Genomic DNA, 72,089 nt, shown 5'->3' with positions numbered 1-72,089 from the left:
TTCTAGCTAAAAATGAAAATGACCGATGTAAAAACTCAAGATTAAAAGGAGGTAAATCTAGCCTTGTACTGAGCCCACGTAAACTATACGGTACATTTCTAAAATTGAATTAAAAAAAATAACTTATATAAGGAGCCCCCTTATCATACAAGCACTTATATAACAAAACTAACGATTGGAATTGCCTACGATTCTCCAAGGACTTATTGTCGGCCAACTTGAGGAGGAAGTCGAATGACACAGAGTTCGAGAAACCTAATATAGTTCTTAATGTAAAGTAATTAGTTGTCTCTATTCTAGCAGTCTCCGCGTTACCTACTCCCAGTAAATGGGGACTAGAGTACTCAAAATGAAGGAGAACATAGGCCTCGTATAAACGAACTAACACGTCCTTAGAAATAAACTTACGTATTCTCCGCAAAGCTGAAGCCTTTGCTCATCCCTTATTCAGCTGTTGCTTTATGTGCTTTAAATGTTAATTTGCTATCTAGGACCACCCCTAGGATTCTGAATGTATCCTTTGTATGGACATTAGAATCATTAAGATGGAATTCATATTGGTATGAAGATGGTGAGCTAGCCACGATCGCAGTCGTTCTAACTAAGCTATGCCAGTTCGGTTATATTTTATTTTTACTCTGGACACGAACATGGACACTTCTACCCTCTTCCCTCCCCCACCCTCCCCCCTTAATCTACCCCACTTCTGAAGTTTAAGAGTCCCCCTCAATATCTTTCACCTCATTTGTTTGAAAGGAGAGGAAATGATGTACGATATTTTCACAAAGCGGGACAAAAGGCAAGCTCCTAATCATTGGTCCTTTTCCACTATATATTATGCGGGATTTGTGCCTCTAAGATAGAAAAACGAGTTTTTGGATTAAAAGGGTTCATGTCATAGCTATTGTTGGACTTACCCAACTGATTTAAAGCGAAGGCTATTGACTCCCTTTCGATTTACGATTTATTCCAATCACGAGATGCTAGATACTTTTACTCCCTCATTTTATCGCATAACGCAGTACTCACAAATCTCTGGTCAGTCTTGTTGATATTCGATTTCCTATGAATCTCGTGTTGTTTCCTGTAGTGCTCGCAGAGTTTCAGGAGTGTTTGCATGTTGCATATTACAAAATCAGTTTTAATCCATAATTCTTTGTTTTATCACTTTTTGGTAAGCTTTGCCCAAGAAACGGCGAGGTCATGATGTTATTCCCTAACAGTCCTCATCTACTTTTCTCAACCTTTTAATTATGTAACAGCAGAGTTTTCGGAATTCCTGATTACTATCAGTAGAATATCGAGGGATTAGATGCAATTTTAGCGTGTTTAAAAATATTATCAAACGTGTTATTATGCGAGTTTAACGAAAGGTTAATTGCCTTTGTTTTCGAAAGCATGCGTCGGCAAGGTTGGATCCCTTTTCCTTACACAGACTTTTGCGCTCAATGTTCATTATTTCACCATATACCCTGTTAATCCTTTAGTGCTTATGAAGCGCTAATTAGCACACATCTAACATGTTTGAAATCGATCCTCTCACATTTTGTACCAGTTGTCCAAGAGCTCAGTGATTTGGTGCCTATTTGGGATCCGGAAGGTGTGGTCTGAACAGAAATCCAGTCCGCATCCTTAGTACTGTTCGAGCTGTCTCCAAACTCCACCACACAGGTTGTGAATCCACTTTTCGTAACATCTTCAACCCAGACTGCAGCTCCATTTCTAGGATTTTGGCTCTTCTCTGTGTGTCCAACGGAGGCAAAGACCTTTTACTTGCTGTCCGCCAGAGAAAGGATACTGGAAGGAGATCTTCTTACAAGCAAACAGACCTGGTGTGGCAGTGGTGATATTCTCCTTACCGGCCTTGAAACCGAGAGCTGTTACGAAATCAATCAAAATGAAAAGTTTGTAAATTATAGATCTTGCTTGTTGCAGCTATACGAGAATTATGATGTACACCCTATTTTGCGATCCGGTTAAATGTTCTACTGCATCAGAATGTTCCATTACTTATCCTAGCGCCCCTCCATCATTTCTCTTTCTCTTTGTTTTCCATTTAACCCACGTTTTTATTACCATAAACGAGTAATCTAACGTCTGTAATTCAATTTTAGCTATACTGTGGCTTTATAAAGGAAAAACATATCAACATACCTTTATTTGCTGGAGCAACTAAGATAAGAACGAAGAAAGCAAAGTGGAAGCCAACTGAAGTTTGGTTCTCCCACGGCATCTTGCTCAGAAGGAGAAGCGTATTTCCCGCTGGAAAGTATATACTCTCATAAAGATTCGTATGTCAATCATCTTTGACTGCAAGGACTTGTCCATTTCGTGAGGGCAAGTTTAATCACGGGATACTAAAGAATAATATTTATCACGTTGATCGTAGTTGGGGAGGGGGGATTAGGAATGGGGGCGAGGAGGTTGAGGGAGTGAGGGGGGAGCTATCAACAACCCTTGCGATTTCATTTTGAATCATCAGTGGGAGTGTTGGTACTTACTTAACAAATAGAGAGGTCTTGACTGTGCTCTGCTCTGTTGTTAAGAGCACGAAAGTGCAGGGAAAAACACGATACGTAGTAGAGTATTTCCCTCCACCTCTTGAGTGCTCTATCCGCTACTTGAGTGGAGTTTTTCAGGTTTAATACGAAATATAAAAGATAAATGTTCAGTCAAATCCGGCCCAATTTTGACTCATAGAAACACATTATTTTTTTTCACGTGATAATTGCAAAACAAACTGCTCAAGGCGTGTGTTTTATGAATGAACGACGGCTTAAGTCACAGGAACGTGATCATGAAGATTGCTCGGGATGACAGCGCCGTATAACTCGACTGCTGTGACTGATGTTATCTTCCAGTCGTCCCATGAGAAAGACTATCAGAAAAGTCTCTAGGCTCAACTCACTCCAAGGGCGGACGATGTAATTTCTGACGCTTGCTTTACTGCGATTACTGGAGATCACCATGGTGAGCTAGCCACGATCACAGCCGCTCTGACTGAGCTATGCCAGTTTGGTTATATTTTGTTTTTTCTCTGGACACGAACATGGATACTTCTACTTCCTCCCCCCCCCCCCTCCACCCTCCCCCTTCATCTACCCCACTTCTTAAGTTTAAAGGCACCCTCAATATCTTTTACCTCATTTGTTTCAAAGGAGATGAAATGATGTGCGATATTTTCATAAAGCGGGATCCTCTTAACGAACAAGAGGCAAGCTCCGAATAATTGGACGTTTTCCATTATATAGTATGTAAGATTTGTGTCTCTATGATAGAAAAAATAATTTTGGGATAAAATAGTTCATACCGTAGCTATTGTTGGACACCCAACTGATTTAAAGCAAAGACTATTAACTCCCTCGCGATTTACGATTTATTCCAATCACGAGATGCTAGATACTTTTACTTCCTCATTTTATTGCATAACGCAGTACTCACAAATCTCTGGGCAGTCTTTTTGATATTTGATTTCCAATGGATCTTGATTTTTTCCCTGTAGTTTTTGCAGAGTTTCAGGAGTGTTTGCATGCTACATGTCACAAAATCCGTTTTAGTCCTTAATTCTTTCTACTATCAATTTTTCTAAAGCTTTGCACAAGAAACGGCGAGGTCATGATGTTATTGCCTACCAGTCCTCATCTATTTTTCTGAATCTTATAATTACCTAACAGCAACACTTTCGGAATTCCCGATTAACATTAGTAGATTACATACCTCTTAAAATTTTCCTGACATTGTGATTCTATGTGAAGCCTGATTAACGTAGTACTTTGAGGAATGCTTGCGAGTTTCCTGCTATAAAGCTAGGATTATTACTAAACCCTGTTTGCTTACGTAAAATCCTCTTAACTAATTTGCTAATTTGCTAGTAGCATAAATTTTTCTCATGCTCACGAAGATAATCTTCACATTTGACCTTAAAGAAAAACACAAATGAGAAAGTGTCACAAACGGAGAGCAAAAATTGTTGATAAGATTATAACTCCATAATAAATGTTTTGTAAGAACATTTTTTTGTTGGGGTATTAAGAGCCACTGACCATAACTGTCGAAAATCCGCCGACAGTTGCAAAATCTATCACACAAGACCTTTTTTAAAGGCCTTTAAATGGGCCATGACAGCTGTTCAGCGGTTCACGTTGCATTTTTGAAAAAATAGCCCAAACTCTTTCAAACCTGGACGTGCCGCTTATTGCAGGCCAAAATAGAGTGTTGTAGGAGGATGTAGCAACGTGCGAAATTTGCAAGAGGGTATCGCGCTTCATGCATTCTTCATACAACACACCTAGTCGGCATATTTCGGACAATATCTACAACCTTCCCAAACAAGTGAAAATGTGTGAAATGCAGATTTTCTTGTTCTCGATTTGACGTCACATTAGGGACCTTAAGCATCGACGACGTTGGAAGTCACGGACGTTCGCCGGAAGTGAATTATCAGCTGTCGTTGGCTGTTGCTATGGATACACCGTGCGTCCCTGATGAAAGGTCACGTCGACAACGCAGGATCGCTTAGTTTGACGTCCTGGAGAAAACGCAGAAATACAGGTGGATTTGAGATTAAAACTACCGTACTTCGAAGATGATTTGATGTCACTCACTCCGATAACCACATTAAATTTTCTCGGCTGTTGTACTTGTAGTCATGTCAAGCTTGCAAGTTCCCTGTGAAGGAGGAAATTACGCTGGTCCAAGCAGATCCTCGAGGTTAGTTGTCATGCAGCTTAATTTTTTTTTGGACGAAAGTCTCTGAGGTCGTATGAGTAACTTAGCGTAATGCATACTTTGAGAAAAAAAATTCTTAGCCTTAGGTCAAAGTTAACTTCGCCACAACAAATAAATGTGAAAATTCGTCCGTTAGTTTTATGCAACAAACAGTCGGCAGTTCCTATTTTGTTTATCTTTTCTGTCCGGCCCGGCTCAAAAAGCGACATCTAGCTATACGAATGTACACACTTTTTTCTATAGTAATCTTTGTTAAACGAATATCTGAGGTTAATAGAAGAATATAGATAGCCGTGATACTGTTAATTGGAACAGGGGCCAAAGAGAAAGCTGGTTCGTCATTATCGTACTCGTCTTCACCATTTTCATTCCTGTCACTGTTTGATCAAACTCGACGCTTTTGCCAAAAGTTAGGGAGTGCTCGGAATTCAAGCGTATACATGATTCCACTATCGAGAACCTTAGATTGCTCAATTAAAAGATTTTGTCCATCCTTACTGTTTCTCTGTTCCTTTTTCTCCGCCATTCCTCTGGTTTTCGCTCCTCTGCCGATCCCAGGCTACACCTTTGCACCGTTCATCCACGGGTTCACCATGCATAATTAAGGTCATTTTGATTCCGTTCTCGGTGATCCATTTGAGTCCACAAATAGTATGTGGACCTCATATTGTGCCTCCTTCTCTCTAGATTTTTTGAAATATTTATAGGATTTCTTTCAAGAAGCGGGTAGATGTTTCCTTCTTCGGTCTTGGTTACAACCATGTTTATAAAATTAAAGAAGTTACTAACAGGTCAATTTCTCATTATGATTTGATTTCATTAGCTGTTTCGTTGTTGGCATGTGGTCTATTTTGGAGTAGTGGGGAAAAAGGTCTCCTTTTTATGAAAAACAAAAAAAGATCACCCGGATGCATTACTTCATTAGCCATTCTATGTCCAGAAGGAAAATTCACAGGCCAATTTGTGCACGCTAAAAGATCAGGTTAAAATTGCAAAATAAAAACACAGCTCCCAGTATCTGGCAGTAAGTAAGGATCTTCTTCCTACATCATTACAAATGGATCGAGGAAAGAAAAAAATTCTTATCTCACGCCTCGTTCCTCACAGAATATCTCAAGCTTCGAATGATGAGAGCGTCTACTTATGCGTCAGCAGTCGATCGAGTTTACTTAATGACAGTCTTTCTAGGTGATTTTGATATCTTCTGTAGCTATACATATCCACTTTCTAGTTACAGCCCATAGCTAATAGCTGGCTTCTCGACGCGAAGCTGCTTAAAACAGATGACATTTTTCGCTAGATATGCGTATTCCCTGCAGAATGTTCGTGTACAGGTTCCTTTTTTCGTCCATATTCCTTAAACGAAAAACGCTATATTACCAACGTAATATATAGACAACGTTATATAGCTTTCTCGCTATAAGATCAGATTAACATTGCAAAATAAAAAACACAGCTGGCAGCGCTATATAGACAACGCTATATAGACAACGTTATGAAAACAAAACATAAACAAAAAAAAAGAACAACAATACTTTGAAACAATGCAGCAATAATCTACTATAATGATTATAGTAGATTATTGCTGCATTTCAGATAAAATTTCTACGACCGATCTCTGTAATACTGTAGATACCTGGGGGTAACGATATATGACATGGTAAAATTTTCATAAACCTTATGCAAAATTATTTTGTATTTTAGACTTCCCGTCCAATTAGTTGCGTCTTGTGTATTATTCACAACAGTTTAAAAAGTCAGATGCGTTCTTTCGAACTGGTCTGAGAGATACACAGCTGCTACTGTTTATTAATCATCATAAAGTATTTCAACTTTCCGTTATGGCCCATTTGCATCAAATCCCATAAAAGGAAAATGCGCTTTAAGTTAGCACTACTAATGGTAATTTTTCAAAAGATGTCAACATCACGACCAAATATACGTGGCAGGTCTTTCAGCTTTAACACTGGAAATGAGAATATGACTTAAATGTTTGGTGTGTAACATGAGAAAGACAAACCTCTAGATATTTTCTAAGTGTTGTCATTTAACCTGATTGAGTCAGCTTTGATCTTATACTTTTATCTAAAGGGCGATATATCCCTATGAAACTCCTTAATGATGACGTATTATCGTTTTTCTCACGATTTGGTTACTTATGATGTAGGCTGCGACGTTTCGGCGGCATACTGCTTGTCTTCATGGGGTGATAAGATCTTCCTGTAAGAGCAGGATGCTTCGCTGTGATAGGTTAATATTCAACAGCTGTGATCGTCGCGTTTTCATCCTCGGTGTTAGCAAGTTGTTCCCTCGGCAGTTCGATGTCGTACGGCTCTCGTGTTGTTGTTTGCTGTTGTTGTTGTTGTTGTTGTTGTTTTTTATCGTGGGCAGCCACGCTTCAGGAGTCTCATTCACTTTTATTTCCGCCGTATATCCAGATACAATTCAAATACAAATGGATGAATTGCCAGTAGTCGGATCCTCCTCTTTGCGCAAAGATTTCTAAGATCGCCAGAAGGAAAATATCGTTAGTCGTTAGAAAGAAATCCAATGATGAAAGATCGTTTCAGCGTCAAAAAGACGATGTTGAAGGGAAATCATCGCTTTCCCGACGCTGTTTTATCAGAAATTGATTAAGCTAACTTTGATACAAGGGAAACTTGAAAGTCGATAAACAAAATAGTTGATTGAAAAACAAGGTTAGATGCGGTTGAAATAGTCCTTCATTTCTCAATGCAATTCCTCAGCTGTAACCTGGCAATATGGTCGCATCGTTTGGAGCTCTGCCAAAACCTTCGCAAAGTGGTGTATTTCCTTTTCGTCTCTTTTTATATCTTTACTTCTAACTCCTGTCATCCTTTATTGTACATTACTTTTTCAAAGATACGGTTGAATACTAAAAGCAAAGAGATGGGCCTGTAGTTCCCGGGCTCTGTGTCGTCATCTGTGTCGTCATCCCGGGTTTTGTGTCGTCTCCCACTCAGAATCATACGAAAACCTTCTGGTTCGCGCAGAGCTACCATCACTACTATATCGAAGACAACAAGATATCGCTATATTGATGTACAAAGTAACTGCAGACAGTGCACACTGTTTCGACCTATGTGGGTCTCATCAGTGCAGTGCAGACACTGGGCCAAGCTCTGGAATAAACCATTGCCTGGGCGCTACACTTGTGGGACCAAGTGCAGACATGTTGCCATGCGAGAGTGCTCAAATCACAACTATATTGTATATATATATACAACTATATTGTATATATATTGTATATATATATACAATATATATATACAATATATATACAACTATATATATATATATAGTTGTATATATATTGATATATTGTATATATTGTCTGCAGTTATATATATATATATATATATATATATATATATAACTGCAGACAGTGCACACTGTTTCGACCTATGTGGGTCTCATCAGTGCAGTGCAGACCTATGTAGGTCTGCACTGCACTGAGGTCTCGTCAGTTTTTTTTATGTTTAAGGTGGACAGCCGGGCCCCCGATGAAGGGAGGTGCAGTGCCCGCCGACCTACATGTCTAAGCCCAACCCATGGCAGGCGTGCAATGCCTTAGGGATGGGGTCCACCAGAAACGAGGGTCACCAGACGCCAAACTCGCTGGGGAATCAAACCCCACCTTACCTAAAAATTACACACTCACTCCAAGGAAGAACGCAGTCACAATAATAATAGCAGACCAAAACGATAATAATAGCCCCTACCCAGCCTAGGGGTGGCACTGGAAAAAACCAAAACGATAATCATAGCCCCTAGCCAGACAAGGGGAGGCACCAGAAAAAAACAAAACAATAATCATAGCCCCTAGCCAGCCAATGGGAGGCAGAACAAAAACCCAAAACAGCTAAAAAGCAAACCGGAGGGAGTCACCATGCACGGATGCAATGACACCACGGGCACACCACTGCCGATAGAACACGCGACGACGCCTGTTAGACTTGCACCGCCGGAAGGAGACTGGTAGGTAGGACTTCAGACGGGCCTTGATGGATGCAATCACCACCACGGCGCTAGGACGAGTATCACGAGATTGGAAATCATTCCTACACTGCCAGATACAAAACTTAGAGACATCGAGAAGATAGACAAAAACACGCGGAACAGAAACAAGGTCACCAGAGTTAAAGCCAAAAAGGACATGACGAGGAGTGATGACAGGACACATAGGAGAGAAACAAAATAGCAAAGACTGCACCCAGGCGAGAACACTCTGAGCAAGTGGACAATAAAAGAACAGATGCTCGAGCGACTCAACCCGGGGCCCACAAAAACAAGAGAGGGGAATAGACAAACCAAACGAGGAAAGACGCCGGGCGGTGTACAGGACGCCGTGCGCAATCTTCCAATTCAGATCGATAACACGGCGATCAAGATGAAAGAAAGATAAGGCGCGCCACGTGGCAGGCCAGTCGAGATTGGGGTAGATGAACTCAAACTTTAGAACACAGTGAGGCTGAACCATGTTCTCAGAGAGAAGGTACAGGTAAAAAGACTTGGCAGACATGGTTAAGACAGGAGAACAGACAAGAGGACACGAAGAACCATAAACCAGAGAGTTTTTGGACGTGGCGAAAGCCCCGTCGAGCTTACGCCACGCCAGTACCAGAGCTTGATAGAAGGGTGGCAAGACCCTAAGGTCAAAACTAAAAGGACGAGAAAACACAAAAAAAGGAGAGACACCAAACAAGGAATTAAACCAAAAAGACATGAGGGCGACACAACTGGAAGGAGAAGAGACAAATCTCCTCACCCATTGGCCCAGGAGGGCCCTCACCTTAGACTGAACGTCCACCACATAGAAACCCCCAAAAAGGGGGGATTGAACAACGGCAGAGCGAGAGACGATCTCCCGCTTGCCAGACCAAAAGAAGGAAAAAACCAGACGAGAGAGCACCACCCAGGTCGGCATGTGGATAAGAGAGGCCACATACCAAACCCGGGAAAGGGCAAGAGCGTTAATAACGAGGGCCTTGCCACGAAAAGACAGAACACGAGCACGCCAAGACTTGAGAACATGGTCCACCGCATTGATGCGAGGGCGCCAGTTGTCTTCCTCAAGGTTACAGGGGCCAATGAAAACCCCCAGCACCTTGAGCTTGACAGGAGACCAGTCAAAAGGAACTGGGGGGTCCGTGCGACCCCGCCATCCACCCAACCAGAGACCCTTAGATTTGGAGAGGTTAATCCTCGATCCAGAAGCTAGTTCATAACACCTGTATATATCAAGAGCAGCCGAGATGCCTTCATCCGAGGTAAGTATGAGAGATGTGTCATCTGCGTACTGAGAGATGGGAGAAAGCGGAGGACAACCTGGGAGAGACAGACCCTTAATACGGGGGTCTGCACGAATCTACAAGCAAGGACCTCCGAAACAAGAACATACAAGAGTGGAGATAATGGACACCCCTGCCGGACGCCACGAGAAAGACTAAAGAAGGGAGTCAAGTAACCATTAACAGTTACAGCACTTTGCACACGAGTATAAAATAGGTCAATCCACGCGACAAAGGACGGACCAAAACCCAAGGCGACCAGAGTGGACCGCATAAAACCCCAATCCCCCCGGTCGAAGGCCTTTTCTTGGTCAAGAGATAGGATTGCGACAGGGGGGGGCAGAGGACTCGGCATAGCTGACAACATCTCTCATTAACGCAACATTCTCACCAATGAAGCTGCCAGGGACCCCGCACGTCTGATCACGGTTGACGACAAGGTGTATCACGCGGAGAAGACGCCCGGCCATGGCCCGCGACGCTAACTTATAGTCCACATTTAGGAGAGATATGGGGCGCCAGTTCTTGGGATCGAGACGATCCCCCTTCTTGAATGACAGAGTAATGACACCTCTGCGCACCTCTCCTTTGTCTGTCTCTGCTTTTGTCCATTGTTGTTGCACTTGTTTGTTTGTCTGTATGTGTCTGTTATTGTTGTTGTTGTTTGTTTGTTTGTCTGTATGTGTGTCTGTTATTGTTGTTGCTGTTGTTTTTTTGTCTGTATGTGTGTCTGTTATTGTTGTTGTTGTTGTTTGTTTCTCTGTATGTGTGTCTGTTCTTCTCTTATTAAGCTCTTCCTGTTTAGATTCTTTCCTGGTTCAAGATATCTCTAACATACCTTAAATTTATACTGGTAATTCTTTCTTCCAGATTAATCCTAGCTCAGTACTATTCCTTTATTTATCTAAAAGTAGGTGGTGGCCAGAAAGCCTTTGCTACTTTGGCCACCACACACATCTTTATAATCTGTACTTTATTTATTTTGTTCTGTAATCATTTGTTGCAACTTTACTTTTCTATCTGTGTTAATTCTATGTAAATAGTGTGAAATAAATGAACCAATGAACCAATGATTAATTAATGAATCCGCGGTGTGGCATTATCTCCTGTTTTCAGAAAGGTGGAGACAACTAAGATCTTATATTACCCTTGAGATAAATAGATCAATTGATTTTAGCATCGTGTTTTAGAGCGTGGGTTTTTTTTCTCTTCATTATGTGAAACAATCTCAGTTGGCTTTCCTCTAAGAGGAAATGTGGCCAAAAGTCGAACATTTTCAAAATATGGTTGCAATAGCCGCGAAATCGATTCGGCTCATATTCTTAAGTTAGGAAGGCCTTATGGTGCAACAAAGCACTGCATACTTCGTTTGGCTGAATATCGATTTATTTTCTAGAAAATCGATGAAAGTTGAATTTCGCCCAAATGCGGCTTTTGAAGCACAAAATTTCAGACAATTCTCGGAGCGTCGCGCCACGAATTGAAAACACTTGGACCGATAAAGAGTACCAAATCTTAAAAAAACAACATCAATAGACAATTTGGCAGCAATTTTAGCAACTCTTGACCATTTATTTACACAACGTAATTGAATTTATCCGACTTTCTTCCAACAAGATTAAGAATGGGTGAAAAGTTACCTGTTATTTAACCATGTGCTATACAAAATAATCGACTGAAAATCTGGCTTTTGTAAGGCAAAGTGTGGTTCTTTTCGATCTTCAAAGGAGTTTTTGGGGAAATGATTCAGTGCCACTTAATCAAATTTAAAATTTTGATAAAATGAGCTGATTTGACGATGCCGTCAGTTATTCGAAAATGTACACATTCACACGCAAAGTCAATTATTTCGCATTTTATATCCAATCTACAGCTTATTTAATATAATATCATCTTACCGTCCATATTGCTGTACCACAAAAGGGGATTGCAGTCCTGAAAATGTTGCATGGTTCATAATAGCGGGGCTCCCACACGCGTTTCGCGCGCGTGGGGCAGAGCCCCATACCCATGGAATATAGATCACTTTCATAAGTGGCTGCCGGATTAATATTGAGAGAATGTATTCTTTTTAATCTTGTACTGGAAAGTGTTCTGTGGTCAACCTCTATTCGTTTGGTTGTCACGTGACTGACCGAGCGTACGTACATACGTACGTACGTGCCCTCTGTCATGTCACGAAAGTACCATATCACGAAAGTACCATATGATCAAATTTGAAAATATGGCGTCCAAGCAGCCGACCCTCAAAATTTTCATTTTGGATTTTTCGTTCATTTGCGATCGAGTTAGAACTCATAATGTAAGGTAACAATGCTATAGAATACTCTGCTTGGAGAAGAATATATATCAAGGTCTTAAAGGTGACAGAATAAGCTCTCGAGTCAACGACACTACGATTCTCAAGAAGATGCGAATTATGGACGTAAAGTGAAAACCGAACTTTCGGACTTCAAGCAGGGCCTAGCGACAATTTGACGATTTGATGGCCCGCTAAATATTATGTTCGAGTAACCATGCGTTCAAAAAGTATTGTTTAATCGAAGATTTTGCGTGAAATCGAAGTTTTTTTGAGAACTTTCAACATAACGCTGCGCAATTTCTGGCCTTGAAGGCAAGTAAACAACGATCTAAGCATGATGAATTTTAGCGCGTGGGCTTTTTACACACAAGAGATTCGTACGTTTTTCGCTTATAACAGCAAAGCAAAACTTTTTTGAATAAACATGTCGTCCCGAAATATTTCTTGGCCATTTTAGTCTTGCTTCCTATTGATAGATTCCATGGAGCTTGAGATCTCTTCACTCACGGACAAATTCGCACATTCCAGTTCGAAATATGCACACGTGCGAAAATATTTATCGATTTTGTCTTTCATCTTAATATTGCAGATTGAAATATTTGCACACATGCGAAAATATTTATGTTGATTTTTGAGTAAAAACTTAATATGCACCTAACGCTTTTTTCGTCACAAATAAGTTCTTTAATTAGTCTTCTTTCACTAAAGCTTCTTTTTTGGAAAAGATGATTTTTAAAAATTTACTGCGGATTGTGTTTGCTTTCTTGGTTTCTCCAAAATTTTGACTTGCCAGGCACCTGTTACACGTAAGTGTCAATGAGTTTCATCTATACGGAAAGGCTAAACATTTTTAAGAAATTTTATTGCAAAATTTTCACTTATTGGGAGCTCCGCTTTTACGCTTGGATGAATCTGTTTATTAGCGATATAACTTGGCAGGATAGTCAACACTTCCTGATAAGGATTGTTTACAAAGCGTATCTCAGGGTTTCTCAAACGATCCATTAGGATAACCGATCATTTCACGTACACCTCCGCCAATGCAATATATTGCGTAACTTGTATTTATTGCAAAAAGATCTTTTTACATCAGCGAAACAAGCAGAAGACCAGGTGACTGATTCCGAGAACACGTTCGCGACGTGGAGAGGAATGACAAGGACACATCGAAACTAGTCGCTAGACATTTTAATTTACCTAACCATTCTAAGCAACACATGGCAATATGCGGTCTTCCCTTACACTTAGGTAGCACGGTAAGCCGGTAAACTCTTGAACAAAAGCTCATCTTTCAAACCGTCAGTCTAAATCCCACAGGTATCAACGAACGCTTTTCATTCCACTAATTTATTCGTGTTTCTCTCGTTGCCATGTTCCTACCAATCACGTAACTCCTTTTCTGCCTTTGAAAGCACACACAATCCACAATTCCCCTATTCGCTCCGACCAAGGGCTAACGCTCGAAATGTCAACTTTTGTAATCGCAACGATGGCTAATTTACCAATTCAATTTTGTTGATATATTCAAATTATTCGTTACCACTACCGGCGCAGCCCCAAAAAGTTTCTTTAGAAACTATCAGCCCTTTTTCTCTCTTTCCGTTTCGTTGAAAAAGAGGCTGTAATGAATTCACGTAAGAGATCGTCGTTTAAATATAAGTCTTTAACCAAACGGCGAAACAAATGTTGGTGAAATTTTGCTAGTTCAGAAAGATGTTTCTCGTGTGCAGAATAACGCTAATTAATTCAAATCAGGGTCCACAGAAATCGACAATTCCACAAAAATACAACTTTGGACCGTGAAGCACGTGGCTACAGGAAATAAGGTCGAGTGTTACATAAAGGAAACAGGAGCAAACACTTATTGAACTCCGATCCTTATTGACTTCATATTTTTATTTTGTAAATTATTGTTTAGGTTGATAAAGCTCATTTTAGGACAAAAAGAACGAAAGATAAACCTAGTTCGGTGATTAGAACCTCTACTTGCTACAATACTACTGTATTTTATTGTTGATAAGTTTTCAATTTTCCTCTACTCTTACTAAATTTTCTTCTTTTAACGGTATGTAATATTCAAAATGAGTTACAGTCAAACCTACCAAATGAAATTCAGAGGGGTGCTTTTATTGTTAATCGCTGAAACCACACTTGGTGTTTACTTTGTGTAAGGAACCGGTCGAGATGACAATTGCCTCGAGCAGAGGTAAGGATTTTAAATAATTTATAAGTATTTTTTAAGACGCTGAAAAATTGAATCATATTTCTTTCCTCTTCCTTACTATTTTAATCTCTATTGATTGTTTGATTCATTACAGAAATTACCTTGAAACTGGCATTTTCGTTTACTAATAAAACGAATTGCAGAGAAAAGATGTGAAATCTGCAACAGCACTGCGTGTCGTTCTCCTCATAAGGAAATCTGCTGCTCGTTCAAAACTATAGTAATAGTACACTGTGATTTCGACAGATGATTCAGAAAACGGGAAACAGTAATTAGACCTCTTCTTGTCTGTAAAGTAGCAAAAATGTTTCGGTATGATTGAGGTGGGAAGTATTTCCATTTTATATTTCAAAACTGCTTCATGAGCTGCTGGTCAAATGAAAATTATGGAATCCACTTTAAAAGCACGGAGCCAAGGTGCTTGGTTTCCATCGCATGAGTTTATGTGGAAGGTTTCGCAGATATTAGATAACTTTATTAAAAGAAGTATCGCATCAGACAGTCCATCTTATTTCTCGCTCTCTCGTTTTCGTCTTTCTCCTTGACTAAATGATTGTCATTCTCAATGAATTGTAAAATCCTTATTTGTGTGTTTTTGTTGTTGTTGTTGTTGTTGTTTTGTTGTTGCTTGTTTTGTTGTTTTTCTTTGTTGTTGTTGTTTTTTTTTTTTTGCAATTTTCCTCGGGTATCATTTCTTTTTTTTTTCTTTTTTTTTTTCGGTAAAATAACAAAGCATTGTAACAAACATTACCTGTTATCAGATGAACTAAATTTAAATCTGTCAAGGAGGTCTATATTCGTAAAACGCCAATTCAATAATTTTAGAGCGATTTAAGACCTGTGTTTGTTTTATAAATTTTCGTGGTGAAATTTTTTTTGATGTATCAGGTATGATTGCAAACAAAAAGGAATGAAAATATATCGTGGCCAGAGGCAGACATTATAAATATTCATTCGAAAATTTGCAGTTTTCAAAAGTAAAACGTGCTCAACCTCGTGTCAGTTATGCAAACTGAGAAATTCGGCTCATTTTTTTAATAATGGAACCAACTGAGATTGCAACCCATGGTTTTGTTTTAGTCCCTATTCGTTACTCATCTGTCGGTGGCGACGTCGTTAACGCAAAAACACCAGCAATTAGCAAAATAGCGTGCCTAACTTTCAGGTTATTTAAAATTTCGAAACATACCGGCGTGACTTTATGACCTGCATCCGTTACTTCATGTTAGGAAAAGAGTTATATAATGAAGGGATTAAAACGTTCGCTTTATGCAATTATTTTTTGTTAACTCAACTGCCACCTGCTGCTGCCCAATGGTTTCCATGACAATTTCACATGCAAGGAGTAAGTATTCTTATTGTTTCTTGGTATTGTCTCGATTTATGAAGTAAATACAGGCCCAGCTAGTCTTTCTATTATCATCAACCTCAAGGGGCGATATGTTAAAAACTCACGCCGAACATGGTCACCGCTGTCTTCCATGTTCTCGCAAGATTTAGCCTGGATCTATCAACCAGAAGCCACTAAACAAAGACTAACACATTAATCACATCGAAACGGTAAACGACACTATGATTTTAAAGACACGCAAAGGCCGATTACACCTTTAAAAGGTTCGAAGGGATCTTTAACCGAAATGTTCCGGAAAATTTTCAGCCTTACACTAATGATTGGTGAGTAAGAAAGATCAATTGGGTAACCTTCTGAGTGGATGTCAGTTTTATGATGTCATTCGCTTCGTTTATTCATTTCCCTTTTTTTTTCTTTTATTTTTTCTTTTTTAATGGGGAAGAAGAGAGGAATTATCCGATATCTTGTTTGTCTATATTTGCTAACTTGTCCTTGTTCATCTCCACCACCACCCCCTCCCTATCCTTGTAGAAATGATACCAGGATAAAATATTTATTTCATCACAGTATACTCGCTAATCGTTGAAGATCTTTATTATTATTATTATTATTATTATTATTATTATTATTATTATTATTATCATCATTATTATTATTATTATTATTATTATTATTATTATTATTATTATTTTATGTCAGTATCAATTCGATGGTTCTATAACTTATAGTTTCATTTCTGGATATTTGCCGCTGAAAATATTCTCAATGTAGCAAAAACAATTGTGCTCTCTTGCTGAAGAATACTTAAAGCGGGCTATCGCAGTTAAAACCTCTGCTGTAGAGTTGATTTTATAAATGGAAACTGGGTACGGTCGAGTATTTTCTTTAGAATTCAACGCTCTTTCCCACCTACTTTTTTCAGGTCATAGTCACCAGTGTTCTAATAATTATGCAGAGAAGGAACTTAAAGGGGTAAAGGACACCTGTCAGCTAATTGAAAACGGAACCAATCAGCTTTGGTTTGAAATCAAATGCTCTTTCCCACCCCGTCGGTTTTGTGTCCTGATGTGGTGCAGAGACCTCGCTTTTTGTCTCAAACAATCCGCTCAGTGGCAAGAAAAATGCATTCAGAAACTCAACCGAGGAAAATTTTTCCGCAACTATTATGGTGAACTCCGTAGGAAACAGCCTATTGTATAGCTTAGACGTCAAACACTGTTACCACTACCTGGGTTTGCGATTTTACAAAGTTTACACCATGATAAAGATAAGGCTGTACAACGGCATATCAGATGGGGATAGTATGTATAAGATTTATTTTGTTGTCATTATGAATCTGTTTATCATTTCGTCAACTGTATGTGCTTAAATCCAGCCGTCTCTCTATTCACCCAAAAGTTCCTTTGTTCCATCGTTCCCATGAGAATTAATTATTCTAACCCTTCATTAACAGTTTTGTGTTTTCTGTACTCATCAATATAATCATTTATGCATTTATTTTTTCATTTACGCATTGTTCTAATTTCTAAAAATTAGTGACTTGTTTTCTTTGGTTGTATATGAAGATACACCCAAAGCTTTGTCGTTTCCACCTAGGTCCTCAGCGAGAAGCGGAAGGCCTCAGCGGAAAGGTATTCTATTTATATCTCCTTTTTTTTCTATTTTAATATTTACTTTTGCGGCTACTAAGTCAGTTTTCACTCCATGATGGGCATGTCTAAATTGTATCACTTTTTAATCATAAAACGTATTATATTTCTGACGAAAAAAAAAGTGTAATTCCACTCTTAAAACAAAGCGTGTTGCTTCGTTGATAATACTAAAGGCAATGAACATTTGCTGTCAATGGTTCGACGCACATGCTGACCGTAGCAGACATAATAAGTGATAAAGGAACATCATGGTAATAGTATGGTTTATCATTCCTTTCTACAAACTAAACCACGTCACTGTTTTGAGATCAACTTATCCTCACAGACAAGATCTCGCCTGAAGAGAAGGATCAATGCTTTCACCCTAGCTCTCATTGAGGGGAGAAGAAGTAATCGAGCCTCGCAAGTAAATGAAACTGACAGCAATATTTTGTCAAGGGAAATGAATGTTTAACCAGGTAGTGAAACTGTTAGTGAAATATCTGAGATTTGAGTCTTAGTTTTTCACTTAGTTTGGAACTCTGTGTATCTTCTATAATTCTATAATTCTTCTATAATTCTAAAATTCTTATATAATTATATAATTCTTATATAATTCTTCTATAATTCCTTTCCCGCATCGGTCTGGTCAGCCACCAACGTGCCTGCAGCCGATGTCAACGTGGACAACCTTGATAGTTGTTGCCAAGTCTAAGCATTTTAAGTACATTCTGTAAAATTTAAAGAGGACTCCAGAAAAGCTTCAACCCAAGCTAAGGCAAGAGAAAAGATTGCTTAAGGGAAAATAGCGTACCACAAGAATACAAAGTCGCTGGACGGCGTTTGAAGCAGCTCTCACTGCGCGAGGTTGTTGTCTTTCGATTTTGCCCCTTTATTCGCGGTGCGGTCTAATAATGTTATTAGATAATCTTGAGTTAAGTTCTCACGATGGAATTAAATTTCACCAATTAAAGTTCTACGAAAGACCTTTATTTCGCCGGAAAATCCCTGGAAAATAAACTCCACGTAGTAAATGCACACTTATCCGTGACGTATGCAGCGGTATTAGTAAGTGAAAAGTCGAGAGAGCCGCCAAGGCTCAAAATCCATGTACCGGAGAGAAACAGACCTATAAGAAAATTAGTATCTTCCACGTGACCAAGTGAATAATGTTGAATTACAAAACATGTCTTATTCCACGATTGACCTCAAAATTGATCACTTCCTAGCATGTTCCGGGCGTTCAGTTTCAGTTTGTAGAACGGAGTAAAATAATCAAAGGCGAGGAAGCGGATAAAGGAGGTTAGACCGCGAAAAAGGAGGAAGGCTTGAGTTCGAGTCGCCAAAAAAGAGGGAGGCTTGGCTTGGATTGCAAATAGATGGGAGGCTTGGTTCGGATCGAGTAAAAGGAGAGAGGCATGAGTCGGATCGCCTCCCTTCTTCACTTTCTCAGTTAGTTAGCGTTACAAACGTCACTGAAGGAAAGGAACGTCGCAGAAGGAAAGGAACGATTGAATAATGTTCACACTCACATTTCATCTTCACAATCATGCAGTTAAATCTATTACTCTTAAAAGCTTTAGATTACTTCAAAACTATGCCGAAACTGGTACTCTTTTTTTGAAACTATTAAATTTATTGTAACGCGGCAAAAAAACTATACGAAAATTTTGTTCAGAAGTTCAATACAAATTAATGATGAACCGGGAAAAATCCAATGCACGCATGCATTACGCAAACCTTGTCCTTTCATTCATAACATGGAGAAAATATCGAAAGTCAGGCGATCCATTTAGAATACTGATCACTTTACATGCATCTTTCCCATTGTCATATATTGCATAAGTTGTAGTCATCGCCAAAGGTTATATATTGCGGACAAAAAAAAAAAAACGACTAATCGACCGATTCCAAGAACACTTTCGTAAATTACAAAGGTGGGGCAGGAGGGCATCCAAAGTCGCAAGACAATTTGAACTCTCTAATCATTCTAAGTAGCACTTGGAGCAGTCGTACCGCTAAAGGCGAATTTAGTCACTTGAAAATACATAAAAATATAAATCTGTTGTCATAATAGTCTGGCCACCCCGAAGAAAGTAAACAAATCGTACGCTAAAATAACTTGGCAGGTTGTTAGACGTCCGTTCCAGTAAAGGCCTACAGCGCACTTTGCTCAAGGAGTTCATTACGTCGACCCCGGTTCAGAGTGACGAGAAATTTTGGATCAAGAGGAATAAGGTGAATAAGAAGTAAAATATCGAGGAGTTACGCAAGTTTAAGGTTTACATAACACGTGCAGCGAATGTGAGAGAATAGTTTTATTGTGTTAAAAACAAATGCCGGTCTAATCAAGTTGATGTCCTACATTTTTAGGGCCAAAAACTGCTGCATTTCTCAACTCTAACGATCACTTCACTTTGTGAAGTGACAAACGAAGAGATTTCGCCAAATGGCGAAAATTCTAACTCAGAGAAATCGCTTACCAGTCTGTTTCGTAATCGGTCGAATGGATCGCCTCATCTGATTCATTCGAGGAGTCAGAACTAGCCTCACTGTCGTAAGGCTCAAACATATATAACTTGGATATATCAACAAAGTTGAAGTGGTAAATTGGCCACCGTAACGATTACAAAAGCTGACGTTTTGAGCGTTAGCCCTTCGTAGGAGCGAATAGAGGAGTTGTGGGTTGTGTGTGCTTTTAAAGGCAGTGAATGGAGCTACGTCATTGGTGGGAACATGGCAACGAGAAAAACGAGAATGTGGAAAGCAATGACAAGGACACATCCAAACCACTCGCTAGACATTTTAATTTGGATATATCAACAAAGTTGAAATGGTAAATTGACCACCGTAACGATTACAAAAGCTGACGTTTCGAGCGTTAGCCCTTCGTCGGAGCGGCCATGTTCCCACCAATAACGTAGCTCCATTCTCTACCTTTAAAAGCACACAACGAGAAAAACAAGAATAAATTAGTGGAATCAAAAGCGTTCGTTGATCCCTGTGGGATTTAGACTGCCGGTTTGAAAGATGAGCTTTTGTTGAAGATTTTTACGGCTTTCCCTGCTACCTAAGTGTAAGGAAAGATCGCAGATTGCCATATGTTGCTTAGAATGATTAGGTAAATTAAAATGTCTAGCGGCTGATAGTTTCGAAAGAAACTGTTTGGGGCTGCGTCGGTGGGAGTAACGAAATGATTTGGATATATCAAAAAAGTTGAAATGGTAAATTGGCCACCGTAACGATTACAAGGGCTGACGTTTGGAGCGTTATGAATCCAAAAGTGAACAACTCGAATCACCAGAGTCGGACTCCATTGCGATCGCTCGTATTTTTTTCAGTTCTCCTTTTTACGTCATTGATCACGTGTTTAACTAGGAGCCATTTCAACTTCCGGTCTTTGAATTGAGTGAATTTCGCGCTTTTACACCAGGATTTTAATCGAATGAAAGGTTTTAGGGAACTTTTTCTTCTGCCAGTAGTTATTTTGGCAAAAGATCTACATTTTAATCAAAAGTTAAAATTTGGTGGAGATTATCCCTTTATATCCCCAACCCTGCAGGACACAGGACCTCCATTTATTCGTCCCAATCTGAGAAGACTAGAATATCTAACCATTTCTTGATGTTATAGAAAGGTAGAAAATTATTCTCAATTGTTTTAAGACCTTGAGTGTTGGTCCGGCCGGGGATCGAACCCTCGACCTCCCGCACAACAGTCCAGCGCACTACCCATTGGGCTAACTGGGTGGCTGTAAATAAAGCAACAATTTAATGAATATTTTAGCCGAGATTTAATCAACAAAGGTAACAACAGCAACGACGGCGAGAGCAGGAACAGAAACTCAGGCACCGCACACGTTCTGCCGGATTAATATAAGCACAAACATCAAGATATAAATGGATCCGCGATGTGAAATTTGTTTCTGTTTTCAAAAAGGTGGAGACAAGAAGATCTCACGCTTGCAATAAAGCTAAGTGATCTTAGCATGTCATTTAAGAGAGTGGGTTTTTTCTCTTCTTTACGTGAAACGCTTTGGTTGGCTCCTTAACACTATTTTAAAGTTAACTGCCCTGGTTCTGCAAAACGCTATAAGGGTAGGATGAATGACAGAGTGTAAAGCGTCCTGGGGTCTGCGTATGCGTGGGCCATCTGCGGACTGGGCGTTGCGTAGCTGAATGAATAAGTCCCCAAACCGATCTTTTTTTCCTCTTCGAAAGGATTCTAACGGGAAAAATCAACAAAAATAACAATGTTAGATAATCGAACCTGGTTTTGATACATTCAGGAAATGTTATGTTCGTGCAATGGGATGTTCGAATTGTTATCACCTTTTAACTAAAAAAAAAAAAAAAAAAAAAAAAAAAAAAAAAAAAAAAAAAGCAAATTTGCCACAAACAAACAAACAAATGCTTTTCCTCTCAAAAGTGTAATGGAAAAATTACAATCAAGCAATTGCTTTGGAAAAACCAATCAGACTGCGTTAATAAAAATTGCAATTATTTTCTGCACAACATATTTTGCTTCCTATGAACATGGTCTGATAATAGCAGTGAAAATAATCGTCAACGCAACAGACAATTGTTTGTCAACTTATTTCCAAAAACCAATCAGACTGCGATAGTGATTGTCAACATAGGGCATGCTCTGACTGCTTTCAACTGAAAAAAAAAAACATAGAATGGTGAAATTTGAATATTAGATATCGTTTCTGTTCAGCTTTGTATTGTTTTGTATTTAATCTATAGCAAGTACTCGATAGGACCAAGCACAAATTCACACTTATGTTGCTTGAAGAAACTGAATACAAGGCTAATACAAATGCTAAACGAAAAAAAAATTTCAATAAAACCTCCAAAAACTTCTCTTTTTACAAAGCTTTTGCCATCTGATACGGACCGAATTTATTCTATCCATTATCCACCTGTTTAGGCGCGTAGTAATGTCAATATGTCGTCGGAGAAGTTATAATTGATCTACGAGCTTGAAAGCTAAGTTATCAAGCCATAATGTGAAAACAAAGCATTGAATCTAACCGTTTAGCGTCTCACTCCGCGCTCAGTGAGACTGGTCCTTCTTTATTTTACCCTCTCTCGATTGTATTACAGCAGTCTGAATAAGAGATATTAATTCGCTAGGGCAAATTTGCGGTTGTCGATATTGTTATCGCCGGATTATCTTGGATCCCTAGATATAAGGGAAAATCCTTTCACCTGGACGGAGTTTCTCAAAAAAATGCCATTGCTTGGACTATTGATCGTTCTTGGTAAGTACTTGTATCAAACCAATTCGGTGTAGCGTAGCTAGAGGCAGTTTTAGTAACTTCCTGTTACGTTTTCGCTCTGATATTAGTACAGAATGCTTTCACAATTTCTTGATGCTTGTCTTGACGCACTTAATAGACGTGAAAATCTGGTGAGGAAAAAGAAATAGGAAGAAATAAATACAATTGGAAAGACGGGAGCTTTTTTTTCTATTTTAGATGTTCCCTTTTGTCATCTCTTAACTATGAGTAAAAGCGAATTACAAACAAGATGCAAATTAAATGTAGGTAGAAAAATTTACCTATACCGCAACACAACAAATTAATCTACTCCTTTTTCTAAAATTTCTCGGAGGCTTGTGTATGATTCGCTCTGTGTTTAATCTCTTTTATACGTGGTCATTTAACTCTACCATGTTATCCTAGTTTTCCTCCATACAATAAACGTAGTCCTTCGCCCGAGTGAGGACAAAACGTAACGGCGATCTCCTTTCAAACAGATGTATTTTCTAGACCCCTCTGTCGACACAAGCGCTCTCCCGTGACAAAAACCTTTTCAATGAATAAAGGCTGATAGTTTCGAAAGAAACTGTTTGGGGCTGCGTCGGTGGGAGTAACGAAATAATTTGGATATATCAACAAAGTTGAAATGGTAAATTGGCCACCGTAATGATTACAAAAGCTGACGTTTCGAGCGTTAGCCCTTCGTCGGAGTGAAACGGACTCGCTCCGACGAAGGGCTAACGCTCGAAACGTCAGCTTTTGTAATCATTACGGTGGCCAATTTACCATTTCAACTTTGTATATATATCCAAATCTTTTCAAGGAATAGTTAGCTCAGAAAACAAAAAAAAAATGGTCTTACATATTTCAAATATACCGGTAACTATGTTATGAGTCGCTAGAACTCCGCTTTAATGGTTGTAATTCATTTTCTTTCTCCTTAACAAACTCATAGCGGCGACACACTTCAGCCTATTTACTGTCGCCGTGAAGGTGCATTTCTAACACGGGCGGTATTTCGTGTGTTAAATTTTCCACTGACACGTTTCCCTTTATTAGTGGTGAAAAAAAGATATGATGGTTTAGTTTTTTTTTAATTTGCGACGGCAGGTTTTTTTCATAAATGAGGATTAATGAAAAACTCTACAGATGTTCCGCTAGAGATTACGTAATCGAAAAATAAACTCTCTAACATTTGATCGTTTTAAGACCACATTTCCATAGGTATCTTATTATCGTAGTGCTTGCCTCGCAATTGATTCTTTTGGCAAATCCCCCTTCCTTCCCCCACTCCACCCCCCTTGCCTCGTCATGGCTATGAATTAGGGAGTTATTATTTATGACTGGTGATTTACATTTTGTCTGGTTTCATCTCTCCCACAGCGACTAAGATCATGCTAACTTCAGCACAAGGTTTGTAATTTCTTCGTAGGAAAAAGGGAATAGGACATTTTAAGAGATCGACATTGTCTGAGGTGTTCACCTCTGCCGTCAAGGCTTGACCCTGAATGTATCATCTATCGCTAAATAAATCTTAAGAAGCGAACTACTCGGGAAAATCAATGATTTTTTATTGCTGGTAATTGTCCCTTCAAAAGATGTAAGAAAAGACAAAACAAAACAAAACAAAACAAAACAAAAGAACAGGGGAAGGTGTTGGCCTATAAACTTTACACTGTAACTTCAATCTTAAAGCGGGTCACCATCCCCGAAAAAAAAAATTAATTACAAACTTAATAAGAAAAGATAAGTGAAGTCAGAAAAAAACTGAGGGTCTAAACATCGAATAACTCTGAGATTTTCTCTACAGACCAATAATACTGATAATGAGTGAAGAGCGATAAAAACAGAAAGACAAAAGCAATCAAAAACTTCTTGGGGTTCTCTACCGATTATAATTTGTTTCTGAAAGTCCATGGAACAGGACGTGAGTGGAAATAAAAATGATCTACAAAAAATTTTATTTTATAAAAGAAATAAAATACAGTATGTGTGCAAACGAGGAACATCGTTGACATTTTTAAATGCTTCCACTAAATGTTCACTTTTCTAACGCAGGTAGTCATTGCTCCATCCATAACAAAAATCTCAGTCACTCAGCACTTAACGGTACGGAGTGCCAGCAGAAGACTGGCCCATGGCGTCAGAACTGGCATAAGCTGATATGTTTCGATAAAACAGAACCACCTATTGACAAGGAATGTTGTGAATCTTGGTGTGAGCAGTTGGCGTCTTGTTTCGGACAGTCGTTCAGTTGGAGTTCACGCTGTAAGAAAATGTGGAGATGCCGTAGGCCTCTCAGACACCTCTCTATCATCATGACAAATAGAACAGACTCGTCGTATATGGGAAGTATTACAGTGAAAAAATGCTGGGCAAAGAAACCGCATTTTCTTTCCATTAAGCTAACATCAGCAATCGAAGTACGTGCATTTAATTCTTGTGTGACATTTTTTAGCGCCCAATTTTTCTTATTGTTCCTTTCACTCTTTACAGAGCTTTTGCATAAATTTTGTATTCCATTCATTTATCTATTCCTTCACGAGTAAGGCTACTAGATGACATACGTTAACCACCGTCTTATTCCTGCTCAAAACTTTTTTATTTTTAACCTTCTCAGTTTCCAAGCAAGACACTTGTCGACACCATCCTAGAAGAAGTGATACCCCTTTCTGGAGGTAAAATAAATCAAGAAAAGACGGAGCGTGCTCTTCTCTCCGTTACTGATTTGGAGGAGTTCATCGGGAATTATTCACAACACCATCTTAATCAAACCACACCTGAGATTCATATCAGTAGTGAACATGCAGGTGAGTAAATGTTAAAAGCTGATTTGGGAGTTTTCTTGATTTCTGATACCGATTTCATGCATTTTTCATGGCATTTTTGAGAAAAATCTGCCAGGGCAATACTTGCTTTAAACTATTGACTTTGGTTGAAAGCTTTGTCTCCATCAACCTTTCATCGCGTCCTGTTGGCGACATGTATAAAACCCCCATTAAGGCTGTTCATACCAGCGAATTCCTATCGCGCACAGATTGTATCTAAGGAGTCTTTCAATACCATAAAATTTCGCAACAGAGTGTGTTGAAGAAAAAAAAAAAAAACTTTCGAATCCGTCGCGGTAATACATGTTTTATGATTAAAAAATGATCACCTACACTTTATCCGAACTTCAAATTGAGAACACTCCTTTGACTAGGGATCATTCCAAAGTGCTTGCTTTGACTTCTTCTAAGTAATGGTTTTCAGACCTTCTAGGCCTAAATATTTCGTGAACGGTAACTTGTGACTAATACGAAAGCATCCTTATTTATTTTGGCCTGCGCTTAAAATACTTTTTTTTTTTTTTCATCAGATATTTTGGTCAGGAAGATTTTTAACGAAAATGAGAGTGATGTCCAACTTGGGGATGATAAAGGAGAAAACTCTTTCAGCCTTCCCACTGCAGGCTTGGATAACGGTTGGAGAGTTACATATTTTTCATTTTTTTAAAAGTAGTCCAACTCGGGCTTTAATCAAACAAAGAATTAGACGACACGAAGTCCTGTTGCCAATTAATAAAATCTATGACAAATTTAAGAAAAGAAACTAAACATAAGTAATATGTTTTCAGAAGAAAAACAAACAAACAGAAATAGCAACAACAACATTGAACTCGGCGAAAAGCGCGGCAACAGCGAGCGCACATAACACGTCCTGTCTACTTTCATAGTATCCCTTTAACCTTCCTATTACATTGCCCAATTACAAGTATGAAGCATACACTGTCCTATAAGTGCATAAATCAGGCTAGTGATAACCAATCAGGTTCGAAGATTTTGTTATATTTTGATTATCAGGGCTATGGTCAGAAGGGGGCTGGGTTTCATGTACGAAGGAAAATTCAAACTGAATGACTGAGATTTTAATCTGGTTGTTTGTTTATATTTATTTGTTTATTTGTCTGTAGATCGATATACTTTATTCCTATTCAAACGTAAGGCATACCATTTGAATTAGCCACTTGGCTTGTAAGGTCTTAAAGTCGTGATTGCTTGTCCTTCTTTTTATTATTAGACCAGTAGTATTAAAATTGCCTCCACTATTACGTCTTAGGATCAGTGGCACTTGCGGTCATTTACAAAGATCTCCATGAAATATTCCAACCGAACCAAGCCAACTCTGCCTCTTTCAACGAACGAAGGTTTGCTAAAACCTAGTTCTATATATAGTATCTTCATGTTTTTATAGCTCTCTTTTGGTGTGTAGATAAGCTACACCAGGCAAGTTTAGAGGAATGTGCTCGATCCCAGATTGAATTTCTGTGTCCCTTTTGTTTTGATTTTCTTTTAATAAATTTTTATCAATTTTCTTTTTGTCTTTAAGAACATTTATCTTTTTTTTTTCGTCTACTTTTATTTGTCCTGTTTTTCTGTTTATTTGTTGGTCTTTCGAGTGACTTTTGACATCTGAATGATATACATAGAAAAAAAAAATTGAATGCATATTAAAAAGATAGACTAGGAATTAAGGATTTCCGCTTTGTCGTCTTTGGATCATAAAGAAACTTCGCTTTGTCGACTTTGGTCCATAAAGAAATTTCGACGGAGTTTTCAAGACTTGTGATGAAATAAGTGCACACAATAGCTTTTTTAATCTAAGCATTTTGCAAAATTATTGGGAATCATGGTTAGGAACATCAACACATTTATCTTGTCTGCAACGATATGGCCAAGGAACACCAAACTCAGGAAGAATATTACGTTGAGATTTAAAAACCTAAAGGTAAGTTGTATTTAATCAAGAGACAGTTGCAGCCATGTTTGTAACTATTTAAAAGAGTTTAAACAGCTTTAGTATATCTGGATAATATGAGCAAACTTTGGCAATTTCTCTCTCTTAACGCATCTCTCCTATACCATCCGTGTTTCTGTATGCATTTTCGTTGTTTCTATTTCTATATATGCAATTGTTTCCTCTTTTTAGTCTTCATTTTGGTTGACTTTTGTTGTCGTTTTTGTTGTTGTTGTTATGGTGGACTTTATTTTACCTTAAATTGTTAGTGTTAGTTTTTTTATGTCCTCAAGACCTTAGTTCTTTTTAGGGCGCCTCTCAAAGAGAGGCAAATTAGACTAGAAATATTGGGAAGCAACTCTTCAGATGTATCACAAATGGGGGTGGGGTCTGAAAAAAATGCGGCGGGAGCACTCCTACCTCCTTATTGGCCCGCAAGACGCTGAATTACTTAACACTAATTGTAATTTCACGGTTTCAGCCTGCAACTTTGGACAGAAGCTGCATGTTTTGGAATACTTTCGAGAACAGGTAAATAACTTTGAATTAACTAATGACATCGTTCACTCCAATTATCAAATTTCTTGAGGACTCTTCTTTCATACAGGTGAGGCTTTTGTGAGTGGCACATCATATAGTATGCTCACTTCTTACTCATTTTCCTCTTTCTCAGACCTCCGTATAAGACGTGGTCGATCGAACTGTCAGTTGTTTCGTTTATTAATTTTTGTTATAGTGGGGAAGGGGGAAGGGAAATTTTACGACTGTTTTTCTAAATGCTTTCTGCAGGCCCTCGAGATGGTCAGGGCAAGGGTGTCTTCTAAAATCTAGGAACGAAACTTACACCGAGTGCAGCTGCAATCATCTAACTCACTTCGCAGTTCTTATGCAGTTTGATAGTGGAACGAGCGGTAACAGTTTAACTAAGGTAGGGATATTGCGAAATATTCATACATTGATTTCAAAAGGCACCATGTATCGGCAGGGCGCTTTTCCCTCCATCGGTGTTAAACCGGGTGTATGGTACGTAACCTTTCTCTGTTATGATTATTGAATCTCTGTTTTTCGTATTCATTTTCAAGACTGACGGAAAGGCGCTGAAAATTCTTACGTACGTGGGCTTGTCTATCTCTTTAGTTGGAAGCACTTTAACAATTATCAGTTATGCTCTTCTTACGTAAGTATATGACATAATTCCACACAAGCATTCCGAAGCCAGCCGATGTTTTAGACCGAACAAGAACTATTATGACCTTAGACGCACAAAGTGATATGACCCAAGTCGAATTATCTTTTGTTTCCCAAAGTATATGACATGGCTTTGTATAAAATGAGGATAGAACTGATATGGAGGAGTCCTCTTACAAATCATTTGTTTAATTTTGATTAGAGACATGAGGGGACCTTTCTCTCAGATCCGAATGAGTCTAGTCACCTCACTTGGTGCAGGGCAAATTATCTTTCTAACCGGAATTGGTGCTGTTGAGAACAAGGTGAGATATTACATCAAAAACGTGGAGTCTCTTTGTGTTAATCCTTATGACGGTAACCTGCTCTTAACTTATTCAGTCCATGCCACTTTTTCTATCCTGTGCAGTCTGCCTGTGTTACAATAGCAGCTTTAGTGCAGTATCTCCTGATGGCTGCTTTCTGCTGGATGCTTGTCGAAGGAATTTATCTTTACCTATTTGTTGTAAAAGTTTACAACATCAACGACAAGATGAAGGTGTCACATAGATTTTCATGGGGTAAAAATGCATTCAAAACTTGTCATACTCTCATTTATAATTGTTTGAAAAGCAAAACATGAATAATTACCTGCACCATTGTCATCACCTTCATCACTACCATCATCACCACAGCCTTGTAGTTTGACATTGTAATCACTTCGAGTTTCAAATACACAGGTCTACCCGCCCTCGTCGTCTCCATATCGCTAAGCATTGCAGCAGGAAGCGAAGAGGGGATTACAAGCTATATCAGTGAAAAATTGTAAGCAGTGAGGACTTTTTTCTCCTGATCCATGAGTCTGTCACGAATCGTCGTTTTCTGCCTTTTCGTTTGTTTGTTTTATTTTATTTCTCTTGTGATTTTTACTTGCAAGCAAACCGGGCATAGAGAATACTGTGTACGTGCATGTACACAATAATTAATCATTAATTGATAATTTATCAAAGTTTCCGATACCTAATTTACTTCAGCTGCTGGATTTCATCTGCTAACGGGATGATATGGATATTTGTTGTTTTCGTTGTGCTGATTGAGTTGGTAAGTTAAATTCTTAAGGTTTATTCGCTTTCACGTTTTGCCTTCAGTTATCGTTAGAATCGCGACGATGTTTTCTTTCTTACCACTTACCTCTAACTTCATTCACTATGTTCGATAGTATTCCGCGAAATGTAAAGTGTATGTTTTCCTTTGGGAGACCCCATTGTTAGAGGACGCATTAAGCGGTTATCGCGCTGGACGGCAGGTTAAGAAGTCCACGGGCCCGTTTCTCGAAAGTCCCGGTAACTTAACGGACCCGAAGCCATGTTTTAAAATCAAAATTTAAAAGAATAAAAAAGCAGGCTCGGGCACCTAAACCAGTCCTTTTCTGTTTCTTTAGCTAATAGTTTTGTTGTATCATTTTCAAAAATTTTTAAATCGACATCTTGAGTGAAAACAGAACAGCTTTACGGGCCCGTTAAGTTACCGGGACTTTCGAGAAATGGGCCTCTGGTTCGAAACTTTAACGGTTGATTGTCTTGTGTTGTTAGGCGAGACATTTTGTGTGTACAGTGCTTTTCTTCCCCTCCACTCAGGTACATAACTGTGTACGAACGCATTTTCAGGTAAACCTGAGAAACTTAGTGGAATGACAAGGAGGGGGAAGCGTCAAACTTTTTACGTCCTTTAACTTAAGTGCAAACTTAGCTCTACCTCGAAATCATGTTGTTTTTGATTTAGTTTGATGAGTGCATATTCTTTTTTTTCCTTTTCAGTTAAACGCAATGCTACTGGGGCGAGTTATCAAGGAAATGACAATCATGCATCAGGCGAAAGACAAACACAGTGAACAAATAAGGTGAGTATGTCAGCGGCGCCTGTAGAATATAAATCACGGTGAGCCATTCGCCTTTTTCTTTGCTTCCTTTTACAAGTAATACCTACTTACGAAAATGAAAGCAACCTATCTTCTTCTTCTTTATTTTTTTTTTCCCTGATTTTGTAGGCTTGGTGTCAGGGCATGCATGGTGATGATTCCTTTGCTGGGAATCACGTGGCTATTTGGTCTTCTGTTGTCCTTGCACAAAGCGTTCGCCTACATTTTCACAATTCTCAACTCCACTCAGGTAAACTAAACACAAATTTTATAAAATGAATTCCGTCCAATATGAGTTAGCTAACTGGGTGACTTCTGGTTTGATAAATCTCACCAAAGTTGAAGTCAGTAATAAGAGTTTATCTCTACTCATATGAGATACACCCTACTCATGTGAGAGCACAAGTTCACCACTGTTTATTATTAATTCTCAGCTCTCTCTGATACTCGAATGCCTTTTTAAGCGAACGTTCTATCCCATTACCACATGCTTGGAAAATAGACCCCTTACGGCTATTAAACTTTCAACAACTATAGCGTTCTTAAGTAAATAACGTTAACGAGAAAGAAAACTTAAATAAAAAACAGACAATCAGGACTCTAATGTTGTAAAATAAAAATACCGATCACTCTTTACAATGATAAGAAAAAGTAGAATTTAATTTTCTGGAATTAAAAATAACAAATAAAATCATAAAACCAATCGCACGATCTTGAATCTGCAATGATGATGGTTTTCTTCATCTCATAAAATTTATCTTATATTATTGATCTTATAATATAAGTAGTGTCACTGTCACGCATATTGTCGTGCCTAGTAGATTACCATGTGCTAAACTTAGTGTAAAGCAACTTGTAAAAATAGAGAACATTTGATTAATACCAGTAATTTGGACATTTTTCTAACCATAAAATTGCATATTCAGGGAACTGGGGGTTGGGGGCATAGATGAAAGCTTTATGAGTCTACACACAGGCAATAAAAAAAGTTATACTGCAGGCGTTAAGTTGATATCCCACTTTATGATTTAACAGGGCTTCTTAATATTTCTCCTTCACTGCGTAAGAAACTCAGAGGTATGTTATTCAATGTTGTTCTTAGTTCTCTTTGTACCTTTGTTCAGATTTCTTTCTAGCTAGGCTTCGACTTTCTAATAAGAAATGTAATTCCATGGTTATATCGATCCAATTCAAAGCACGATCAGTTTTAAAACTCTTGTAATCGTTTTGATTTCACCTTATCCTTGCAGATTAGATCTCGCTTTAAAAGAAGGATCACTGAAGTCACCCCAACTATAGATGAAGGAACGAGCATTAAGCGAGCCTCGCAAGTGAATGAAACTGATGGGAATATCGTTTTACCGAGAAATATTCTTGTCCAGCCTCGCAATAACAATGAAAGTGGTGTTGAAGTCCCTGAGATCTGAATCGGCATCGTAGTCTTTTTCCACAGTCTAGATCTGTGTATATCTTAAATTAAGTACGTTTAGAAAGTTTGGTACGACTCAGAAGAGCTGGATGAGAACCCACTCACGAGATTACTGTAATGTGGTCTGGCCTGTTTACTGGGAACTGGGGGGAGGGGGCATCTTTAAACACGTTTCCTTCGATTGTTTGTAAACCGCTGATGCAGTCCGGCCAAAGCCCCCCGAAAAGTGTTGTGATGCGCATTTGATCATATCCACATGTTAATTTGCGCAATATAAATATTAAATCATCATTATTATTATAACCTTCTGAAGCTGAGGCGCGGATAGCTTTGCATTTGATCCAAATTATAATAATATAACAGTTCAAGTAATCATCATGAGAAGTATCCTTATGTCGAGAATGAGTACCGTATATAATGAAGGTCAGATGGTCTAGAAATCCAAAACCACATCCAAGAGACAATTCCTGAGAGTAAGGGACCTACCTAGGGTATCTCAGAAGGAAATTTTTTTTTTTGTTTTCAAACTTAAACTTGCTCACCAATGAGTATCCATTAGAAATGGTTAGGATTTAATCACCGTGAAAGAATATCTTCCTCAGATGTTTCATTTAGTCTATTCATTATTTTATTTATCTACTTATCGTCGTTATTCCTTTATTAGAAACCATAAGGCACTTTGATTATATCTCCATTTCTAGAAAAGAACGTGAACTTTGTACGAAGAGGTTAGGCTTCCTCTCACTCCTCCCTGTCTAATGAAAATTTAATTTTAAGGTGTATGTAATTATATTCAGGCATCAATAAATAATTTGTTTCTAATGTCTACTGATTTTGAAATGCGACAAAGTGATTTCGATTCCTGATATAACTACATAAAATTAAAAGCGCCGCAGTAACGCAGCTTGCCCAGGAATGTACCAAACACATGACCTCTTGCGTGACAGTCGTTCAACGGATTGCATCACATTTATTTTTTAATTTAGCCCCGAACTCTTTTCAAGCTGGACGCGTTGCCTATGGCGGGCCAAGAAAGAAACTTTGAGAAATTAATCTACAAAGATGAACCTTTAAGATGATGTATGTTTTGATTTGTAAATATATCATACCAGATATTTTTAAAGGTCTTTAAATGGGTCGTGAGAGCTATTCAGCGGAGGAGTTCAAATGTAAAAATAAATCTTCTGGAGGTGTATATTAATGATCTGGAAATTATATATGGCAGACCTCTTCAAGGGCCACTGAAGTTGACCCTTATTTTACCTCTGCGAAAGAGACGGGAGGTACTCTATTTGAACGGGTCCCTACTCAGACTTAAACGTAACAACCAGAAATTTATATTTTCCAAGAGATAAAAGGACCATCTTCCAGCAAATTAAGTTTAAAAGCGGGATTGCATCCCGTTGTAGCGTACGAAACTGTCGAAGTCGGTTAATCTTTCATTGCTTTACGGTAGGCGGACAAAGTCTATCTAGGCGTATTTTGAACTATTCGATATCTCGGAAAAAAAAAAAAAAAGCGTGATGGAACTCTTTGTTATAATTTCCGAAAAAGGTTCATTAAAAGGGTCCTTTAGAAAAAATTAAATGAATTACGAAACTCTGCAACTGTCGGCGGATTCTCAATACTTATGGTCAGTGGCTCTTAAGATTTCTTTCGCTGGACTTCAGGCCGGGAAGGTCTTCCTCCAGACTTTATCGGTGCATTGTTTTGTATTGTAAGGTGAGACATTTTGCGTTTACAGTGCTTCTCTCCCTCTTCACTAAGGTGTAGAAATGTGTACAGATTAATTGTCAGAGGAACTTGATGGAATGATAAGAAGGGGGAAGGGTTTAACTTTTAGTGTCATTTTACTTTTCCTGCTCGAACCACCTAGCTCGTGCATACTTTGCTTCAACTCCATATCATTTTTTTTAATCACATTATAATTTTTTTTTCCAGTTGAACGCATATCTACCGGGGTGAGTTATCAAGGAAATGACAACCATGAAGCAAGCGAAAGACCAAAACAGTGAAAAAATCACTTTGGTATCTCAGCCATCAGAGAACTCACATTTATGTTCGTCGTCATTTATATGTTTTGAACCTCTCACACAAAGCGAGGTTTACAACATCATCATGGAAATGGCCAGGAAATCATGCGCTCTCGATCCAATTCCGACACCTTTACTTGTTAAGTCTATCGATGTTCTTTTACCAATTATAATAACTAAAATAGTCACTCTTTCACTTCAAAGCGGTTATCTTCCTCCAGTATGGAAAGAAGCTGTTGTTCTGCCAATTTTGAAAAAAGCTAATCTTCATCTTGTTTATAAGAATCACCGGTCTGTGAGTAATCTTTCGTTCATCTCAAAAGTAACCGAACGAGCTGTGTTTCTACAAGTTTATAATTATATAAAGAGGAAAGATCTTTATCCGTCTCTACAATCTGCCGATAGGAGGAACCACAACACGGAAACAGCTCCTCTAAAACTGACAAATGATATTCTACTTGACATGAATTCTCAGCAAACAGTCCCTCTCGTGTTATTAGACTTAAGCACCGCTTTCAACACGGTTGATTACAACGTACTTGGAATTACTGGTACACCACTTCAATGGCTCTCCCCTTCTCTGACAGCACGTCGGCAACGCATTTCCATCTGTGGTACCTTATCTGATAGTTTCGATCTGGACTGGGGCGTTCCGCAAGGTTCCTGTCTTGGTCCTTTATTGTACATAATTTATTCTTCGACGTTTTTTAAAATTGTTCAACGACATCTCCCGGAAGCTAACTGTTATGCAGATGATTCACAACTATACCTTTCTTTTAAGCCTGATAAAGTGACGAGCCATCAAGATGCTATTATCATCATGCAAAATTGCATAAATGATATCCGCCTATGGATGAATCACAATAAACTCCTTCTCAACGATGAAAAAACGGAGTTTATTATTCTGGGGACCCGGCAACAACTGTCAAAAATTAATATCTCTTTGATTACTGTTGAAAGTTCCCGGGTTGAAAGATCATCTGTTGTCAAAGACCTTGGTACTTTTCTTCACGACAAACTATCTATGAATGTTCATATAAACAAAGTTTGTAATGTATTATTTTATTATATTCATAATATCTGGCGCACTAGGAGGTACTTATCGCCAAACTCTACAGCGACTTTGATCCATGCTTTTATTACCAGCAGCTTGGATTACTGTAACAGCTTGCTTTATGGTACCCCTCAAGTACAAATTAACAAGCTATAAAGGGTTCAAAATGCAGCCGCTAGGCTAATCTTTAAACAACCTAAGTTTAGCCATTACACCACGGTTATCTCAGCTTCACTGTTTACCAATTAGGTACCGTATAGAACTTAAGATTCTTTTATTGTGTTTTAAGGCAATGCACGGTATGGCACCCGGCTATATTTTTAAGCTTATTAGCTTTAAAATTCCCACTAACCATGAGCTAAGGTTGAATCAAAAACGTCTGCTGAAGTTCCCAAGTGGTAAGATGTTACCACATTGGGAGCGAGGGCATTCTCCTATGCTGCAGCACGTCTCTGGAATGACTTACCAAGTAACATCACTGGCTTTCACTCCTTCTCTAGTTTTAAACGTAATCTTAAGACCTACCTTTTTACCCGGGCTTTTAATCTTCCATCTCAATGGCGTAGTGCTTTTTAATATTCTATGACGCTTGGTTAGGGCTTTTTCATTTCTTATCTCATTAGGAAAATTGTAATTTTACATATATATATATATTTTTTTTTCTACACTTTCTTTATTTTCATGTAAAGCGCATTTGATCATGTATATGGAATTTGCGCTATATGAATTTCAATTATTATCAGCGGCACCTGAGGGAGATATATGTAACTCTTTCGCCTCTTGCTTTGCTTCCTTGTACGAATGATGCCGACTTAGAACAAAAGAAAAGCAAACTATCTTGATTTTCCATGATTTTATGATAGGCTTGGTGTCAGGGCATGCGTGGTGATGATTCCTTTGGGGATCACGTGAATATTTGGTCTTCTGTCGCCCTCGTATATAGCGTTCGTCAACATTTTCACGCTTTTCAACTCAACCCAGGTAAACTTAACAAAATGTTTAGGGAATGAAAGAGTAGTTGGTGGATTCACCGCTAAATGATATCCTTCCGTTTAAGGTCAGAAGTGAGAGTTTATCTCTGCTGATATCAGATGCCTATCATAAGTTGTAAGTTCTTTCCTGACACACAAATAACCTTTAAAACGAATGTTCTATGCCATTAGCACATGCTTGGAAAACTATCCTAGACGGCGACTGAAACTGATTGAACGATTGAACAGTTTTTGCGTTCTTAGGTAACATTTTTAGCAAGAGAAAAAAAGAGAAAAACAGATCATCAGAATTTCAATCTTTGTCCATAAAAATATGGGCCACTCTTTACAACTTTATGAGAAAGTGTCATTCAGGAAAACCTTAATGAGACAAATAAAATATCACTATTTTGTTTCAGTTATGACAATTTTTTTTTTTTATTCAAATGGTGTCAATTTAGGATATGGCAAGAGAACACTAGGGGCCTCACAATCGTGATTGTGATCGAGATTTCGACAGTTTCTTCGATCGTATGATATTCCATTATATACCTGATTATATACAGCTGACTTGTGGAAATATGTGGACGACACATCTTGTTCCAAAATAGTTACTAAGGGCAGTGAGAGCAAACTCCAAGAAGCTGTGGATGACCTTTCAAGACAAGCGAGTATCGATTGGTTCCAACTAAATGAGGCTTTGTATTCCACTCATCAGGGGATTTTAATGGCAGAATAATGCGATACCATCGCTTATATATTACACTAACTGCTAATTAACATGGTTTATGCAGTGTGAAAAGTGTCAAGTCAGTTGTTGTTGAATGAGTTAATTGTTTCTGTGTCGGCAGGAAGAGACGAGCTCGTTACGCTTGTTGAGTGTTGATAGGTCTGGGTGGTAGATGATTAGGAATTTCTGAGTGTGTATGGAGTTTAAGTAATGAGTGGATCAACTTTTGTTGGTCTACGAAACGGGCTGTATTAAAATCCATATGTGCGTAACTTGAGTAGTCCATTTGCTACTATATATATATAGAATAAATGTTTGAAAAGAAAATTTGCCCTGAGCGGGATTTGAACCCACGTCCCTCCTGTTACTAGTCAGGTGTGATGACCACTACACTATCGGGACAACCATGCTGGCAACACGGCAATCAAAGATGTGATTTACGTGATCGGAGACGTGGTCTCCCGGGAAATTTAACTTTTCAAGGTGACCGGGCAGGGGAAGCCCATAACCCCATATGAAACCCGACTAAGGATCTATTAAAGATACACGACCGAAGTCAACTTAGAGGATCACAAACGAGGATCCAATTACGGATACAGGCTAATTTCAATGAAAAAAAATCCTGTATACGAGGGAAACCCTGATCCTTTACACCCCAAGTAATCATACTTAAATAGAATAAATATTTGAAAAGAAAATACATGTATATATAAATATTTTTTTCTTTTTTCATTCCTTTGCTTGCCTCTTTTTCACATGTGTTATGGTTCCCAGAATGTGGCGATGGAGAAATTTCCCTTCACTCCTGTTTAAACTCAGAAACATGTTCAGTGTGAAAGATTCAGTACCGTTGGGTCTACGTTCGCGTGTCATATATAAATTTTCATGTGCTGGCTGTAATGTCAGTTATATTGGTGAGACCACTCGCCACATTTGTACACGAGTTCGTGAGCACCTCTTGTCGGACAAAACTTGGCATATTTACAAGCGCCTGCAATCATCAAGGGCCTGTCTTGACTCTTGTGAGACTGAATGTTTCACGATCTTAGATTCTGCCCCTTCAAAATACCAAGTTAAGATCAAAGAGGCATTGCATATTAAGTGGGAAAAACCTATCCTTAATCAGCAATTGAAACATCTAGAATTGTCTCTTTCCTTTTAATGATGTTGTTCCTTGGTCTTTTAATTTATTTTTAGTATTATTACATTTAATTATTTTTTTTATTTATCTATTTGTTTTTTGATCTAGTCAAGCGCGCGCTATTTACATCTTTCGCGTTTTTAACATTCAAATGTAACGTAAGCACTGACACGTAGTTTGTAACGTACCCTAATTTAAATTCAAATGTACAACAGTTAAATGCTCATTTGCAACTGAAGATGACATGAGGATGTCGAATCTCAAAGTTGTTGTTTCTTTTTTGAGAGTTATTGTCACTCTGCTGTCTTTACGTTCTTTACGTTTAATGTTAAATAGCATCCAAGGCAACACCAGCGCTAATTTGAAGCGGTTCTCAGAAAAAAGGGAAGTATGATATTTTCACCGAAGATGATAATCAAGTTATGATGCACTTATCTCCAGACTTCTGAGTAAAGATTGGACAAGAAACCAATCATAAAGGGCTAATTGTTAATGGGAAATAATCAGCAAAAGAACTCCTCTCCTATTCCCCCCTCCCCCTCTTAAACAGTGAGCTTTTCTCTCCCTTTGGCCAGAAAAGCACCAGTTCCATGCACTAAATACACGATGATTCGTGATGTATAAAAAAGTCACGTATAAGGTGTCAAAGAAACGTCGGAACAGTCACTAAGGCTCTAATCCTATTTACTCCAGCAACATTTGATATCATAGTCGCTTTCCATGTGTGCATGTGAAATATGTTGACTCACATGTCAAATTTATCCATAGAAAAAATATCTCTGTCCAACTCATATAATATCTCTTTCTGCGGCGCACCGATCTGAACACCATGTGCAAATGTTGTTTTCCTGTTAAATGTATTGAAGACTCCACCCTCTTCCCCCTAGCCGAAAGGAAAGCCTTGCCCGTAAGAGCTCACGATGCCGTGTGGTTTTCGATTTTAATTTTGTAAAAAGAAAATGACTTGTGCGAACAAAAGCCAAAAATCTTTATCATTGACTTTGTTTCTTTATCACTCTGTTCATACCTCCCCCGCCCCAACCCTTGATAACAAACCGAGAAGAAAAAATACACCACTGTATCTCTAAGAACCATTTATTTCCTTATTGAGAAGAAGTAAAGTCAGGCAGGAGTAAGTCGGGATACGTTTTATTATCAGCTCGGTGATCTTAGGCTTACATTTAATTGTTACTTTAGTGATATAGAGGTTTGAGCACGATAAGTATTAAGGGGTGCTGCAGTAACGAAGCTGACAATAACCATTTGGTGTACCAGTGATGTGATAAACGTAGAAAGCGCCACAGTTTCTCACTTTGATGTAGTGTGACCAATAGCAGCAGTTTGAGCTCCAGTGAAAGCAGACCAGTCTACTGACCTGACCATCAGACACTGATGGGTGTCCACCATTTAACCAACCGGTTGCATACGTGTCACATCTGTGCGTAGGCGGACACGAAGTGGCCATTCTGGTTCCTGCTGAACCTTGAAAGCGATACCAGCCATAGAAACCACTGTCACAAATATTATTGGCGTGGTTGTAGGTCACCCACCTGGTGATACTTGTCAGGCTTTGGAAGTTTTGACATTCTAAGGAAGGGAAAAGAGCAATCTATTAAAGAATATGAAGGCCAGTCTGCCACTCAGGCCAACAAATTGAAGATGGCAAAACTCAAACAAAGATTCTCCCTGTCTTTTGGCAACGACAAAATTTTCTTGGACAACGACTATTCTTACTCTCCTCTCATTTATCTCCCGTCTTTATTGGTTGATCAACTCTACGATAGAGGAATTCAAGCTGTAAGATATTTTATCGTTTCATTAACGAACTAAAGCCTTTAAAGTTATTTAGTGTTTAGTGTTTATATCCCTATTATAGCTGAATTTTGTAAGCCTTCTCCGTAAGAGAGTTTAAGTCGGCATTTAAGGTAAATGCCGGTTGCGAATTGTTCGGTGGTGTGTCATTTGATTTGCTATACCAATCAGGTCAAACATTTGAATTGAACAAGCTTTAAAAGATACTCTCTCTAAAACATGTATGAGTTCAATCCTTATTCTATAATCGTCTATATATTATCCCCATTTTCTCAAATGCAGAAGTTCAAAAAAATACAAGTTGAGCCCCTGCCCCATGAGGAAAAAAAAGGAGTACTGTCTCCAAGCGGAAAATTGACCATAGTCGGAGTGTAGCATTCTTGTTTGCAAAAAAAAAAAAAAAAAAAACAAAGGAAGGGAAAGGGATATGGAAACATCTCCATTCTGTACAGGTTGTGGACATGTAGGATAAAGTAGTTCTCAAGCTAATTGCAAGCATATTTATCTGGGCGGGTCTCTTGATTTTTCTTCTCCATTGCGTGAGAAACTTAGCGCTACGCCGTCTTTTGCCTAGACCTTTCTCTAGTTAGATTATTATGTTACTATTTACTTCGTAATCATTCATTGTGAAAAATACGGCCAAGCAGTTGTTTCATCGCTCCCTAAACTATTTACTGCTCTTCAATTGCCACTAATTAATTTTTATCTTCGTCTCTCTCTCCCTCCCTCACCCTCTTCCTCTCTCACTCCCTCCCTCTCTCTCCCTCCCTCTCTCTCCCTCCCTCCCTCTCTCTTCCTCCCAGCCCCCTGTCTCTCCCCTCCTCTCTTCCTCCCTCCCTCCTTCTCCATCCTCTCTCTTCTTGTCGTTGTTGCATTTTTTTTTTTTTACCACCTATCGTTTATAGTAACAAACTATCTCTCCCGTTCATTTTCCATCTATTGGTCACTTCAAGTGAAGTGGTGTGGCCGTGAATCGAACTAGTTGTTGGTTTATCGTCTCGCAAAGGACACTCTTTACCTGAGGCAGAATGCCTGCACGTTTTTCCATTTCCTGTAAAGGGGCTGTTACAAGAGCAGCTGTAAGACCCAACAGTATTGGTACATGACGCACGTTGATGGCAGTTGTGAGAACCACTGGTACACTCATCAATGTCTCCGGACATTAAAAGCACCAACATATCAAAATAAGTAACCGAACAGAAAACAAATAAATAGAATGGAATGACAGAATCCTATAACAAAGCGAGCATAACTCTTAATCATGTATTTGCAAACACTACCAACTCAGGAATAACAATTTCCGAAAAACATATTTCGTTGAATACTTGATATTCTGTTACCTCGGGTCAGAAAACCATTCATTTCAAAAATTGCCATTTTTTGAAAAACCATAACATTCACCTGCCTTCTTGCATAACTTTCATACCAAATCCAGTATATACTGTAGTGACCCATTTATCAAAATCAGTGAGAAAAATCAATCTCATTATCTAGAAATACCTCGTCTCAGAGCATATAAATACTCTAAGAAGGCCTCTAATTAGCACTACAAACAACTAACGGTTTAGCAAAATAAAGGTGATTTGTTCTTTGAAAACCTAGTACCCATAGTAGAGCTCAAATGATGATGTTCTGAACTCGATATGACAACATTTGTTAAAGATGCTTCAATTTCCTTTGATTTATATTTTTTCAGCTCATATCTCCATATAGACTATACTCACAAGCATGCAAAGTCTCTATATTTTGTCAGGCCCATTTTTTGACGCAATATGAAGTTAGCTTAATGAAAACGACCGTTAACAGAAGATTTATGGTTAAACTTTTGATAGCCTTGCTGGCTTTTGTAAATACGCACGATGGCATCAGTAAAACAGCGGGGTGATGCATACAGGTTGTAGTGTGTAGCGTCCAGATGACTTGTGATCCATCCGATTTCTCTAGTACGTTAGAGCTGAATAAATCAAATAATTCGGGAGTTAATAAGAAATCCACAGTTAGGAGAACTGGATAACAAATATTTTGTGTAGCAGTTCATATGAAACGCGCCATGCCACACCTCGAGATACGATTGTTGCTGTATCGACTGACCCACCATATTAGACGTGAGAGTGAGAGGACTGGACAAAGTCGAGGAGTCACGCAACCTTCACTGAATTTTGAGTAACGCGGGTCTGTTGACCATCCCTTGCGGCAATCGCAGGAATTTGCTTACTGTAAAAAAGGATCATAACTCGGTGCCTTACGATTAGCACCACCTTCAATTATAACGTCGGAAAAACTCGCACAATGACTGAGTTTTTTGCTTTTGTAACACCTTAGCAAATTTTCCCTTGGCAGAGAGATCGCGATAGTTGAAATCTTCATATAGAAGAAAATTGGAAAGCCATCAAACTATTTTGAAACATGTGTCCGAAACTCTTTTCATAGGAAAAAAAACTAAGTAATTTTTTTTTTTTCACGGGAAGTTGAGAGGACTGCTTTTAGCGAGAGTGGCACTAAAAAAGCCATTTGCTTCATTTATGGGCATGTATGAGCCCTTTCGTATATTTTTTTATTAATTGTAACTTGCAGCTTTGGTATCACCAGTTCTTCCTCTCGCCCCAGACTCACCTGAACCCTTGTACTTGTGTTTTAAGCAATTAGTTATGTCATTATCGCAAGACAACAAAGGAGTCATTCCTGTTTCACACAGAGCCCATAATGCGGCACCGCATTGATCAATTACTCCTCCAAGGGAACAAAGCGCCATCGTAGAATTATCCTGGAACTTACTATCGCTATACGTTTAATACTTGATAAGGACACAAACGTTTACGCTTGAATAGTGGGAGGAATGGAAACTTGGTCCAGTCCTAATACTCTCACGTCCAAAATGGCGGGCCCAGTTGGCATCATATCATGTCTCGTGTGGAATATTTAATTTAAACAGCAACAATAATTTTTTGTCATCCATCTTGTGGATCACAAGTCACCTGGACGGTGCTCACTGTGGCACGCACACATAAGCTTATCCTCTTGCTCGCTAAGTGATGGGTATTTGCGAGAGCTATTCACAGACTATTCAAACGCCAGGCGTAGATCATCTTTTAACAATCGTTTTCTTCTGAGCTTAATGGTTAGGGTCGGCCGGGTTAAGGTCACCTTATTTTCAATTAAAAAACGGCCTGATAAAATATGAAGACTTTGCATGCTTTCAGTATAATATGTATGGCTTTATGGTCTAACAAACATAGATCAGAGAAAATTCAATCGCCTTTAAAAAATATTGCCATATCTAGAAAAGAACATCATCATTTGTGCTCTATGACTAGTGCAAGGTTTTCATAGGAAAAAAATTAGCTTTAGTTTGTTAAACCATTGGGTGTTTACAGGGCTAATCAGAGGCCTTCTCAGAGCTGTTATAAGCTATGAGACGAGGTATTTCTAGATAATGACATCGATTTGGCTTTAATGTTTCATTTTCACGCAACAAATACGAAATAAAGGGTTTATGTCAAGACGTTGGTCTATTTATAGCATGAACTATGCTCAAAATGCCATTATGCTTGGCCTTAGAGGGGCATGGAGAGTTTTTGCCAAAAACTTAACAAGCCTTAATAAGCCAAATTAATCTCAATTATTTTAATAAATGGGTCACTAAAGTGTATACAGGATTAGGTTGGAAAGTTATGCAAGAAGGATGTGATGGTTTTTCGAAAAATGGCAATTTTGGTTAGTGATTTTGACCTCAAATGTGACCTAACTTTAGCCCTTTGCCCCTCTCTGTCTAGTCACTTGAGAACAAATTTACATTTCTGAAGTAAAAACTGTTTTACAATAGAGTCTATGGTCAAATTCATTTGGCAGCGCAGTTTGCCAATGGAGTTTTATAACACTTTCAAAATGCCATTCAGAGGGATGAATTTTTGGTGCTCCTTAGGCCACAAATGGAACCCCCCCCCCTGAAACTCATCAAAAAAAAGTCAGAGAAGCGAGCCAAAGTGGCTTTTGAAATATCTTATCATAAAAATTGTTCGTTGATTACTTGCTATCCTCCATAAGTCAGAAAATTATCTATTTCAATTAACGATTAAACCTAATGAATAACGTTTACTCGGGCACCGAAGGAAAATGTATTGAGGAGGAAGTTGAAGTTTTATGATACGGCTGTCATATATCAGCCAAATTGCCTTTTAGAGATTTTGCAGACCTTAGTACAGACAAAAAAAAAAAGGAAGGAAAAAAAAAGGAGCGCGAGAAGAGCGAGATTCTGATCTTAAATCATGTGATTCGTTGCGTAATACGATGCACGAAAGGTACAAATCGCATGCAAAACCCCAGTTTTTGTATATAGACTTTTTAATTAAAATTTACTGGAACTGCGATCAATCTGGTGGCAAGAGAATATAAACGATTATTTTCTTGTTTGGTGGCCATAGCCTTAGGAGTTTTGTAAATTTAAGAGGACAGTTAAAGCCCCTAACCTCGCTCTTCAGTTCTTCAAGGATCTCTTGTCTGAATAAGGGTAATTGGTAAATCTAATACCAACTTAAGGATGTTAATCCATACTTGTATTGAATTAGCACTGAACAACATAACAAAAATAAAACGTTTTAAGCATCCAAGAAACAAATGAGCATGTCATTTCAGTCTTTTCTTGAACAACTTTAGAAGTGCTGCTTATTTCACTATCGCTTGCGTCAATAGACTACTTACCAACGCAAGTTTTTCCATTTCCCGAATACCCAGCTTTACATGCGCAGCTATGGGACCCTTGAATATTACTGCAAATAGCGCTGGCGTCACAGCTGTGGGAGTTTGTGGAATATTCGTCTATATCTGTGACAAAAATTTTAATAAATGCAAGTTAAAATTCAATGAAGCACTCTAACATAAGTCTACCTGCAATCAATCCTTCTTTTTCCTTGCTCCCATTGCAGAAAAAAATATTACCTACTCTCAGTTAATTGTGAACCCTAAATAATCCTTATTCTGTAATTTTAAAAGTTAACGGTTAATCTCTAATTAATTCTAAACTTATACTCTCTTTGATAATTTTTTGAAAAGCAAAGCATAGATTATTATTATCACTATTTTCATCACTTTCATCACTACGATAATCATCACAGCCTTGTAGTTTGACATTGTAATCACTTCGAGTTTCAAATACACAGGTTTACCAACTTAAGGATGTTAACTCATATTTTTATTGAATTAGCACTGAATAACATAACAAAAATAAAACGTTTTAAGCATCCAAGAAACAACAGAGCATGTCATTTTAGTCTTTTGTTGAACAACTTAAAAAGTGCTGCTTATTTCACTATCGTTTGCGTCAATAGCCTCCTTACCAACGCAAGTTTTCCCATTCCCCGAATACCCAGCTTTACATGCGCAGCTATGGGATCCTTGACTATTACAGCAAATAGCGCTGGCGTCACAGCTATGGGAGTTTGTGGAACATTCGTCTATATCTGCGACATAAAATTTAACAAAGACTAGTTAAAATTCAATGAAGCAGTCTAACATAAGTCTACCTGTAATTAATCCTTCTTTTTCCTTGCTCCCATTGCAGGTAAAAATATTAATTACTCTTAGTTAATTGTGAACCCTAAATAATCCTTATTCTGTAATTGTAAAAGTTAACGGTTAATCTCTAACTAATTCTAAACTTATACTCTCATTGATAATTTTTTGAAAAGCAAAGCATGAATGATTACTATCACTATAAGTAACATAAGTCTACCTGTAATCAATCCTTCTATTTCCTTGCTCCCATTGCAGGTAATAATATTACCTACTCTCAGTTAATTGTGAACCCTAAATATCCCTTATTCTGTGATTGTCAAAGCTAACGGTTAATCTCAGGACAACAACTGAGAAACGAATAAAGAGTGGCATTCAAAACAACCAAAGAAGAAGCAACCAAACATATTAACATATAAGGCACCGGGTTATTATTACGAACAGCGTGAATGTCACAAGCTGTACGAGTTTCACAAACACTCGTCAATATCTTAAACTTTTATAATGATCGCTTAGATTTGTTAAGAAGTTGAAGACGGTTCTCTTAGCTGAGATAGAACGGTACATTTATGTCAATAAGAAATAAGAGGGGCTAAATGGTACACTTTCTCTACTTTCAAGAGTTTAAAGTTGGTCATACCATTGCATGTTCTTCCATCACCAGAATACCCAGCTCTACAGGTACAGGTGTACGACCCCACGGTATTCGTACAATCTGCGTTGTCTGCGCAGTTGTCAGTGTGTGTAGAGCATTCGTCAAAGTCTGCCACAATCAACATATAACAATTTAAGTCTATGCCTATACCAAATGAAAAAGAGATGATGAAGAGATCTGTATTTGTTGGCGGGAGAGATTATCTTACCACAGCAAGGAAAAAATTAAGAAGCTTGGCGACTGAGATCTTTAGGAACGTCCAATAACTAGAAGTACCCATCAAGTAAAGAAAAAAGTCTGGATTGAAAAAGAAATAGCATATTTCCACATATCAAGGTCACCTCAGTTTCAATAACTACTCAAGGTGTTATTCAAAAACAATAACTACTTGCAAGACAATAAACTCATTACCTGTAAAGCACGTAAAATTGAAGCAACTTTTGCATGGCACGTCATTCCAAGCGTACCCATACTTTGCACCAAGAGTATGCACGCAGTCTTGGTTGTTTCAGTCATTTGGCTGTTGCGGAGCCCAGAATCTAAATTTGCTTACTTCTTTATTTGTCCAAACAAATGATCCTTCCACGCTCCGATCATTGAGTCCAATCCAAGATCTTTCACCGTTATGTCGATGCTGAACGTAAACATTTTCTTCTTGGTTGTGCACAGTCACCAACTCGGAGCCCATTGCAGAGCAGTTAGACTCAGCGGTAAGCCATGGTGCGCATGAGCGGCTTGTGAAGTAGCAGTAGCCGTCAAAATAACTCCACCCTGATTGGCATATATCTGTATGAAAGTGCACAATACGCGCCCGCATCAAAGTCAACACGCGTATGGATCTATACCGTATATGCTGTAATTATACGTTGGTTTGCTCATAACCGGTAGTACGATTTCTCTATGGCTAAGGACTGGCCAAAGCAGAAAACAAAGCAAAACCAAAACAAGAACAAAGAGGCAAAGCAAAGGAAAACCAATGGAATCCAGAGATACTTTAGATAGTCCGTTAAAACCAAAGGTACTTTGTAAAATAATATGTTTCAAATGAAATAACCTCTGTTGTGATAAACATCCCTCTGCACTTTCAGGTCCAAACATATTCGCACCTGACAAAACAGTGTATGACACTGAAATTGGGTCATACTTTATCTCGTACAACTCTTTTAGACAAACTCTGAATCCTGTCTCATTGATGAACTAAAAAAAAAAATGAAAGAAAAATAATAACATCAAAAAAAAAAGAGTTAATTTCAATTAAATATTATTTGAAAAGGGATGAAATGCAGTACAATGAGAGGGAAATTTCCATTACATATCGTAGAGCTAGCGAACGAAACAAATGGCAAAGAGTGTTATAAACAGAAAATTTAAGATAAAAATACCAATAACATCTGCTGAAACTCAGGTGTGGCTTCAAAGTTAGATAGCAGATTTCCCGTGGCAAAAAAAAAAGGGGAAAACGGGAAAAAAATTGACACTTTAGGATGATGAGTAATGGACCCTACCTCAATTCAAGCTGTTATCCCATTATGTATCGGTTGCAGATTTCCACCACTGGTTGAATGATTTGCAGAAACAAACACATTCGGGGTGCTGTTGTACTTCTGATTAAAAGAGACATCCTATGTAAAGAGCAGATCGAATCCAGTTCAAAATTAACTTAACTTTGCGAAGGAGGGACAACTTAAATCCTGCTCGTTATGCTTTGTTTCTTTGTAGGTCTGTTAGTTTGTTTGTTTTCTTCTGATTTTGAAATGAAGACTCCATGTGGTAGTTTTACACTGACCTACTGAAGAACGATGTTTTTCATTACGGTTCAATTCACAATTAAAGACAATAACACCACCCGTTCTGGGACCTGCTTTTGACGGCGGGAACGAAAAGGATATTTTTATGGGAAAAAATGCATTGGTATTGGACAAACTTTTTTAGCTCAGCTGTACCTTGCAATAAGCGCGGTTGTGATCAGCAGGTGGCGACTGAGAATTAGCAAAATAAACCGACTTGTGTTCAGAGAAGTGAGGCTTGTGCAGAGATGAGAATGCCGACCATTTCTAAAACATGAAATTAAAAATCATTCGTTATCACTTAATTTTGTGTTAATCTTTCCAAGTGTAGCTCACCGACCTTTAGCCTTGTTTCTGAAAAATAAGACCACTTGATAAAAAGAGAATGGCAAATTAACCACAAGTAGTATTCAAAGGGGCTTTCTGACGCATTTTGAAAATTGCCTTTTTTCTAAGGATAAATTCAAAAATAGCCTTAAAAAACAAGGCAATCTAAAAATGTGTAAAAATAATCATGTTTTAAAGGCAATTTTGAAAAATGTAAAGATGATATAAACATTTTTTTTAAAAATCGAGTTTCCAGATGGGATCTGAACCCATGACCCTCCGTGATCCAGTCGGATGCTCTAACCACTGAGCTAAAGGAGACTCTATGATGAGCAACGGAAAAAAATACTTTAATTTTTAATCTTACTTAAAAAAACCACAACGATGATTTCAAGGCAAAATGATTGACGCATCATTGTTTTACTTCAAAATCAAAGCAAAATTGACGAATTTGGAGATTGCATTGATTTTCAAGACAATCTCAAAATGCGTTTGAACCAATACTTGTAACGAGAACCGCATTATTTTCACTGAATCTGTCACGCAATCCCAGACCTTTCTAGAATTGCCTTTAGTTTGTAATATTCCAGAAACTTCTTTCATGTGACTCAGCAGTTTCCAAAAATACTTGTAATGCACTGTAAATAGTAAAAGAACATTATAGATACCTAAAGTATATGTATAAAAGCTGGCTTGTGAGAAGTGCTAAAAAACATTTGCCCGAGGGCTTGCCCTCGTGGCCGGCTGGCTAAACTTGTGCAAGCTATGGTATGACGAGGCTATGACCTTTCCATATCCGGAGAGAAGGAAGAGAAGAAAAAGACGATAGCCGAGAAGGAAAGAAGATAAAGAATACACAGTTCACCATGAAGTCCTCCGGAAAATTTTGTGTACGCGGAAAGAATACCATGAATCAAGAAAGCCAAGCGTTGTGGCCTTCAGTCGGCGGAAGTTGGAATTCGAAGTTGATCAAGACGATGAATACTTCTACGGCATAAAGGATTGTAAGCCTGCCTTACGAACTGCTTAAGTTAATCTTAACCTAAGTAAATTAAGCAGTGTAAAACTAATTAAATAATACTTAAAATGGGTAGCTGCTTGTTGTTACATTTGATTAGCCTATAGATGTTTTATTAGCAGACATCTGTTGGTCATTCGTGCACGTAACATAATAGATATTTTAAAAATTACAGATTTTGGAGATACTGATCCTCTAGTAGAGCATACTCGCGATGATGAAGACGACGATGAAGATGATGGAGATGCAACAACACCTTTTCAACCAGATGAGAATTCAACTCCGAGACCCTCAGGCGAAGAAATTCCAATGTCGGCAGTGAGAAGGGGGCAAGAATAGTGTTCAAAAACGGCTAAGACATCTTTCATCGAAGGTGATATTTTTTGTTCGCAAGTTTGAACTTTGAACGAGAATGCATTGGAGTCACTTACTAGTACTTTTCCGGAGGCAAAAGCTTCAGAACTTGAGGTTTCTTACAGTAAGAAAGGAAGGTGGCAGGTGAATATGTTTAGTCAAGGCAAGTGGGTAGATCCTTTGTCTACTGAAGAAAGGGGCCCAAATAGGTAGAGGTTGAATCCTAGTCTCCCAAAACAAATTAAAACCTCACTTGGTCCACAGCGAGAAGTTTTGATTGCTCAGAAGGATAAAGAAACTGAAGAGAAGGAACAGTCCATTCGAGATGATCAAGAAATTTCTGGTGATGAAAATGAAAACCCCACCATACGAGAACAAGCAAGAGAAAGGATAACTGAGATTCAAGAGCGGATTGATGCCCTTGAGAATGAAAGAGAGAGACTTGAAGAAAGATTATCACTCCGTGTGAGATTGATAAACATCTTCAAGAAGTATGGTTTTAAAGTCTCAGCTGTTGTTTTGGCAGTTGGAACAACGATTGGAGTGACTGTGAGCACACTAAAAATAGGCCTTAGGGGTGGGGAACGGGCTTAAGACTCTTGGAAAAAATATCGCTGGAATTTTACCAGGTCTCGTTGGTGCAATAGCCAGCTTCGGTTTTAGAGTTGCTGGGTCAGTGATCAACTTTCTTAGAGAAAATGCCTGGACTCTAATAATGGGTGTTGCAGTATTTATGGTTGAGCGACTTCAAAACAAAAGGCGATGAATCAGGAGGGCTGAGACCAGTTCGACTGAGATCAATCCGTATTTAATTTAATCATTATTTGTCTCGCTGTCACTCGACGCTTTCGTATTCACAAGAGTTTCATTTGGATCTGTCTTCTGAGCTTCGCTCGCGGTCTCTTGATTTGATAGGTGAGAAGTAGGTCTCTTCATTTTGATGAGCCCCCGTTCATATGCTTAACTCCGACTGATTTCATATCCAATTTAACTGATTTATAGACTTCAAATTTCATGTGGAAACTTGCCTTCTTCAACTTGTTATTATACCCGACTGCGCTCTGTGTGTTCAGAAGAATATTTCAGGGCATAGGCCAATTACCTGGTGAGATTGCAAGATCAAGTCTGACTTTCGCCCCATCAATCGGATGCTAAAATCTCTGTACGCTCTTCGAGATGTCTGTCATTCTGATCGCATCCTCAACTAAAACAATAAACTCACGCTGAGGCTCGTTTGCGCTTCCTGATGAACCAAAGATGGATGATCTGACATTTACTTTTCAACCGAGAATTAAATAAACAAATGCCTCAACCGACTGAATTAGTCTCCCCAGCCCGGCTTATCTGTCATGAAAAAGTCGAACTGTTTTTCAACTTTAATGTTGTCATTCCTTATGAAATAAATCAAATTGCCTTTTATGGCTTTTCCACCTTCATCTCTGAACTTGTTATCACCCGGATATGGGATGGTAGTTGCCATAGGGCCAGTATTAGTGACGTAAATGAAAAGGGATCCGAGACCATGACAGTCTTCTTCTGTGAAGCGGAAGTCTGTGATTGGAGAAATTCCAAATTCTGAAAACAATCTTTTGAACGATAACTTATCGCTGTTATTATTTGTCTGACTGAGCGTTGGGTCGCCTGTCCTTCTGACTGCGATATAAATTTTAAACCGCAGAAACGACTTGATCTGGTCTGGAACCATGTCAAACGGTTTACGAGAGATTCCACAGCCTGAAATAGCGTACCACACTGCAAAGTTGACTTGTTGAAACCAGTAGCTCATATTCGGCCCCGCAAGCCATCTCTTTAATTCTGCGCCTGAGCTGTGTTGAATTTTCATTCTTGTGAATATTTCTCATAACTTTGCTTTGAAATATTGGTTTGGGTAATAAATATGTTAGTCTCTTCATTCAAGCTACTTATCGCACTCTTGTGAATTGGAATTGCTGGAACCTCCTTAATTGCAAAAGAAATCAGAGTAACCTCGATGGGAAACTCTGCTATTCCAAGTGCACGCTTCATTTCATCCTCCCAGTCTTTTCTGATTGATCCTGAGACGCTCGTTTGAACACCATTGGAGCAATTTAAGTAAACTTCAGCTTTTCCCTGTTTTTCGCTGAAGAATGTTACTTGCACATTGAACTTGCTCAGGTCTGCGTTCGGATATTGTGCTTTGAAATCATTCAAGGCTTTTGTTCTTTTTTTCGCAACAATTCTTTTCGCTTCATCTGTTCTTAACCAAGCCGACATTTTATTTGTTTTTATAATCAAAATGGTTGTCAAACAACAACAAACATATGAAACATATGTGTGAACTGCGGTTATGAGACGTATATGAGCACGATCCTTCGCAGTAAAGCACTATTTGAGCAATAGTGAAAATCAGACCTGAAAAAAATTTCAGGCCTGTACGGGATTCGAACCACTGACCTCTGCGATACTAGTGCAGAGGTCAGCTAACAAGCCAACTGGCCTGCTCCCAGTTGGCTTGTTAGCTCAATTGGTAGAGCGCTGCACTAGTATCGCAGAGGTCAGTGGTTCGAATCCCGTACAGGCCTGAATTTTTTTTTCAGGTCTGATTTTCACTATTGCTCAAATAGTGCTTTACTGCGAAGGATCGTGCTCATATACAAAATGGTTGTATTGACAATTATTTCAGATTCAAATGATTTCACAGTTCTCTTCGAAGAACCTCTCGTGAATGGAAGTGAACATATCAGGCTAGTGAGCTGTTCTGTTTACAACTCATGGCAGAACCTGGGTCGCTCTGGAGAAATCTCTTCACTTGATGCTCAGGACAATTCATCTGTAAAGAAAATTTCTGAGAGAAATTATTCATTGAAAAGCCTTGGTAAAGCTCTTGGAGATGGATTGAAAAACGAAGGAGTCAAAGTTCGACAAAAGTTTATCATCATTTAACAACTACCTTGTCAATTGCGATTATTTGGAAGCTGAAGACTAGAGAGGTTTTCAAGGACAAAATCTTGTTGGTCTCAAGAAAGGGTGTGTATCCATATGATTACATGAGCAGCCTTGAAAAGTTCAGAGAAACAGAAATTCCACAGAAAGAGAGTTTTTATTCAAAGCTGAATGACTGTGATATAACGGATGAAGATTATGAGCCCTCAAAGAATATATGGAATGAGTTCAAAGTGAAGAACGTGGCCGAAGGTCGGTCTTGGACCTTGGGTGATTATCATGATCTTGTGTTTGAGGAGTTCAGAAACGTCTGTCTTGAGAATTACAGTCTCGACCCTGCTTGGTATTACACTGCTACTGGATTGGCTTAGGTTGCAACATTGAATGTGACAAACGTTGAGCTTGAGCTACTGAGTGATCCAGACATGCTTGTGATGTTTGTGAAAGGAATTCGTGAAGGAATCTCTATGACAAATCGCTATGCAAGGGCAAACAACAAATACATGGGAGAAAAGTTTGACAGAGAAAAGCCATCAAAATACCTGACTTATCTAGACGCGAACAATCTTTATGGATGCGCAATGTGCAAGCCTCTTCCAGTCATATGTTTCAAATAATTGATACAAGCAGAGATTAAAAAGTGGAGAAACATTCTGTGCATTCTTGAGGTTGATCGTAAATATCCAAAAGAGCTTCATGATCTTCACAACGATTATCCTCTTGCTCCAGAGATCAACAATGCGCACAGCGCGGGAAGAGCCCAAGTCCAGAAGCTTGTGCCAAATCTGAATGATAAGGAGAGATATATCATTCAACACAAGAATCTCAAACCTTGCGTTGGGTTTATGGTTGAAAAATATTCACAGAGGAATCAAATTTGGAGGAGAACCCTGGCTGAAAAGTTATATCGAGCACAAGAGTTTCAAATCTTGCGTAGGGTTTAAGGTTGAAAAATATTCACAGAAGAATCAAATTTGAAGAAGAACCCTGCCTGAGAAGTTATATCGAGCTCAACACAAACCTGCGCGCGAGTGAAAAGAACGAATTTGAAAAGGATTTCTTCAAGTTGATGAATAACTCTGTCTTTGGACAAACAATGGAAAACATCAGGAATCGAGTTGATGCGAGGTTAGTCAACAATCGAAAGAAAGCAAAAAAGCTTTCAGCGAAACCAAACTTTGAGCACTGCATACTATTTAACGAAAATCTCATTGCAATCCATATGGGGAGAACATCAATAAGGTTTGACAAGCCAGTTTACTGTGGAATGGCTCCTATTGATATCAGCAAGACTTTGATGTATGACGTCCACTATAACTACATCAAAGAGAAATGTGGAGATTGTGCAAAGCTTCTTTTCATATACACTGACAGTCTAACAAAGCTCCTCGATTGGATTGCAGAAAACGACCAAATCAAAAAATAGGGAAAACAAAATTTTCTTGATACAGATTAGGCTTTACAGCCTTACAATAAGGCACATAATGAAGAGCTTGATGTAGAAGAGCCACATTTTTCTACCTTCTACAAGCCGAGTACACAACACAAAGAAGGTGAAAAGATCTACGTCGGAAGAATGGCTTTGGCTTTGGGATTGGTAGCAAGTCGTTTTTTGAGAACGCAATAGAAAATGGAAAAAAAAAAGTTTCAAGAGTTTACTATAGCCCGAAAGGATTTTGGAAGGGATTAGATGCAGTGAAGAAGTTGGTAAAGGAAGCTGGAGTTCCTGAAGATGTTGCAAGGCTTTGGCTCATGAAGCAGGCCATCTGGCAGATTCATTTGCCTACCCCAAAGCATATCCCACGACCAAGTTTTCACGTTGAATCTTCAAACACAGTTCATCGAGCTGATCTTATTTTCCTTCCTCATGACAGACTTCCTAGAGGAAGAAGGGTCTATAAATATGCATCGACAGTGGTCGATGTTGCGAGCAGATTCAAGGCTGCTGAACCTCTCACCTCAAAAGATTCCTCTGAGGTCTCAAAGGCTTTCCAGAAAAACTACAAGAGAATACCATTGAGATGGCGTAAAGTTCCTCAGGTTGATCCTGGACGTGAATTTATGGGTGAAACGACTAAAGAGACGGCAAAGCATGATGTGAGAATAAGAAGAGGAAATGTAAACGTTCATAGAGATCAAGGGATAGTTGGGCGATTTAATCGAACTTTGAGTGAGCGTCTTTTTACTTTCCAATCCGGCCAAGAGATAAACTTCGAAGACAAAAAGAGATCAACAGAATGGGTGAAAAGGCTTCCAGAAGTTGTTTCAGCATTGAATAGTGAGGAGACAAGATTGACTGGAAAGGAACTAATTGACGCAATCAAAGAAAAGGCGGTTGACGCAAAGAGTTCAACTTCTTATTCAAGACCTGTTGGCTTTAAAGAAAAGAGACTCGACTCTTCAAAAAACGTGAGATATCTCTATGCTGCTGGTGAGTTAGAAGGTAGTCAAAGACGAGCAACAGTTCCAATATGGTCTCTGAAGGTCTTCAATATCGAAAAGTATTTGTGGATGAAAGAGAGCCTGTTCTCTACTATCTGAAAGACGGACAAAAGCGAGGGTTCGTCAGAGAAGAGCTTCAGATTGTTCCATCTAAAACTGAGTTACCTCCTGAAGGATTTCGATGATTTGTAAAATGTTCCAAATGCTTCATAAGCCTCCATGAGTTTCTGGGATTATTTCTGAGATATTGTCCTCATTAGTTTTTCCCGGTGATTCTAACGCACTTTTCTCTTGAAATTCAATGCAATCTCACAATTCGTCAATTTGATTTTAAAGAGTTGCTTTGATTTTGAAGGCAATTTTGGAAACAATGCGTCGATCATTTTGCCCTGAATTCATCGTTATACTTTTTTAAATGAGATTAAAGATGAAGTATTTTGTTCAAAATTAACTTGAAAACATGGTTGTTTTGACACATTTTTAGATTGAGTTGTTTTGAGAACAAAGTTTAAATTTTACCTGAAAATCAAGGCAATTTTCAAAATGTGTCAAAAACCCCCTTTGATACTACTCCACAATTTACAAATAAAAATAAAGAACGCAAAAGTAAAACAAACAAACCAAAACAAAAACAAAACACACAAACGCACACATAAAAGAAAAAAAAAAGTGGTGCACCTCTTTGGAGATAATGACTGCAAGTAACTGGAATGTGTACTTACAACGTGAACATCTTCGTGAGATCCTGCATAATTCTGAAGTTCCCTTAAGCAGACTTTGAATGAGGACTGCGTGACATCTTCAATCGAAACACTTGCAGCGTCACGTTTCAGTCCAGCGTGATGATGAGCAGCCGTTACAACTACTGATGGCATCACAGAAAACTTTCCCTGTTAAAAGGTAGTGCATATTAGCTTCTAAAACACTGAAGTTACACAAGTTCATCTCCTTTATTCAATCTGAAATCTCGAAAAGCAAAATACGCAGACCTGAAACTGAAAACTAATCACGTTCAAAAACTTCCAATATACAGTCTTTTATAGTCAAAATTTTAATTTCTGTAAAAAAGCAACTCTTTAATGATATTTATTTTATGAATGATAATGCTAGGTCGGTACTGCGAACACGGCTCCAATTTGAAAAGAAACTTTTTTTTTTCCTTTTCAAATTATTTGTAATAACACAGCTTGGTCTACTAACCAAGGGAAAACTGACAGATTTACAAGTCGTTCCAGTCCACCATTGTGATAACCGCACTTCGTCAGCAACTCCCTCCACTGGCGTCCCTTGGTAAGCTATCCAATCAACTGTCACATTGGCATTTGAGTGTCTTTCGTTGTAACCGGCCGCCATCACACATGCGGTAAATCTATCGTAATTGAGATTTTTAACCCAGGACACAGCGGCATCGTGTACGTAAGACTTGTCACTGGTGTCAATATGATTGACTGTGATCTGAACTTCGAGGGCCTTGTCAGGATAGAACACAAATGGCCTGAGGCTAATGACTTCGCAATAAGAATATCCAAGCGATGGGATGTGCGGCATGTGGCGACGACCGCGCTCAAAAGGAAATCCTAGAAAAAAAAAATAAAAACCATTTGGCTACGAATAATTTTCTGTCTTCTACTTTGAATTTGTAATGGAACTCTAAACCATTTATACCAGCCAAGGCGTCATTACCAAAGAACCAACAACAACAACATGATTGAAACCACAAAATAAAGTAGTTTTTCTTAAAATTACCCTACATTGGATAGCAGTAGGAAGACGAGGACAATGTCACTTCTCCCGGCTCTAACACTGCTTCTGCCGCACTGACTTCTGACAGCCACCATTTCCGACACCCACACACCAGTCGAAATGACCACCATTACTACCAGCAGTAAGATCTACGTGGAACACCGATGCTGCCAGTACCACTGACATTGACATTTTCATTTACACTATCACCGTCATCTCCTCAGGTGTCTAGAAACGGATTTTCCGATAAAAGAAACCGTTAAAGGCAAAGATTTTACTCAAATGTAACTAACCTTCACAGCTACCAGGGTGCTGTACAGTGAAGTTAAGTCGAAGAACACACATTTCCTGCCGAAACGGACACTCGTTATCGTATGTTGAGCCGTTTGATGAGCAGATAGGCTCTTGGTATGATGGACGGCTCTCTACAGAAACGCATATAGCATCATAGGGCCCAAATGCTTTGCACAGACAGTGATAATGGCAAACCACGTCAATACAAGGGTCCAAGTCTGCGAGAAAAACGTGGAAACGTAAAAGAAGATGCCGGCAAGTTAACAAGTTTACCATCGTAGATAGTCTATTTGCAACTCCTTTCTCACTTTTCAAATGCCTATAGAAGGTGGTTAATTCAGTTAAAAATGACAACCACGCTCTACCAAGTTACATTTTGACTGACGAACTACAAAGTTGTACAAGTATGTCACTTAGCAGGAACAATGAAAGTTTAGCCTTTCTCAATTTGACACAAAAATAGTCATGAATTTCTTTGCTCACCACCAGTCACCATGTAATCCACGGTAATGACATCCTTGCTGTTGGAATCGTTGTTAAATGTTTTGACACAAATCTGAGCTTCAGTTTTAGATGTGTGCTAAATGAAAACAAAAATAAGAAGAAATCATTTCAATATAGTAACATAGCTAATAGTCCCATTTTTTTCATTGAGGAGCTAAACCAATATTAGAACACATTACTAACCTCCACCCAGGTAGTGACAGCATTGCATTGGGAGCCGGATTGAAGAGAATTGTTCATTTTAGTGCTTCGCTTTGCAGTCACCAAAACAACCGGTGGAGCGTAGAGGGGCTCTGTAAAGTTTATAGTCTGAATTAAAGAAAAAAGAATAAGTAAGTGACGAGTATTTCCTCCAGAGTTAGAGTGAGGTGTGAACAGCAGTAGAACTGCTCTAAGGCCACGCTGTCCTGGTGGGAGGGGGGGGGGGAATATATATATATATGAGAAATATAAAAGAGAAAAACAGAATGGGAGTAGAGAATATCGAGGGTACTAAACTTTAAGCCGGTTGCAGGTCAAACGCAGACAAAACTTTAAAAAAATGTCAGACGATAAAAGAAGGAACAAAAGATACAAATAAAAATTACATTACTTACTTGACAAAAGGCGTAATTATGCTGCAGAGATGGCGAGTTTGTGCTGGAAAATAACAAACTGTCGATGAAGGTAAAGTTGTCGACGCTGATGTTGTTGAAAGCTATCCAATTCTGTCGATCAAATAAAAGCTTCCGTAGTTACTCTGACAAACATAGAATATTTAAGCGTTTTCTGTAGATGATAATTTTTTTTTTTCAGAATTAAGCTCAAGTGAGTGTTTCTCATCTCTTCCAATAAATTTCAATACATTTTCAGTGGACAGCACCTTTTAAAACTCGCGGTCACTTACTACTTTAAGGTTCCTGTGTGGACCATCGAAAATATTGGCTTCCCTCAAGCAAATCTTAGAGCTGTTTACTTTGAAGTCCTCGACCCACAAGGTCATGGCATCCTGAGTTCTGTTGATAACACCGTGATTGGCAGTCACGAAATAGTTGGAGGAGATAGAAAACGCTGAAACATACGTAGACAAGTTTTTATCCAATGCATTTTGAGACTATGCCGATACCCTTAATTTAGGAGTGAGGGGAATACAATGAACCACATTTAAACCTTTATTGGAAACAACCCTACCAATGATACTATTAATAATGGTAACAAATTATGAATTCAGTAAATGGCTTGAACCCGGGAGTAACATGTGAAGGTGTAGTCTGATCGTCCGAGTGGGTGTAGTCCTGAGAAGGACTGTTGTCGGTGGTAGTGACTGACGTTTCGACAACCTGTGCGGAAGTCTGATGATGACTTCCGCACAGGTTGTCGAAACGTCGGTCACTATCACCGACAAAAGTCCTTCTCAGGACTACACTCACCCGGACGATCAGACTACACCTTCAAATTATGAATTATCAATTATGAACTAAAGAGGGTACTGTGAGACTATAAGATAAAAAAAAAACGAGATCAAACAGAAGAAAAGCCCATATCATTGATAATAAATGTCGAAGGATTAGGTGCAACTTTAGCGTGTTTAAAAGGATTGTGAGACGTGTTATTCTGGGGGTTTAATAAAAGGTTGTGTCTTTGTTTTCGAAAGCACGCGTCGGCAAGGTCGGATCCCTTTTCCTAGCAGAGACTTTTGCATTCAATCTTCATCATTTAATGGCATACCTGTTTAATCATAAGCGCCTATGAGGTGCTAATTAGCACACATCTAACCTGTTTGAAATCGATCCTCTCACATTCCGTACCAGCTGTCCAAGAACTCAGCGATTTGGTGCCTATTTGGGATTCGTAAAGTGCTGTCTGAACAGCAATCCAGTCGACTTCTTTAGTACCGTTCGAGCTGTCTCCAAACTCCACCACACAGGCTGTAAATCCACTCTTCGTAACATCTTCAACCCAGACTGCAGCTCCATTTCTAGAATTTTGGCTCCTCTCTGTGTGGCCTACGGAGGCAAAAACGTTTACCTGCTGTCCACCAGAGAAAAGATACTGGAAGGAGATCTCCTTACAAGCAAACAGACCTGGTATGGCAGTGGTGACGTTCTCCTTTCCGGCCTTGAAACCGAGAGCTGTTACGAAATAAATTAAAATCAAAAGCTTTCAAATTAGACACCTTGCTCATTGCAGTTGTACGAGAATTGTGAGGTACACCCTACTTTTTGATCCGGTTGAATGTTCCATTCTCTCTCCTTGCGCCCCTCCCCCATTTTTCTTTCTCTTTGTTCTCCATTTAACCCACGTTTTTATCGCTATAAACAAGTCATTTAACGTCAGTAATTCAATATTAGCTATACTGTGGCTTTATAAAGGAAAAACATATCAACATACCTTTACTTGCTGGAGCAATTAAGATAAGAACGAAGAAAGCAAAGTGCAAGTTGCCTGAATTTTGGCGCTCGCGCAACATCTTGCTCAGAATGAGAAGTGTATTTCCCACTGGAAAGTATATACTCTCATAAAGATCCTTATGTCAATCATCTTTGACTGCAAGAACTTGTCCATTTCGTGAGGGCAAGTTTAATCACGGAATACTAAAGAATAAAATGTAATACGTTGATCGTAGTTAAGGAGGAGGAAATAGGAGGGGTGGGGGTGAGGGGGAAACTATCGACAGCCCTTGCCATTTCATTTTGATCCATCAGTGGCAGTGTTGGTACTTATTCAACAAATAGAGAGGTGTTGACTGCGCTCTGCTCTGTTGTTAAGAGCACGAAAGTGTAGGGGAAAACACGAGAAATAGTAGAGTGTTTCCCTCTACCTCTTGGGTGCTCTAGCCGCTACTTGAGCGGAGGTTTTCAATTTTAATACGAAATCTGAAAGATGAGTGTGCAGTCAAATCCGGCCCAATTGTGACTCAAAACACAAATTTTTTTTTTTTTCACGTAATAGTTGATTAACAAACTGCTCAAGGCATGCGTTTTATGAATGAACGACGGCCGATGTCACAGAAACATAAAGATTGCTCGAGATGACAGCGCCGTTTAACTCGACGGCTCTGACTGATGTTATCTTCCACTCGAACCATGGGAAAGAATATCAGAAGAGTCTCTAAGTTCAGTTCACTCTAAGGGCGGAAGATTAAATTTCTGACGCTTGCTTTACTGCGAATACTGGAGATCACCATGGTGAGCTAGCCAAGATTGCAGTCGCCCTGACTGAGCTATACCAGTTCGGTTATATATATTCTTTTTTCATCTGGACACGAACATGGACACTTCTACCTCTTTCCCCCCACCCACACTCCCACCTTCATCTACCACACCTCTGGAGTTTAAGAGTCACCCTCAATATCTTTTACCTCACTTGTTAGAAAGGATAGGAAATGATTTGCAATACTTTCATAAAGCGGGATCCTCTTAACGAACAAAAGGCAAGCTCCTAGTAATTGGACGTTTTCCACTATATATTATGCGAGATTTGTGTCTCTAAGATAAAAAAAAAAAATAAAAAATAAAAAATAAAAATTAGGATTAAAATGGTTCAACTCATGGACTTACCCAACTGATTTAAAGCAAAGGCTATTATCTCATTTGCGATTTATTCCAGTCACGAGATGATAGATACTTTTATTCCCTCATTTTATCGCATAACGCAGTACTCACAAACATCTGGCCAGTATTGTTGATATTCGATTTCCTATGGATCTCGATTTGTTCCCTGTACTGCTCGCAGAGTTTTAGGAGTGTTTGCATGTTGCATATCACAAAATCAGTTTTAATCCATAATTCTTTGCTCTATCACTTTTTCCTAAGCTTTGCCCAAGAAACGGCGAGGTCATGATGTTATTGCCTACAAGTCTTCATCTGCTTTTCTTAATCTTTTAATTATGTAAAAAAACAGCGGGATTTTTGGAATTCCTGATTAATATTATTAGATTACATACCTGACATTGTATTCTATGTAAAGCCTAATCAACGTAGTGCTTCGAGGAATGTTTGCGAGTTTCGTGCTATAAAGTTATGCTGTTACTAAAGCCTGTTTGCTTACGTAAAATCCTCTTAACTAATTTGCTAATTTGCGTGTTGTCTAATTTTTTTCTCGTGCACACGAAGATAATCTTCACATTTGACCTTAAGGAAAAATACAAATGAAAAAGTGTCACAAACGGAGAGCAAAAGTTGTTGCTAAGATTAGAACTCCACGATCATTGTTTTGTAGGAGCATTTCTTGTTGGAGCAAGAGCCACTGACTGCAACTACCGAGAATCCGCCGACAGATGCAAAATATATCACACAAGACCTTTTTAAAGGCCATTAAATGGGCAATGACATTGCATTTTTGACAAAATAGCCCAAACTCTTTTGAACCTGGACGTGCCGCTTATTACGGGCCATAATAGAGAATTGAAGGAATTAAAGTACAAGGACAAAACTTTAAGATGATGCTTATAATGACTTTTAAGTATCTATGGCAGACCTCTTCAGAGGCCAATGAAGTTGATGTTTATTTTACCTCCGCGAAAGAGACTCGAAGTACTTTATTTCAACGGGTCACTATTTAGACTTAAACGTATTAGATGTAATTTTTGACCCTTTCTTTACTGCAACTACTAGAGATCACCATGGTGACCTAGCCACGATTGCAGTCGCTCTGACTAAGCTATGCCAGTTCGGTTATATTTTGTTTTTACTCTGGACACAAACAGGGACACTTCTACTACCTCCCCCCCACCCTCCTCCCTTCATCTACCCCACTTCTGAAGTTTAAGAGTCACCCTCAATATCTTTTACCTCACTTGTTTGAAAGGAAAGGAAATGATTTGCGATGTTTTCATAAAGCGGGATCCTCTTAACGAACAAAAGGCAACCTCCTAATCATTGGCAGTCTAAATCCCGAAGGGATCAACGCACGCTTTTCATTCCACTAATTTATTCTTGTTTTTCTCGTTGCCATGTTCCCACTAATAACGTAGCTCCAATTTCTGCCTTTAAAAGCACACACAACCCACAATTCCTCTTTTCGCTCCGACGAAGGGGTAACGCTCGAAATGTCAGCTTTTGTAATCGTTACGGTGGCCAATTTACCATTTCAACTTTGTTGATATATCCAAATTATTTCGTTACTCCCACCGACGCAGCCCCAAACAGTTTCTTTCGAAACTATCAGCCTTAAGGTAGTTGCTGAATACTTGGTGTGATTTCGATGGCAAATGTGGTAGAATTATGTGTGTGTGTGTGGGTCGAACTAGAAGGTAACAGAAAACGAAACGAAGCTAATTAATTGACTTACAAACGATGACACAGCACAATTACCTATTTTTGAAATCAACTGAACTAATAATGAAGGGAACGATAAACTAAATCGAGCATAAACAGTATAGATAAGTTACTTTGGTAAAGCTCCTAGAGTACTTGAAAAGCGCGGTGGCGGAGTAGACAAAACAATTTTACACTGAGTAGCGGAGCGCACGACCTCTTGACAGCGATCAAAAAATGGTTCTCTCTTTTTCGCAAACCCGTAATATGAGCGAATGACTGACTTTAATTTTCACACCAGCATAAACATTTTCACACCAATTGCAGTAATCGATAAAAATAAACCGTGACGTAGATAAACTTTAACTAAGCATAGACAATAGGCGGTTAAGCAACAAATAATCTAAAGTACAAAGAAAATAAATAGCGTTTCAAAACTAACACCAGAGACTAGCACTATCTTTTCGCAACCTCCGCTCATTTTATTCAAACGCGAGAAAAACATAGGATATTTTTTGGTCAGAAGTCCTTTTCAGACTAATGACCAATCAGGCAATTTTAAATGCGCTCGTGCACGATGCAAAACGTGTCCATTCATTCCCACCACTGATAAAATATTGGGACCTAAACGATCCATTAAGATCACCGATCACTTCCCGTTCACCTCCGCCAATGTAATCTATTGCATAACTTACACTTATTGCAAAAAGATATACATCGGCGAACAGGCAGAAGGCCTAATTATTCTGCGGAGATGGTGAGTTTGTGCTGGAAAATAATAGACTGTCGATCATGGTAAAGTTGTGGACGCTGATGTTGTTGAAAGCTATCCAATTCTGTCGATAAAATAAAAGCTTCCATAGCTACTTTGACAAACATAGAATATTTAAGCGTTTCAGTCTGTCGATGATAACATTTTTTTCAGAATTAAGCTCAACCGAGCTTGTCTCATCTCTTTCAAAAATAAAGAAATAAATATAAAAAAAAAGCTAAAAGGAGAGGTGGGCCTTTTCTTCTCCAAGAAAGGTTGCATATTTTTTAGTCAATACATTTTCCATGGACAGCACCTTATAAAACTAGCGGTCACTTACCATTTTTAGGTTCTTGTGTGGACCATCGAAAATCTTGGCTTCCCTCAAGCAAATCTTAAAGCTGTTTACTTTCAAGTCCTCGACCCATAAGGCCATGGCATCCTGAGTTCTGTTGAGAACACCGTGAGTGGCAGTCACGAAAATAGTACGAGGAGAAGGGAAACGCTGAAACATAAGTGGAAAATGTTTTACCCATTTGAAGGCGTTGCCGATGCCCCTAACTAAGGAGTGAGAGAAATACAATGAACCACATTTAAACCTTTATTGGAAACAACCCTACCAATGATACTATTAATAATAATAACAAATTATGAACTATGAATTATGAACTGAAGAGGGTACTGTGAGACTATGGAATAATAAAAAAAAAAAAACGGCAAGATATTGGAGATCAAAAAGAAAAGCTCATATCGTTGATAACAAATATCGAGGGATTAGATGCAACTTTAGCGTGTTTAAAAATATTATCAAACGTGTTATTATGCGAGTTTAACGAAAGGTTAATTGTCTTTGTTTTCGAAAGCACACGTCGGCAAGGTTGGATCCCTTTTCCTTACACAGACTTTTGCGCTCAATGTTCATTATTTCACCATATACCCTGTTAATCCTTCAGTGCTTATGAGGCGCTAATTAGCACAGATCTAGCATGTTTGAAATCGATCCTCTCACATTTTGTACCAGTTGTCCAAGAGCTCACTGATTTGGTGCCTATTTGGGATCCGGAAGGTGTGGTCTGAACATAAATCCAGTCCGCTTCATTAGTACTGTTCGAGCTGTCTCCAAACTCCACCACACAGGCTGTGAATCCACTTTTCGTAACATCTTCAACCCAGACTGCAGCTCCATTTCTAGGATTTTGGCTCTTCTCTGTGTGTCCAACGGAGGCAAAGACCTTTTACCTGCTGTCCGCCAGAGAAAGGATACTGGAAGGAGATCTTCTTACAAACAAACAGACCTGGTGTGGCAGTGGTGATATTCTCCTTACCGGCCTTGAAACCGAGAGCTGTTACGAAATCAATCAAAATGAAAAGTTTGTAGATTATAGATCTTGCTCGTTGCAGCTATACGAGAATTATGATGTACACCCTATTTCGCGATCCGGTTAAATGTTCTACTGCATCAAAATGTTCCATTCCTTATCCTAGCGCCCCTCCCTCATTTCTCTTTCTCTTTGTTTTCCATTTAACCCACGTTTTTATTACCATAAACGAGTAATCTAATGTCTGTAATTCAATTTTAGCTATACTGTGGCTTTATAAAGGAAAAACATATCAACATACCTTTATTTGCTGGAGCAACTAAGATAAGAACGAAGAAAGCAAAGTGCAAGCCAACTGAAGTTTGGTTCTCCCACGGCATCTTGCTCAGAAGGAGAAGCGTATTTCCCGCTGGAAAGTATATACTGTCATGAAGATTCGTATGTCAATCTTCTTTGACTGCAAGGACTTGTCCATTTTGTGAGGGCAAGTTTAATCACGGTATACTAAAGAATAATATTTAACACGTTGATCGTAGTTGGGGAGGGGGGATTGGGAATGGGGGTGAGGAGGTTGAGGGAGTGAGGGGGAGCTATCAACAACCCTTGCGATTTCATTTTGATCCATCAGTGGGAGTGTTGGTACTTACTTGACAAATAGAGAGGTCTTGACTGTGCTCTGCTCTGTTGTTAAGAGCACGAAAGTGCAGGGAAAAACACGATACGTAGTAGAGTATTTCCCTCCACCTCTTGAGTGCTCTATCCGCTACTTGAGTGGAGTTTTCCAGGTTTAATACGACATCTGAAAGATAAATGTTCAGTCAAATCCGGCCCAATTTTGACTCATAAAAACACATTTTTTTCACGTGATAATTGCAAAACAAACTGCTCAAGGCGTGTGTTTTATGAATGAACGACGGCTTAAGTCACAGGAACGTGATCATGAAGATTGCTCGGGATGACAGCGCCGTATAACTCGACTGCTGTGACTGATGTTATCTTCCAGTCGTCCCATGAGAAAGAATATCAGAAAAGTCTCTAGGCTCAGCTCACTCCAAGGGCGGACGATGTAATTTCTGACGCTTGCTTTACTGCGATTACTGGAGATCACCATGGTGAGCTAGCCACGATCGCAGCCGCTCTGACTGAGCTATGCCAGTTTGGTTATATTTTGTTTTTTCTCTGGACACGAACATGGACACTTCTACTTCCTTCCCCCCCTTCATCTACCCCACTTCTTAAGTTTAAAAGGCACCCTCAATATTTTTTACCTCATTTGTTTGAAAGGAGATGAAACGATGTGCGATATTTTCAGAAAGCGGGATCCTCTTAACGAACAAGAGGCAAGCTCCTAATAATTGGACGTTTTCCATTATATAGTATGCAAGATTTGTGTCTCTATGATAGAAAAAATAATTTTGGGATTAAAATAGTTCATACCGTAGCTATTGTTGGACACCCAACTGATTTAAAGCAAAGACTATTAACTCCCTCGCGATTTACGATTTATTCCAATCACGAGATGCTAGATACTTTTACTTCCTCATTTTATCGCATAACGCAGTACTCACAAATCTCTGGGCAGTCTTTTTGATATTTGATTTCCAATGGATCTCGATTTGTTCCCTATAGCTTTTGCAGAGTTTCAGGAGTGTTTGCATGTTGCATGTCACAAAATCCGTTTTAGTCCTTAATTCTTTCTACTATCAATTTTTCTAAAGCTTTGCACAAGAAACGGCAAGGTCATGATGTTGTTGCCTACCAGTCTTAATCTATTTTTTTGAATATTATAATTACGTAACAGCAACACTTTCGGAATTCCCGATTAACATTAGTGGATCACATACCTCTGAAAATTTTCCTGACATTGTGATTCTATGTGAAGCCTGATTAACGTAGTACTTTGAGGAATGTTTGCGAGTTTCCTGCTATAAAGCTAGGACTATTACTAAACCCTGTTTGCTTACGTAAAATCCTCTTAACTAATTTGCTAATTTGCGTGTAGCATAAATTTTTCTCATGCTCACGAAGATAATCTTCACATTTGACCTTAAAGAAAAACACAAATGAGAAAGTGTCACAAACGGAGAGCAAAAATTGTTGATAAGATTATAACTCCATAATAAATGTTTTGTAAGAACATTTTTTGTTGGGGCATTAAGAGCCACTGACCATAACTATCGAAAATCCCCCGACAGTTGCAAAATATATCACACAAGACCTTTTTTAAAGGCCTTTAAATGGGCCATGACAGCTGTTTAGCGGTTCACGTTGCATTTTTGAAAAAATAGCCCAAACTCTTTTAAACCTGGACGTGCCGCTTATTGCAGGCCAAAATGGAGTGTTGTAGGAGGATGTAGCAACGTGTGAAATTTGCAAGAGGGTATCGCGCTTCATGCATTCTTCATACAACACACCTAGTCGGCATATTTCAGACAATATCTACGACAACCTTCCCAAACAAGAGAAAATGTGTGAAATGCAGATTTTCGTGTTCTCGATTTGACGTCACATTACCGCTAGAACCACTTCTCTTTAAACTCGATCGTGAGCCAAGATGGCGGCCGATTTTCCGTGTATTGACTGGGCACAGAAAATTGAAGATTTGAGCAAGTAAAAAAAAAAAAAATTGCACAGAAATACTCCAAAAAATACGCTTATTTCGTTAAGTGAAAAACATTTTTGGGTTTAGGTGCACTTTAAGTTTATATGGCAGACCTGTCCATAGGCTACTGAAGTTGACGTTTATTTTACCTCCGGTAAAGACTCAAGGTACTTTATTTCAACGGGTCACTATTTACACTTAAACGTAACAACATAACAAGAACTATAATTTTTCCAAGAGATAGTAGGACTATCTGCTAGCTTACAAAATTTAAAAGCGGGAGTGCGTCGCGTTGTGGCGTAGAAAGGCACCGAAGTTGCATAATTTTTCGTTGCTTTACGGGGGGAGGGGGGGGAACAACGGCTATTTAGGCGTGTTTTGAACTTTACGATTTTACGGAGAAAAAAAAAAAGGGTGATAGAAGTTTTTGATATAATTTCGAAAAAGGTTCATTAAAAAGGTCCTTCAAAAAAAATTAAATGAACCACGAAATTTTGCAACTGTCTGCGGGTTCTCGATATTTATGGTCAGTGGCTCTTAATATCAATAAAAGTAACAGTAGAAATAATGAAAATGGCTGGTGGATGTTCAGCCGGGTGCACTTTCGGGGCCGGTAGGTTAACGTGGTTCTTTTAATTCCTTAGAGAAAATCCCCTACTGTTGAGGTAGATGTATGGGAACGAGGTTTTTAAGGTATGTTAATGTATTTTATGGAATACGAGTAGAACTTAATAAATTCTACGAAGAGCTCCAAATATCAACAGAAATATTCAATAAGTTGTGACACTATACGGTAGGATCTGTCTGAGAATGCCTTCAAGACATAATTGAACAAATGACCAAGCAGCAGAGGAATGGGAGAAATGCCAGACAAGGCGTAGAAAGAAAATGGGTTATTTAACCCGCAGTTATGGATGAATAATTCCTTATTTCCCAAAGGGAATTTTTGGCTGTAAAGATTGAGATAAAGAGTCGTGTGAATTATTTACACTCAAACTAAGTGAAGCGTACCCATCAAGATTACAGTAATGAATTGATTACTTCGATATTGAACCCACCAGCCGTTTCAAGAATGCAATAATGAATTGGTTATTTGATAATTGAACCCGCTAGCCGTTTCACGAATGCAATAATGGATTGACTATTTGAATATTCAACCCGATAGCCGTATCCGTTATAGAAAAGTGAATTCGAGTGTTGTGTAGAACTTCGCAATAAAAAAAAGTCTTGCGATGGCTTCGCCCGTAAACTATTCGACAGTTACAAGAAGTTCTACACAACACTCGAATTCACCTTTCCCGCCATGTCTGACGCCTTGTTGAAATAGTTCCGATCCATCCTCACGTGTTCGCATAATCCAATCAGAAATGGATTTCTCATTGAACAATGATCCGCGCCTTTTCCAAAACGTATATGGCTATCGGGTTTAATATTCAAATAATCAATCCATTACTGCATTCGTGAAACGGCTAGTTTCACGAATGCAATAATGGTTTCATTATTTGAATATTGAACCCGACAGCCGTGTCCGTTTTGGAAAAGGCGCGGATCATTGTTCAAATGAGAAGTCCATTTCTGAAGTCCAATAAGATTGTTCTATTTGACGAGGAATCCTGAAAATGAACAAACTGCACTGTAAAAACACTGCGAAAACAGTCGATCGCAAATATTAACGAAATAAAAAGATTCTCGCGATGGCTTAGTCTCCCTCGCATCCGTTTTTTTTTGGATGTCACGCAACGCGCGTGACATCAAAAAGAAAAAACGGCTGCGAGAGAGACTAGCCATGGCTTCGCCGGTAAGCTATTTTTTTCGATCATAAATACATGCAAGTGTTTCTACAAGTGCGTCAAGATGTAAGCAGGCGAAACAAGCTCTCGATAACATTCCATTTAGAGCCTCTTTCGCCTATTTACATCTTGACGAACTTGTAGAAGTTCTTGTGTGTATTTATGGTCGAAATTATTATTTCGTTAATATTTGCGATCGTTAATTATTGCATTCTTGAAACGGTTAGCGAGTTCCATGTTCAAATATTCAATTCGTTATTGCGCCCCTGAAACGATTAGCGGGTTCAATATTCAGATAATCAAATCATTAATGTAATCCTGAGGGGTACGCTTCACTTAGTTTGACTGTAACACGCAATTATAAATGAATAATTCCTTATTTCCCAAAGAGAATTTGTTCAAAGTAAAGATTGAGATAAAGAGTCGTCAGTGACTGTTTCATTATCGGAACGGTAAGAACAACCCCAAAATCTTTGCGCTATAAACTGCTTATACTCAAAAAGGTCATGCGTTTCTGACTTGTGATAATCTATCGATCCATCTTTTTCAACTTATTTTGATAATCAACTGTATCCTCGTAAGAGGGGGTTCCACACCGTTTGTTTAGAAATTACAGAGCGAAACCAATTGTGATGGAAACTCAGTGAAAATTACAACAATATCCTTAACAGTTTTGTTTTTTTTTTTATATATATATTCACATTTTTCATTCCACACCGCTTTGTTGGCTACAAGTTTTAAAAACCATTTTTCCTTTATCTATGTTAAACTGCCCAGAGCAAGCCACGTATGTAAACAAAAGTTTGTCCTTGAAATGAAAAATTCCAGACTGCCAAAATGCTGGGGGAAAAACCGTGTATTTGTTTTGTTTGTTTGCCTTTTTTTTAATTTTCCTGATGGTTAATATATACCGAAGGTATCAAAACTTTTAACTTTGGCGAAAGATGAAAAACTCTAAGAGCTGTTATCATCTGCAGCCATCTTGCAGATGCCATGGTGAATTTTGACAGGGGTGTACGTACGTAGCGGAAGTAGGATCTGATAGATGACGTATTTTTTGCTCCTGGCTTTTTTCGAACATAAAGGGAATACATTGATATTCAATGAATCATTAGCAAATACCATCTTATTGATATTAAGTGCATTTCATGCGCACGTCGCAACGAATGAAGTAATATAAGAGCAGGTGAACATCGATAGTGCGGACAAAAATGTGAATTAAAACATACAGGATCAGTCATATGCGTCTCGAGCGGACGTAATTTCATCTTGATGATACTTTTTGAGTGAATCAATTGATACAAGTTTCATCTAACCACATCGCATTTACGTCGAGTAAGACCAGCAACGATGAACAAAATTCTGTATGGTTTGGCAAGCCCATTTCATCTACTGACGTTCGTGCTTAGTGAGTATTATCTCAAATATTATCATTTTACCATACTAAGAGGTAACAATCACTTTTGAAATGTTTAATAATTTCTTGGAAAGTCCAAAAATGGCGTTCTACATGGTAATTACCTTCCTCCACTTCTGTAACTTTAATTCGGGTAGAAACTGCATTCTTGACAGTGAAAGTTCTGTAACTACAAAGAGTGATATGCAAATATATTGGGAAAATTCGTAATTTTTTGGGGGATTAATACTACTGTTAGAAATCAATTGATGATAAAAACGTGGAATTAAACAAGTCTTATTGATGAGTACCTTATGATCATGATTATAACGGAATAGCTACCAAAGCTACGGTATATCTCGTCAAAAACAACTTTACCGCGTCAAAATTCTAGGATGAGTGTTGTCGCTATACCTCGTTGTTTGCTGGAGATCCATTAACTTATGACGAGGTACTATTTTGTCACAACTCTTTATAGAGGAAACACCGCCTTCATCGTTCTGCGCGACGTGAGACGGTTTTCGAAAAATTATTTGATGAAAATTCTAGAGGCGAATGACGCAAAATTCCATTCGCTTTAATTTGAAATAGAGCGTCGTGAACTGCCTCAAACAGATGTTTAAGATAAATACTTGAGCAGAACTTAAAGACGTCCAGCCAGAAAATCAGTAGGCTAAAAAGAATAAAGAAAATGAAAAGGGCATAAATCATAGTTTCCTTTCTAAAAATCATATTCTAAGGGGCAACGAAAAACTGTAATAATACTATAAGTTAACTTACCATTAAAGCAAGCGAAACTAGGCAGTTTTGGATTTCATTAGAACCCAAGATGGTGGGCATATTCGATGTTCATCAAGATCAAAATTCGAAAAAATTATGCGATGAACACATCAGCTATTTACCACATAGGTAATAAAAGAGTTTTTTTTTAACAACTATGTCCAAAAACAGATAAAAAATAGGAACTTTTACATATTTTACGATGTCTACTCGAAAGGGAAGTCTTAAATAAAGATATATTCAGTTATTACTTTAATTTGAGCTTATGCTATATGCACACGCGATTCCAAAAACGCTGACACCTGGAAAGTAACGATAATCCTTGAAAGCTGGCACCCAACGGCTTTATAGGAAATGTTAGTACAGATGCATTACAAGTTAAAATCATATTCTCTTGTACATATGCAATAATTCACTTTTTCGTCATTCTTAAAAATATCTCTTTTAGAGGGCTCTTTTCTTTAACGAAGACATGAATGGCCTATATCCTTTTCCACATAGATGTAATTGTAGTTATCATACACGTGTATACCCATCAAGCCGTCGGGTGTCATCGTTCATTGCTTACGATTTTTTTTTGGGTCAAAATTTCTGCAATCACTGTAAAAAAAAAAAAAAAAAAAAAAAAAAAATATCGTCTCTTCCTTACAGAATTGCAGTAGAACCATTCCAACCGGCAAAGTGTTTAAACTGGTATAGTATCATTACCATGGTGTAGCTGCAAGTATTTTGGATCTTTTTCTCTATTATAACGTTAAATTTGTTTTGGTTTTTTTGTTTGTTTTTTTTGTTTTTGTTTTTTCTCCTTTCTTTTT

The 72,089-nt window shown here is 38.5% G+C and overlaps 1 protein-coding gene and 3 pseudogenes across 4 annotated transcripts in view; 1 reads left to right on the top strand and 3 right to left on the bottom strand.

The window, feature by feature from the left end:
• LOC111345773 (uncharacterized) overlaps positions 1–2,351 on the bottom strand; it is a 20,306-nt pseudogene extending 17,955 nt beyond the window's left edge. Inside the window, exons 1-2 of the transcript XR_015997280.1 lie at positions 2,155–2,351; positions 1,774–1,877 (exon numbers count right to left, since the gene is read on the bottom strand). The product of XR_015997280.1 is annotated as an uncharacterized LOC111345773 (transcript). The remainder of the gene's footprint in view (positions 1–1,773; positions 1,878–2,154) is intronic.
• An 18,111-nt stretch (positions 2,352–20,462) lies between these two features.
• LOC148736740 (adhesion G protein-coupled receptor D1-like) lies at positions 20,463–32,930 on the top strand. Its single transcript, XM_088751034.1, has 18 exons — positions 20,463–22,814; positions 24,198–24,227; positions 24,873–25,237; positions 25,435–25,624; positions 26,173–26,277; positions 26,913–27,000; positions 27,491–27,581; positions 28,072–28,121; positions 28,380–28,518; positions 28,673–28,767; positions 28,981–29,083; positions 29,188–29,338; positions 29,498–29,582; positions 29,792–29,858; positions 30,575–30,657; positions 30,805–30,925; positions 31,711–31,752; positions 31,926–32,930. Exons 1-18 carry the CDS (start codon positions 22,784–22,786, stop codon positions 32,100–32,102), a joined length of 2,013 nt encoding a protein of 670 aa, XP_088607160.1. The 5' UTR covers positions 20,463–22,783; the 3' UTR covers positions 32,103–32,930.
• Positions 32,931–39,112: 6,182 nt separating this feature from the next.
• On the bottom strand, positions 39,113–66,573 carry LOC111332999 (uncharacterized; annotated as a pseudogene). Its single transcript, XR_015997308.1, has 18 exons — positions 66,551–66,573; positions 59,770–61,324; positions 59,148–59,510; positions 58,286–58,449; positions 57,996–58,106; positions 57,583–57,708; positions 57,379–57,475; positions 56,895–57,113; positions 56,059–56,435; positions 55,581–55,748; positions 47,952–48,062; positions 47,514–47,630; positions 47,115–47,205; positions 46,420–46,794; positions 45,994–46,116; positions 45,179–45,301; positions 40,864–40,998; positions 39,113–39,620 (listed from the first exon to the last, which is right to left on the bottom strand). The product of XR_015997308.1 is annotated as an uncharacterized LOC111332999 (transcript).
• Positions 63,751–66,571, bottom strand: LOC148736739 (uncharacterized; annotated as a pseudogene). The gene is made up of 3 exons (XR_015996762.1): positions 66,551–66,571; positions 64,397–64,788; positions 63,751–63,892 (listed from the first exon to the last, which is right to left on the bottom strand). The product of XR_015996762.1 is annotated as an uncharacterized LOC148736739 (transcript).
• Positions 66,574–72,089: the final 5,516 nt, after the last annotated feature.

Source organism: Stylophora pistillata, chromosome 2 (assembly GCF_964205215.1).
Source record: "Stylophora pistillata chromosome 2, jaStyPist1.2, whole genome shotgun sequence".
Taxonomy (NCBI): Eukaryota; Metazoa; Cnidaria; class Anthozoa; order Scleractinia; family Pocilloporidae; genus Stylophora; species Stylophora pistillata.
The sequence above is the reverse complement of the archived record's forward strand: the minus strand, read 5'-3'. Positions and strand labels throughout refer to the sequence as shown.

Excerpts from the sequence above, each read along its gene's own strand:
- LOC148736740 (XM_088751034.1), top strand. The coding sequence starts at position 22,784 with ATGCCATTGCTTGGACTATTGATCGTTCTTG. Across the intron at positions 29,583-29,791 it reads AGCTATATCAGTGAAAAATT|CTGCTGGATTTCATCTGCTA; the intron begins GTAAGCAGTGAG and ends AATTTACTTCAG. Across the intron at positions 31,753-31,925 it reads ACTGCGTAAGAAACTCAGAG|ATTAGATCTCGCTTTAAAAG; the intron begins GTATGTTATTCA and ends TTATCCTTGCAG.